The following is a 71,572-nucleotide window of genomic DNA, read 5'->3' as shown; positions in this document are numbered from 1 at the left end:
TTCTCCTTAAACTGTCACTAGTGAGGAAGCACTCTGACACTGCTGACTGCATCAGCACACACTGACCAGTGAGAAGAGATGTATTAAAAACAGGAGCTTTAATATAGTTGTTTCCTGTTGTTTTTGTATTTAGAAACCGTTCAGAAAATTGTCATTTAATGTGTCATTTGAACTGTTTGCCCAGTAAGACTTTTTGGTGTCAGGTTTCCCTCTACTGGTTTACAGAGGTATTGCATTTGCTTACAAATAAGTTCAGTGAGAGAAACTCTTATTTTTCTTTCTTTTATTCTTTCTTTCTTACTTTCTTTCTTATTAAAAAAAAACGTGTACTTATTATTATGAAAACAGTGCTTGCAGGGCAAAGCTTCACAAAACCTACATGCAAAGCATCATGTTTCTCTAAATCATATAAATAGTATCGGATGATTTAACCAGAGGAGAGCAACTGAGGGGAGCTTCACAACAGGAACATTACAGAGACAAAGCATGACATTTAGACAAGTGTGAAATGGCAGCACAGTGTGGCTGTATTGTGGGATGAAGGCACAGACGACACGGGTGCTCTAGTTTTTTCCTCTGACTTTATTCACCACAAAACATGAACTGAACACAGCGAAACCCCTCCTCCCGACCTGGGTGTGAGTGGAGCCCTCTGGTGGGCCATCAGAGTATTTACTTTTATTTTGTATATGTACTTTGCTCACATGATCTGAATCTGTCAAGGCTAATGGGAAGAGGGACTCAGGAGATCACACTTCAGTGCATTTTATTTACACTGGAGTAATATATATTTAACATTAACAAAGTAGCATGTGAAACAGTGCTCCAGGGAGGGATCCAGGGAATCCACAACTCCAAAAAATAAAACATCTCAAAAACAATGTTTAAATAAGGACATGGCTTCACATTGCGATGAGTGTGGAAGTGATGGTAACACATTTCAATCAAGCTTCACTGCATTTCTTAGATTGAACTAAGAGTGTTTTAGATGATTATAAGCCTTTATTACCAAAATGGGTGGCGAGAAGGAGAGAGAAAGTTTTTAAGACCTGTGTGTGTCTGTATGGCAATAAATACTTGTTTGTATGGTCTAAACTGAGACAGATGGGAGCCACAAAACCACTATTTCTGTTTTAGGTCAACATTTGCATCTGTTACCACAGTCATTCTGGTAAGAACTGAACACTCAAAACTGTGACATTTTGTTGTTTGCTTTTTGTCATCTAGCCATGTTTGACCTTAATGGCCTTGAATTATTCAAAAGATTCAAGGTTTAAAGCTAAAACAAATCTGATCTACACTACAACAGCACAAATGACGCAGGCAGTTTGGAGCCTCAGCGAGGATGGAGGTGTAGCTTTTTTTTTAGTTTTTTAGGTTCCTTAACCTGCCAAATAAGTGCATAAGGGGCCATTTGCAACATCTTATGAGGGTTTTTACCACTCTGAGTCTCACTGCACACTGATTTAGAGACAGTATGCTGAATACAAGCAAGTTTAAATGGTTTAAAGCGTCACAGGAACCATGGCATTACAGCTCTGATCAGTTTCTCAATCATGAGCCTGCTTAGCCTGTACCTGACCTGTGATCTGATGATCCCTAAGCAGGTGGAAAAAAATCCAACTTTTATTGGCAGGTGTCCTGTCCTTCAACAGGATGTACATGAAATGTCCTAAACCAGGGCGCCTAAAGAAAACCTGTCAGGTTTCATCCTTACAGAGGGGTAGACATTTTTGCATATGTCATCATTTATTAATCTGTTCTCCTTATAAGCAGGCCTGCTAAAGTGCTGTAAAACACCTCACTGAGAACAGTCACAAAGTGCGCCTCTCCAAATTACAGTGGGCTTCGGAGTAATTAACCTATTTGGGACATGTAATCACATTAGATGGTAAGTCCCTCTGTATAAAAAGGACTGCAGCGATTCAGTCCATTCCAAAATCACAAAGACAGTTTTGGACATAAGATCATATTGCTGACAGTGGATGCCCAAATATGTTGTGCGACAGGCTCCACTATCAGCAGTGGTTCAGTATACAAATTTCACAGCTACTTGACTGACAAATTCTTTTGGACTCCTGCACTTCTGTATAGCAGCTAGACTGCTTCATACAGTGATGCCAGTTCCTAACACCTGAGAAACTTGAGCATCATCCTCATTTCCCTTGTAAATATAACAACTAGCTGTAAGTTCCTTTGTTATATCTACTGATTTCTGACACTTTGAAACTCTTAAAAAGAATTTTGTGGTCATTTCACAAATGATTTTGCTTTGAACCACCAGATTAAACCTTCTTTCAAAAGTGCACTGTAAATACCTTTAGGATGTTTTAAATATCACAATGTTATTGATGCTGTTATATCAGACAGATCTCTCCTGTCTGAAAGGGAGAGGCAGTACAGGCTTAAGAAAGAAAAAGACTCAGTAATAATAAAAAGGGTGGCGATTCAGATGAAGATGAGTGGGTAGGATCCACAGAACAGTAGAGACATCATTTAGGGACAAGGTGGCAGTGAGTGATTTAATTATTGAGTATGCTTAAACAACATTTTTGAACTTCTTAGGGTAACTCTCCTGTCTGAAAGGGAGACACAGTACAAGTTAAGGAGAGAAAGGCCTCAGGCTCAGTATCACACCTGGCTGGGAATCCTGGAGGGAGGAGTTAAACGATAAGCATGATTGGGATTCACAACTGACATTGTGAAAGGAAGGAATTGTTAGAAATAAGTTTAATTATGTTTCATTTTTAAATTAATTGCAATTTATACTGATAATAGAGTTAATACACTCCTCATTAGAAGGATACAAGCATCCCATGGTGTGAAGGGTTAACAGGTAAGAAAGTTGAGTGTTTTTAGGTGAAATTGCTACACGCTTACACAACAGAAAGGGAGAGGATGCCTTGGCCTTGTATAAACTGTTGTTCCAGTAATGATGATGGCGCAACAACAAATAGAAACTATAAGGTGTCAGTTAAAGCTGACATCAGCGAGGAAATTAAACATGTCTGGTAACAAGTGCAGACTTCCTGTGTTGTCTCACACAAGCAGCGCTTTCCACACCTGCCTTGCATATTGTAATCAACTGTGGAGTATTTCAGATTGAAGCTTGCAGCAGTTCTCGTCATAGATCATGGATCATTGTCTATTAAGAGAAATATGTCTCATTAGCATTGTAAATGTGTACGATATGACCCACAAGCGTAAACTAGGCTTTACAAATGTGTACAATGATTCATGTGTAACTTTTGAGGACTCACATGTGCGTGCTTCAATCCACATACAAATCTGAAGCAATTTGGCCACATGTAAAAATATTTTACAAATGCATACATCCAAACCTGAATAAATACCAGGGGCAGATCTGCTTAAAGTACTTGAACTTAATACATTCTGGGTAGTGATTAGTATTCATTCAGGTTTGAGACATATTTCTCTCAATAGTTGCCATAATAGGGAACATTAAGTCATTTCTGTTACCTTGCCTGCAAATGCCTGTTTTGGGCTAACCAGTTCTCTTTTCAGTTCTCTTAGTTACTTCCTTTGTACTTCCACAGAAACCTTGCTAATCTAGGTGACCTTAGACTACCTCCACTGCTCCATTCAGTCCCAACTCAAGTAAGACTGTTAACCACCCACTGGCTTTTTAAAATTAATTAAATCGACCTTTCGGACGCCATTTAATCACTTTATTCCCCTCTAACAAAGCTCCCGTGTGTCAGTCTGCAGTGCTGCAGAGTTCCCCCATACACTCCCTTTAATCCAAACAGACATGACAAAATGCACAGTGGACTCCAACACTCATCTGACAATCCATCCATGATCTGACCTTTCCAGCCCAACTGCCTGATCACGTTACGCTCAAAAAGGAGGGTGAGCAAAGCAGTACACATTACTGACTGGTACCCCACACTAATGGGATTATCAGGTTGTGATGAGTCCCTCACTGAGAGGCTTGATGGGGATAATGTGTTGGAAGCCATCAGTGAAGGAAAAGAATCGCCCAGGCTGGAGATCTTGTACAATATCAAACCTTTGTATAACTATGCACGCACTGGCTTCCTGCAGAAATGAAATGGGATTTGGGATACTGTCAAGAAACTAAACACTTGAGTTCAGAACGCCATGCTTTGAGTTTTTGCGAGTTTATGATTTCTTGTGGTTTTGACGAGGGATTTGTTCTAACTCTGTGTTGGTTATGGTCTTCTGTTCATTCATATTCACCGATACTTTTTGGGTTTCTTTGTTTTTTGTTTCTTTAGTTTCGTGCTGAGTTTTGGATTATTTTGGGTTCAGTAGTTCCCTTTTGTGATTCCTTTCTGTTCCTCCAGTCTTTTCTCTGTGGTTTTGTCAGCATGACATCAATTGTAATGACATATACCAAACTTAATTTCCTTTATTGGGATTGTCCTCTTAACTACTCTGTTTACATTTTTTCAAACTGAAGAGTATGAAATGAATAAATTGTATATCTCATATCTCAATTCTATATCTTCTATGCTCAATATATTTTCAACTTCTTATTTGAGAAAACAGGACGTTTTGTCGACACGTGTGCATAAACATAGTTCTTACTTCCATTTTTAAGGCAGAGTAAGAGGAAGTATGTAAAACAATAGTCCTGCCATAACACTCGGACAGTTTCATTGCAACCCCCTCAGAGTTGAAGGTTCCAGCTTTGTTTTATAATGCAGAGAGTACTTATGCAGGGTTTGCTTTTCTCATAGATGTATTCAGTGCATTGATGGAGTTAGGGTATGTGAACCATGATTTCCTTAGATGATTTTTCACATTTCCAGTAGAGTGCTTACATATGACCTCTCTGCATTGAATCACATCTGTTATTAACCTCTGTCTCTCTTCCACAGCATGTCTTTTATCCTGTCTTCCTTCTCTCACCCCAACCGGTCGAAGCAGATGGCCGCCCCTCCCTGAGCCTGTTTCTGCCGGAGGTTTCTTCCTGTTAAAAGGGAGTTTTTCCTTCCCACTGTCGCCAAAGTACTTGCTCATAGGGGGGTCATGTAATTGTTGGGTTTTTCTCTGTATCTGTGAAGCGCCTTGAGGCGACTTTTGTTGTGATTTGGCGCTATATAAATAAAATTGAATTGAATTGAATATGTTGCTTACTTAGGCTTTGCTGATGTGTGCATCCATTGCAACATAAGTATATCATTTACATCCTATGTTTCTTGATCATGATTCTTCTTCTATGCATGTTCGCCATCACTCCTCGTGCTTACTGAGAGTAATCAAAAGTAAGTGAAAAATTGCAAAGCCTCCAGTGTGCAGAGTCTGCAGTGTTTAATTTAAATACATTCAGTGACATTCTGCTATTTACCACTGAAAACCTGTGTTATTACACATTCATTCTAAACACATTACGAGCCGTTTACGGAGAGAGATTTAAATTTGCATTGTTTTCATTTGTTTTCTTTATTCAAATACTGTAAGCGAGTTCTATTACTTTTGAGTCTGTCTGCTTTGATGGGTAAAAAAAAAATATGTTTTTTGTTTTTGTCTAGAGGACATTGTTTCACAGTTTCATGTTGTGGCAGTGATTTGCATCCATTTAGTATTTACAGTTTACACTCTTTCTTTATTGTTTATTTCTCTTTCTTTCAAAAAGCAAACTTACGCAAACCTGCAAACATAAAAAGACGTCTCTCCTGCACACACTGTAAAGACCATGAAACAACAAAGCTCTCCCCACAGAAACCTCTGGTCTATTTTGAATTACTTCCTGTTTTTTTTCTTAAAATTTATATATTAAGACCATATGTGAAGGCTTTATTGACACTTGAAAGTTTTACCCCAGTAAAGAGTATTGCCTAGATTGTCTATAGATTGTCTATAGATTGCATAGGTAATTCCCCCAAATTACACCAGTTGAGGGAAAAAGATTCATTAACATTTGAGGATATTTCTTGAGATCAGTTCATTACAGCACACAAGCAAAAGCCTGCCTCACTTCTCTCTATGTCACTTCTATTTGTGTGGGCAAGTGGAAGTGAGTCACTTTATTTCCTGCTCTTGTGAAAACACCCTGTCTGTATCATCTACTGTTTGTTGTCAGTTTGCCTGAGGTTGACAGGAGGTTCAGCATTTGTTAATATTTTTCTATTATCTTTATTCTTTTAAGATTAAATCCACAGTGTTGATATATGAAGAGGATGGAACAGTTTCTTATTGTTGTGTTATTAGCAGGAGGAACTCATGGTAAGATTGTCTTCATAAAAAACACCAAACATTCACATTTGTAGTGTGATTCTTATAAGCTCATGTTCTTTTGAATGCATCTTTTTCAGCTTTCTTTCCAGTTGATGAAACTACATGTGATCTCAATGCAAACAGATGTCCATGCTCTCCTCTTCTTAAAGGAACTGTGTATATCCAGTGTGATGTGATGGCTAATGCTAGTGGCCGTAATGTGAAGTGTTTGAAGGTGCTTCCCAGGGTGAACATAACTGTGTTTAATCTCAAGAAAGAAAAAATAATGATAGACAAGGAATTTAACAACAGACTACAGTTCATGAACAGGACACTCAAGATCACAAACGTGAAGAGGAATGATTCAGGTCAATACAGCATTGAGGTCTTTAATTCAAATGGAGTCCAAGAGAAAAACATTGTTTTCACCCTGGATGTTAAAGAAAATGGCAAAGTTGAAGGCAAGTTATATAACTTATTCTTTATTGCATAGTTTTGATGTTATTATAAAGATAATCGGACATGTAAACATTATGTGGCAGTAGAACTGTTAATCAGTATACATCACTTGGGCAACAAAATGATAGAAGATGAAATGACAAAAAATAAGCATATGCACAGAGCAAATGTACAGTGAACAGAATAGAACAGAACATTTCCTGATATATTATTTGTCTATCTATTGATGTTTCCAGTTATTTTTGCAACATGTGGACCACTACTCATATTCATAAATTAATCATCTTTTATTTCCCAGTAACTACCACGTAAACTTAAAAGGCACACTGAAACTTTCCACTTGGTCATTGATTATTATTAGTTGCATTAAATTTAAACATTAAGGTGGGAAAAAGAAGCACTGTAGCAGATGATAAGAACACAAGTAAATCAGAAACCATTAAAAAGCAAAGAAGAAACAAAGCTGAAGTTCTCAATAACTGGGTTCACAAAATAGGGTTGGAAAGAATAACAGATGAGAACAATAATAAATTGGAAACCTTAAAAAAAGCAAAGCTCACTGAAAAAGATGTACTTGGAGTGTATCAACGTGGATTTCCTGACACCGAAATTGGGGTCAGTTAATAAAGTTTTCTACCCCAATGTAAACTGCGTAACGGTACCTCAGAAAACCACACAGGCATTATGATTGTTGTATTTTTAACCTAATTCTGCAGCCTCAAAACCAAGTGGCTCGTTTCACATTTGAAACTTCTATGTTGCAAACACATAGACTTAGTTTGTGTTTGAATAAAAGTCTAATCATCTTCACATACAGGCTAATATTTTTTTAACTGAACCAAACTGTTACTATTAAGCTGCACATAGCTGTAAAAGACAATGACGGTTTTAGTAAACTTTGAGTAGGGCGGTTCATTTAGCTCTGTATTCACCAGCTCTTTGTTTGCTTCAAGCACTAAAACCACTTGATTCATTTTAGGAAAAGATCCTGGTTTGGGCTACTGGAATACATTTTAAAAGTAACCTTCCCATCACTGCATGCTCAGTGCCCAAGTGCTGTGTCAGCTAATGTGATGTGTGTTGCACCTTTCCACTTACTTGCTTGCTTTTCTTTAAATATTGATGCCTCTTTCTGAGATCCTTTCAAAATGAATATGCAGTAAAAAACAGCTTTGAGAAATTAAATCATTAAATAATCTGTAAAAGGTCAAAATACAAAAGATTACAAGAGCTTTGCTTTTCTCAGTTTCCATTTTGGAAAAATCACTTAATAACGGATTAAAATAGCCTTATTTTACACCAGGTATTTTAAATGCTTGTAGAAAAGCATGGGCTTGGTGTCACATCCTCATTATCATCATGGTGTGACAGTAACTCAACATGCATATCAGCAGAACTCTGAAGCTACAGCAGCTAAATTAAATTTAGTCTTTTTTTTTTCATTTTCATTTGTGAGTTTCGATTTTCCAGTTAGAATTTCCAAATTTTCATTTTGAAAAAGATCAGCACAAGTAAAATAGAACCCTTGCTGTGTTTAAGTCATAAACCTGTGTAGTGCTCATCGGCATGAGCACTAAATATTTCTTCACATAGTGTGAAGTGAGACAGACAGTAGGCACAAAACATCGACGATTGTTTTAGGTAAACATTTGCAAAAGCTGCTGCAATCCTTCTGGTAGGGACTGAATACTCCAAAAGTTTACAGTTTTGCTTTTGTTTACTTTTTTTATTTGCAGGTTTGGAAACTTGCTGTGACATTAAACAGCATGGAGCTCAGTGTTATGGATCTTTAGGTGGAAATGTGGACATCCAACTGATGGACAATACCTCAAAGACATCAAAATACCAATTGATAAAAAATTCATTAAAAATACTAAATGTCAGAAATAATAAAGTTCTTCCTAATGCTGAAGGACAAAGATTTGTCTTTTCTCCCAGTAATGGAACATATAGGATTCCTAACATGAGCAGGAATGACAGTGGTAATTATACCCTTCAAACCTTTGATTCAGATGGAAGAGCATCAGGCGAGTGGACTTTACAGTTGTTTATTCAAGGTAATTCCTTTTAATTAATAGAAATGTAATATTGCTTTAGTAAGCTTTAGAATTTTCTGCTTTTGCTGTTTTTCATTAAAGGCCAACTTAAAGACTCATCTGCATGTGTTTATCTCAGCTCCTGTGTCCTCTGTCCTGCTGGTCTCTCAGTGTCTGTCCCAGGGAGAGAGGAGGGCGTCCTGCTCCTCTGAGGGAGGGGACAGTCTTCAGTACAGCTGGACTCTGAATGGACGCACACTGACAGATGCTCAGCTCCTTTCTGTAAATAATGAGACTAACATTATTACCCTGAAACAGCACGTCGCAGGACATCTGGTCTGCTCAGTCAGGAACAACGTCAGTAATGTCTCCAAAGAGGAGAGGATATCTACCTGTGGTGAGTGAGAACGTGATGAAAAAAGGTTGATAATTAGTTTTTGTTGATTATTTGTACTTTCATAAATCCTCAGACTGTTTGTGGTACATTCAATTAAAATGAGCAATCAGTAAAACAATGATATCACATCAGTAAATCAAGTGGTCAGCGGTAATGGTATATTAGTAAATTAGTAAAAACATGCATTTGTTTACTTGTTTGTTTTTTATGTCACTTTATTTCAGAAGCAGGTATTTTGCAAGTGATCGGTGGTGTTCTCTTAGCACTGCTAATTTTATTAGTTATTGGTATAGCAATCATCTTTGATCAGAGGAAAAAACAAAACTACAAACCTACAAAGGAAAAAGGTACAAAACCTCATTTTTACTTCACTCAGAAGTATCATATTTTTGCTAAGACTATGTTGATGCCGCTGTCATGTAAATTCAGAAATGGATAATAAAGGCATTGTGTTTGTGATTTTTAGTCAGAATCAGAAATGACAGTGAAAATCAGAAGTCAAACTAATGTTTTAATTTGATCTTACTACTCTGCAGACGAAGAGGATGACCAAGTGGAGCTCAGAGCAGCAGTGAATTTGCAGGCCGAGATTGAGCTGGAGTTCGATGTCGAGATTGAGAGTGAAGATGAAGATGAGGGTGAGGGCGAGGGTGAGGCAGAGGCAGAGAAAAAGGTGGAAGTGGAGTATGCCCAGGTCAAGTTTCCAAAGCAACCTCGACACACTCAACCAACAGGAGATAATTATTTATATGCAACAGTCCGTAAAATGAGGTGATTTAAATGGTCGGTGTCTTTATACAGACTGCACCACTGAAGGTCCACATGAGGAGGTGACATCAAGACACCTAAAGACACTTTTAATTATCAGGCAAATACACAAAGCTCAGCTGATTAAAACAGAGCATCAATGCATCCAGTTTTAGGTTCCTTCCGTGTTTAATTACAAGCAATATGTGCGTTGTCTGCATTTACATTGTGTTAAAGCTCTGATAGAATTAAGGTCATGATTGTAGTCATCCTTTAAATGAAAATGATTAAAGTAAAAAGTGTGGTGAACATTTCTATGAATTTCTGTGCAGCAAAAACTTGAAACAGTGATAAAGCATCAATGTAAATAAGGCCCAGCAAAGGCTCTTTAGACTGCTGGCAAACTTCTATAGATATGCAACAGAAAGCATCATCTATTGTAGTATGACAGTATGGCATGGCAGCTGCACGGCACAGGACAGAAATGACATGGCCAGGGTAGTGAGAACAGCACAGGGCACTGTGGGAAATCTTCTCCCAGATCGGGACTCTGTGTATGCTTGCTGTGTCCAGAAGAAAGCCAGCTGCTTTGGTGCAAATCCCACACACTTGAGTAAATGACTGTTTGTCCGTCTGCCTTCTTGAAGGTGGTTTAGGACTAAGCAAGAAGCATTAGACTGAAGCACACTTTTTCCCCTAGAACAATGAACTCTATCACCCCCTGTGCACACACACACACACACACACACACACACACACACACACACACACACACACACACACACACAGGACAACTGCACTTTGGAACATGTAACTACAATGCTACCGTATTTTCCTGTTCTGTATATTTATATATTATGTATCTTTCTGTGCTTTGTATACTAGTTGGTATTAAGCTGACCACATGCAATTCCGTTATGTGACTGCGTAATAAAGGAAACACCAAAGGATCTTTGACTCATTTAAATCTTTGAATCAGCCATTCAAAACAATGGACAATGCACAACAGAGCTGTAGGTGAAAGTTCAGGCAGGGTGGAGAGGGTGAAGATGAGTGTCAGGGTGATTTCTGAAAGAAGGATATTGGAGCTAGAATGAAAGGGACAGTTTCCAAGATGGTAGTAAGACCTCCTATGATGGATGGAGTGCTGATTTGGAGACAGAAACAAGAGACAAAGCTGGAGGTGGCAGAGTTGACAATATCAAGATTTACAGTTGAGTGTCCAGCATGCACAAGATTATAAGTAATTATATCAGTGGGGCAAGAAAAGTAGATTTAGAATGTAAAAAAGTAAACTGTGAATTTGTTTTAAGAATAAAGTGCTAACAAAAATGTTATCTGTGATGTGTGATGTACTTCTTGATCTGGTCCCTGAACATACCTGCAAAGGATGCAGCATTTCCAGCTCAGAGTAACTCTTTATTACAAACTATGAACAATGCTTCTGATGTTGTCCACTCAACTCAACTGATGTAGGGCACCAGCTCCTTACTGTTAGCTTATCTTCTCTGCCACACACACCCTGGTCACAGCATACTCCTGTGTACTGTGAGACCAGGACGTTGCAAGTGTTGATCTTAAGCTTTAATCCACTATAAATAAATTCATGTAAATAAATTGTTGTGGGAACTTATGAAGATGTGTTTTCACTCAAGGAGTCAAGTTTGTAAAAGATTGATCTCCTAGCTGCAGGTAAATGTTTGGTCTCCCAAAGAGAAAATCTGACCGGCTCTAGTGATGTTTTCATTATTATTATTTTGGATCTGCTTGAATAAAATACTGCTTATAATGTGTTACCAAAATGAACATTATAAGTTCAAAAATATTGGCTGGTTCCATTTTATAAGCTATAGCTGTGAGTATGTGGAAACTAGTGTGTTTATTATCAACTGGTAAGGATTATTTCACAAATGGTAAATGGCCTGTATTTATATAGCGCTTTATCCAGTCATCCACCCATTCACACACACATTCACACACTGGTGATGGCAAGCTACATTGTAGCCACAGCCACCCTGGGGCGCACTGACAGAGGCGAGGCTGCCGGACACTGGCGCCACCGGGCCCTCTGACCACCACCAGTAGGCAATGGGTGAAGTGTCTTGCCCAAGGACACAACGACCGAGACTGTCCAAGCCGGGGCTCGAACCGGCAACCTTCCAATTACAAGGCGAACTCCCAACTCTTGAGCCACAATCGCCCACAAAATCAAAATATGTTTACTTGACAAGGATAACAAGTTGAAATCGCAGAAGGGAATATGCAGTTTTGATTCATCTGTGATTATAATGTCACATTACAAACTTCATCATTCATTAATGCATATATATATATATATATATATATATATATGTGTGTGTGTGTGTGTGTGTGTGTGTGCGTTTGTGCGTTTGTATGTTCTGTTTACATCTCCTCCAAAACGTAAACCCTAATTTCTATGCTTAATATATTTTGGCCTGATTATTTGTAAAAAACTGGTATTTTTGCCAGATTGTCCCAGGGTAAAAACTGATGAGATACCCAGCTGTACACAAGTATGTTGCCTGACATGTGCATAGACATAGTTGTATAATTGTAACTTTTATTACCGCTTTCAGAATAGAAGATCCCATCCTTGCTCTGTAATACGGGAAGTACCCATGTAGGTTGTTTTTTTTCTCACGAATGAGTTTTTCTCAGTTCCAGTTAAGTGGTTGCATGTGTATTACTGCCTTAGCTTGGTCATCCATTCAAATGTAAGTAAGTTATATGCATCCTTCTTTTGTTGACGTTCACCATCACGTTTTATGTTTACTGTGTGTAACTGTACAGAGTCTGGAGTATTTAATTACACTACATTCATACAGACTGTCTGACATTTAACTCAATGTTTTGTGTTATTACATGCCTATTCTATTCTATTAGCACATTTCAAGTGATGTAAAGCTTAAAATATACATTTTAATTTCCTTTTATCAAAATAATATTTTTACAGTGTGCTTTGATGGATATCTGTGTTTTAATATTATCTGGACAGCATTGCTTCACAGATTCATGTTGGGGCAAAGATTTGCATCCTTTTAACAAGCTGCTTTTTACCTGGTTGTCTACATTTTATTCTTTATATATTGTTTATGTAACACTGATGAAGCGCTAATGAATTAATACAGGCTAGGTATTGAGTGAAATATTATTGTCCCATCCTTTCTGAATAAAAATGTCTCTTCAGCACACCCATGAAGCTTACTAAGCAGTATAGCTCTCCTGACAAGAACTTTTGTAATACTTATGAATGAACTTGTGATTTTAGCTTTTGTGTGTCGTTTTCAAAAGTATACATTATGTGAAGACCAATTCAGTGTTGTTTAAACTTAGTTATTGAAATAGTGGAGGAAAATGATTTGTTCACATGTGGTACATATTTCTTTCGGTTTGCTACAGCAGCCTGTATCATTATTCTGTGTGCTGGCAAGTAGAAGTGATAGTTTCTTTTCTGTTTTAGTGAAAACATCATGTGTTGTCACCGATTTACTTTTTCCTGTCAGTTTGGGTTTAGGTTTGTTGCAGATTTATATCTGGATTTGTTCATAATTTTCCAGTCAATAAATGAAGAGCATGGAGCAGTTTCTTATCATTGTTCTATTAGCAGGAGGAACACTCGGTAAGGTTTTCCTCATAAAGATGACAAACATATACATTTTTAGGATTAATAATTTAAACTTGTGTTTTTTCATGCTTTTTTTCCAGCTCTCGTTGCAGTTGATGAGACTACTTGTGACCTCAGGATGAACACAGGTCCATGCTCTCCTATTCTGTGTATATCCAAGTGATGACTAATGCTAGTGGCCGTGAAATGAAGTGTTTGAAAGTGCTTCCCAGTGTGAACATAACTATGTTCAATCTGAAGAAAGAAAAAATAATGATAGACAAGGAATTTAACAACAGACTACAGTTTATAATCAAGAACGGGACACTCAAGATCACAAACATGAGGAGGAATGATTCAGGTCAATACAGCATTGAGGTCTTTAATTCAGATGGCGTTCAAGAGAAAAATATTCATTTCACCCTGGATGTTAAAGACAATGGAAAAGTTGAAGGCAAGTTATATATTTTGAAGTTATTATAAAGTTAATCAGAAATATAAGCATCTGTCACAACAGGACTGAAGGGACTCAAGCGCAGGCTCTGGGTCGTGAAAAATAAAGAGTGTTTATTTACAGAAACACCAGTTGAGCTATTTACAAAGTGAGGGAAAAGACAGATTCCGGGAATCCACACGAACAGGGAAAGACACTTGCACCAACACACGCTCCTAGGTCCACGCTCCTAGATCCACACTCCATTCACGCTCCACGCCACATGCTCCTCTTCACTCTCCACCAATCCACAAGAAACACAAAGCTGGCTCCAATTCTCACACACTCAGTCACGCAGGTAACACGTGGACAGGTCCAGGGAAATCTATTCACAAAGATACGAGAAGATTACTACGGGAAGATCGCTAGAGATACGAGAATAAACAAGGCCGGGGTTAACACTGACAAGAGTTGGCAACGGTCCAGTGACGAGAAACACAGAGCTGACATCTTATATAGTTACTGGAACATTGTCGAGTGATGAGCCACAGGTGTGAGATTACGAACAGGTGCGTGGGCCAAGGGAGGGAGCCCACAGGTGAGCTCTCCCCAGGCAGTAGGAGGAAGGAGGGACAGTGAGGGAGGGAGAGAGAGAGCAGGAGCAAAAAATCTAAACAAAAACATGTGTAGTCACACTGAACCGACCGGTTAGAAACAGGGACCCTGACAGCATCATGCTGCAGTAAAACTGCAAAACAGTACCCACTTGTGCAACAAATGATAGAAGATCTACTGAAAAAACTACAAAGACAGATGCAAATGTTTCATGCTGCTTGATGTTTCCAAATTCTTGAAGAGAATGAATGGAAAATTTTGCAATATAGTATTTGTCTATCTATTGGTATTTCCAGTTATTTTCACCACACATGGGCTGGTATCCATTTTCATAATGTAATCTTTAACTTTAAACTGTAAAGGGACACTGAATTTTTAAACATGGTCACTGATTAGTGTTAGCTGCACTAAATTAGTACTTTAGGCAGTGAAGAAGAAGTATTATAGTAGAAAATTTGCCAGGAATGAAGCCAATCATTTCCATTTGAAGTGTGAATAATTTAAGCTCATGTTCTTTTGAATGCCTTTTTTCCAGCTCACGTTTCAGTTGATGAGACTACTTGTGACCTCAGGACGAACACATGCCCATGCTCTCCTATTCTTGAAGGAACTGTGTATATCCAAGTGATGACTGATGCTAGTGGCAGTGAAATGAAGTGTTTGAAGGTGCTTCCCAAGGGAAACATAACTGTGTTCAATATAAAGAAAGAAAAAATAACAACAGACAAGGAATTTAACAACAGACTACAGTTTATAATCAAGAACGGGACACTCAAGATCACAAACCTGACGAGGAATGATTCAGGTCGATACAGCATTGAGGTCTTTAATTCAAATGGAGTTCAAGAGAAAAATATTCATTTCACCCTGGATGTTGAGGACAATGGCAACGTTGAAGGCAAGTTATATATTTTGAAGTTATTATAAAGTTAATCAGAAATATAAGCATCATGTTGCACTAAAACTGCAAAACCGTACAAATCACTTGTCCAACAAATGATAGAAGATCTGAGGAAAAAAACTACAAAGACAGATGCAAATGTTTCATGCTGCTCAATGTTTTCAAATTCTTGAAGAGAATGAATGAAAAATTTTGTGATATAGTATTTGTCTTTCTATTGGTATTTCCAGTTATTTTCACCACACATGGTATCCATACTCATAATTTAATCTTTAACTTTAAAGGGACATTGGACTGTTAAACGTGGTCATTGATTAGTGTTAGCTGCACTAAATTAGTACTTTAAGCAGTGAAGAAGAAGTATTATAGTAGAAAATTTGCCAGGAACGGAGCCAATCATTTCCATTTGAAGTGTGAATAACTTAAGCTCACGTTCATTTGAATGCGTCTTCTCCAGCTCTCATTCCAGGCGATGAGACTACATGTGACCTCAGGACGAACACATGTCCATGCTCTCCTATTCTTGAAGGAACTGTGTATATCCAAGTGATGACTGATGCTAGTGGCCGTGAAATGAAGTGTTTGAAGGTGCTTCCGAGGGGGAACATAACTGTGTTCAATCTGAAGAAAGAAAAAATAACGACAGACAAGGAATTTAGCAACAGACTCACGTTTATAATCAAGAACGGGACACTCAAGATCACAAACGTGAAGAGGAATGATTCAGGTCGATACAGCATTGAGGTCTTTAATTCAAATGGAGTCCAAGAGAAAAACATTCATTTCACGCTGGATGTTAAAGACAATGGAAAAGTTGAAGGCAAGTTATGCAACTTACTCTTTATTGTATATTTATGAAATTGTTATAAAGTTAAACAGAACTATATAAGTATCATACGTTTTCAGTGTGTCTTTTTGATTGGTGTCTGACACTACCAGCTATGGTGGTGTGCTGAGGTTTAATCTACAGGGTGTGCCATTTATATGGATACACTGTAATAAAATGGGAATGGTTGGTGATATTAAAGTCCTGTTGTGGCACATTAGTATATGTGAGGGGGCAAACTCCTCAAGATGGGTAGTGACCATGGGGGCCATTTAGAAGTCGGCCATCTTGGATACAACTTTTGTTTTTTCAATAGGAAGAGGGCCATGTGACACATCAAACTTATTGGTAATGTCACAAGAAAAACAATGGTGTGCTTGGTTTCAACGTAACTTTATTCTTTCATGAGTTATTTACAAGTTTCTGACCACTCCTAAAATGTGTTCAATGTGCTGCCCATTGTGTTGGATTGTCAATGCAACCCTCTTCTCTCAGTCTTCACACACTGATAGCAACACTGCAGGAGAAATGCCAGCACAGGCATCCAGTATCCGTAGTTTCAGGTGCTGCACATCTCGTATCTTCACACCATAGACAATTGCCTTCAGATGACCCCAAAGATAAAAGTCTAAGGGGGTCAGATCAGGAGACCTCGGGGCCCATTCAACTGGCCCACGATGACCAATCCACTTTCCAGGAAACTGTTCATCTAGGAATGCTCGGACCTGGCACCCATAATGTGGTGGTGCACCATCTTGCTGGAAAAACTCAGGGAACGTGCCAGCTTCAGTGCATAAAGAGGGAAACACATCATCATGTAGCAATTTCAAATATCCAGTGGCCTTGAGGTTTCCATTGATGAAGAATGGACCCACTATGGACAAACCATCACTTTTGTTGTTCCAACAGTCTTGGAGGGATCCGTCCAATGTGGGTTAGTGTCAGACCAATAGCGGTGGTTTTGTTTGTTAACTTCACCATTCACATAAAAGTTTGCCTCATCACTGAACAAAATTTTCTGCGTGAACTGAGGGTCCTGTTCCAATTTTTGTTTTGCCCATTCTGCAAATTCTGTGCGCCGATCTGGGTCATCCTCGTTGACGCGCTGCAGTAGCTGGAGTTTGTAAGGGTGCCATTTGTGAGTAGCTAAAATCCGCCGAAGGGATGTTCGACTAATGCCACTCTCCAGTGACATGCAGCGAGTGCTACGCTGTGGGCTCTTGCTGAATGAAGCTAGGACAGCCACTGATGTTTCTTCATTAGTGACAGTTTTCTTGCGTCCACATTTTGGCAAATCCAACACTGAACAAGTTTCACGAAACTTAGCAAGCAGTTTGCTGACTGTAGCATGGGAGATGGGTGGTCTCGTAGGGTGTCTTGCATTGAAATCTGCTGCAATGACCCGGTTACTGCGTTCACCAGATATCAACACAATTTCAATCCGCTCCTCACGTGTTAACCTCTTTGACATGTCAATGGCTGTGAACAAAGAGAAACATGAAAGAATAAAGTTACGTTGAAACCAAGCACACCATTGTTTTTCTTGTGACATTACCAATAAGTTTGATGTGTCACATGGCCCTATTCCTATTGAAAAAACAAAAGTTGTATCCAAGATGGCCGACTTCTAAATGGCCCCCATGGTCACTACCCATCTTGAGGAGTTTGCCCCCTCACATATACTAATGTGCCACAGATAGGACTTTAATATCACCAACCATTCCCATGTTATTACAGTGTATCCATATAAATGGCACACCGTGTATATAAGAACAATAAACTTTATTTACATGGCACATTTATTAACATTTATTAAGGTTATTCACAGAAAGGGTTGGAAAGAATAACAGATAAGCACAATAATAAATCAGAAACCATAAAAAAGCAAAGCTCAGTGAAGAAACCAACTTGGAGTGTATCAATCTGGATTTCCTGACAACTGAAATGGTTAATCAAGTATTGAGCCACAATGTTAACTGTGCAATGGTAGCTGAAAAAGTGCCAGATGCATTATTTTTTGCACTTGTAACCTGATGCTTCAGCCTTATAAAAAAGTGTCTGTTTCATATTGTGTTACAAACTCAGTGACATCATTTTTGATGGGCACCTTTGTAATTCCAAAAAATGTAGGTAATGCTTTATAGTAAATCGGTTAATAAATAGTAAATTCATAGATAAGTAATATATTAAAAGAGCTTGCATTTGCACAGTCACCTTCCTTTGGGAAAACAACTGAACAACCTCTATTAAACCATTAAAATGTAGTTCACAGATGAAATGTAAAAACTTGTTCTGACTTGTAGAAAAACACTGGGAACCTGCTACATTTAAAATGGCTTAAAAAAGTACTAGCTTTGAAATGTACTCAAAGTAAGAAAGTAACACCAACTCCTTGAAGAACATTCAAAACTTTAACTTGTGAAGCTAGAACTAAACAAACAAAAAACCTAAAACACAGGGAATACATCAAAACAGCTTGGAATAACCAAGGAAACACAAAGACACAAGGAAGGATAAGCAAACGCACTGAAAACGGATGTAATATATACATGAGGGTGATTAGGGAAGAAGAAACACATGGGAAGCAAAACCAAATGCACTGATCTCGGGACGAACAACTGTCAAAATGAAACAGGAAGTACACAAACACGTGACACAGAAACCTGGAGAAGAGCGGGGGAAGAAACAAGGAGACAGATAAGACCACAGGCTCACACAAGCGACACAGGAGTGTGACAAAGACACAAGAGGAGCCTCACTAAACAAGAACACAAGACTAAAGCTGTATAAACTTGAACTTAAATCATCATTATAATACAAAGACCTAATAAATCTGATTTAAAAACATGAGGACTTGCATGTAAACTTCTAATTTCCAGTTGATCAAATACACTTAGAGCTTTTTTAGACTTAGAGCTTTTTATTGTCATTGTGCAGTTTCTTGCACAGCGAAATTGGGTAAATACCACTGAGCAGTCCTTGACTTTATATCTAACATCTCTTCTTCCTCTGCCACTTGAACCCTTGACTGTGGCACACAGTTTTTCCTCTTTGATCTCTTTTTATGCGACATCCCCTGGTGATTAACACACAAACAGGATTGTATTCCATGCGTTACTGCTTAGGCACAAATCGGTTTGATGTTTGAACGCATGTACTGATGAGAAATAATAACTCCTCTCAAATATGTTAAACCAATAATAAAAAGCCTGTGTTGAAAATGTAAGGAGTAGAACAAAATTTTTTAAAAACTATTCAAGTAAAGCACAGATACCTGAGAATTCTACTTTAGTACAATAACAAAGTACAAATACTTTCCAACTCTGTATAGTATCAAATAGGGCTGCTCAATTAATCGAATTTTAATCACGATTACGATCTGGAATTTCAACGATCATTAAAAATGACTGAGCCGATTATTAGCCCCTCCCTCATTTATCTGCGACACCTTAAAGGCCGGTCCGTGAAAATATTGTCGGGCATAAACCGTCCGTGGCGCAAAAAAGGTTGGAGACCGCTGATTAAGAGGACCCGAGGGAAGCTCGGAAAGCTAAGCAGAAGTTATTTGGAGAGTGACTGCCGCTGGTTGAAAAGAGAGTTTAAAAAAAAAAACTTCAGTGGTGTTGCACACTATTTTATATTATTTTTTTAAAGTCATTGTTAACCCTTTAAAGCCGGTCAGAGCAGCACGCTCCGTGTTGTGTAACTATTTTTAAATCCCTGTAGAACCTGAACCGTGTAAGCTAGCGCAATAATTTGTTTTGCATATGAAACCGGAGGAGTTGTACTTACATCTGATGCCATCAGCTTGTCCTCGGTCACGGTTTCCTTCCACATATAGCTTTGCAAAAATTGCATAAAAAGCGCTTGCAGGAACAAAAACATAATATTCCAGAAACACGCTTTGCCGATCCATCAGCTGTTCGTAACACTTCCCAAGACTTTGTGGACTGGTGCCAGCTGAACTACCTCCAGATCAACGCCAGTAAAACCAAGGAACTGGTGGTAGACTTCCGCAGGCACAAGCATTCTCCACTGCAACCACTGAACATCCAAGGTATGGACATTGAGGCTGTGGACAGCTACAGGTACCTTGGTGTTCATCTGAACAACAGACTGGACTGGACTCATAACTCAGACGCCCTCTACAGGAAAGGGCAGAGCAGGCTGTACCTGCTGCGGAGACTCAGGTCGTTTGGGGTGGAGGGCCCACTCCTGAAGAAATTCTATGACTCTGTTGTGGCTTCTGCTATCTTTTATGGTGTGGTCTGCTGGGGCGGCAGCATCTCTGCTGGGGACAGGAAGAGACTGAACAGGGTGATCCGAAGGGCCAGCTCTGTTCTAGGATGCCCTCTGGACCCAGTGGAGGTGGTGAGTGACAGGAGAACGGCGGCTAAGCTGTCATCCCTGATGGACAACATCTCCCACCCCATGCAGCAGACTGTGACAGCACTGAGCAGCTCCTTCAGTGGGAGACTGCGGGACCCACGGTGTGGGACGGAGAGATTTCGCAGGTCTTTCCTCCCCACTGCTGTCAGACTCCATAATAAAGACTTTAACTGATCAAGCACACACATCCATACATATGCAATAATACTAAGTGCAATAATCCTTTCTGTCATCGTTGTATTTTTACTCAGTTGTATATAGTATTTGTATTTGTATTCTATTTTTATCTTATTGTATATTTATTTTATTTTATTCTACTGTATATAGTATTTTATTTTATTCTATTCTGTACAGTTGTGTACTGTATTTATTCTTATTGTATTCTAATTTTTGCCTCATAACTTTTGCACTGTCCACTTCCTGCTGTGACAAAACAAATTTCCCACGTGTGGGACTAATAAAGGTTATCTTATCTTATCTTATCTTCCCACAGTGAAATGATGCACATGCTGTTTTCTTTGCAAATTTGCATCATAGGATTGTTTTTTGTTTTTCCTGCAGTATATAAAAACTGTATCTCCAAAATAAAACTATGAAGACACTCAAAATAAATTTCCTGTTGTAAACTATTTTTTGCAACTTTATTGTATTTAAAGTTTTGAGGGATAAGCCTCTTAAATTTCTCCAAGTAGAAATATATGTAAACAAAACAAAAGCGATTTTCAATTTTTTTTGTAGTTTATTGCACTTTTTTGCAATTTATGTAATTACTATGGACTTAATGCATACATATTATTAAAATATGGGCTATAACAGTTGTATTGATGTATAGCAACTTGAAATGCTCCCACAAATGGCACTACAGCATGTAAAAAAAATAATATAAGCTCTGGTGGACTTGTTTCTATAGTAGGTCTTAAAGGGTTAAATAAATATCGTCAAATAATCGTGATCTCAATTTCAGTGAAAATAATCGTGATTATCATTTTTGCCATAATCGAGCAGCCCTAGTATCAAACAGGAGTGACAGTGATAATTATACTCTTCAAGCCTTTGATTCAGATGGAAGAAAATCAGACGAGCGTATTTTACAGTTGTTTATTCAAGGTATTTTTTCTGTTCTGTTGGCAAACTAAATAATATATCACAAAATATCAAATACATGTATTTTGTTCTTTCCTTGTTTCTTTTTAGAGACTATAGAAAAAGACAGAGATTCTGATTTAAAATCTAAACTCATCTGTGTGTTTCTCTCAGCTCCTGTGTCCTCTGTCCTGCTGGTTTCTGAGTGTCTGTCCCAGGGAGAGAGGAGGGTGTCCTGCTCCTCTGAGGGAGGGGACAGTCCTCAGTACAGCTGGACTCTGGATGGACGCACACTGACAGATGCTGAGCTCCTTTATGGAAATAATAAGACAAACATCATCACTCTGAAACAGCACGTCTCGGGAAATCTGGTCTGCTCAGTCAAGAACAATGTCAGTAATGTCTCCAAAGAAGAGAGGATATCTACCTGTGGTGAGTGAGAACAATACTGATAAAAGCTGATTCTTAGTGTAATTTTTTTTTTAAAGTTATCTCTTTATCTGCTCATAGGCTTTGTTTTCATCAGCTGCTCATTATTTAATGGGACACAGATGTCAGGGTGGGTGCATAAGTCCAGTAATACCCTTTGTCCGGAACCAACAGGAGACCCTTCCACGGCCACACAAACTGCAGTGGGTAAGGAGAATAACATAGTGTCAAATAATCCTCTTTGATTAAACTGCCATCAATAATGACCCAAGGTATTATTAAAGAGGGAAGATTAACTCTGATGAAGGGGATTAATTCATGTTGTTTTTCCCTTTGTCTTATAAAGTATGCAAAATTCTACAATGACTCTTCTTTCACCGCTCTAACTTGTCATAAACATTTTGTTTTTCTGCACAGGTGCTTCCTGGTTCATGTTTGGTTTGAAAGCCGCTGTGGTAATTATATCATTAAGTGGAATTTCGCTCTATTTTGCTTGGAAGAAAAAAACAATATTGGAGGGCCCTGCTGTCCCACAAAGGATGGAATATCCAGATAACTCTGTTTTGATGATTGCATTGAGTTCTCACTCCAACACATAGTGTCACTTTTCACCTGTTGTACATTTCTCATGTGTCCTCATAGGCTTGTAAATAAGCATTAGTGGGGGTTTTTTCATTCCACATTTTATTGACAGCTTAGTATATTTTTAGTATATGTCAATATGTTTTTTGTGTTTTTATTATTCAAGAACAGCAATCCAGCAAAATATAATCGAAGTGGAAAATCAGAGAAAGATCTTTGTCTCCTTCTTTCATGTATTATTTATTTTGCAATTGCATTTCATCTGTCTACTTGAAATATATTCCAAAAAGACATTAAGCACATATGTTAGTATTTTTTTATCATGGTGGCTGTGTGGGTGCCAGAGGTTGGACACAAGACTTAGGCTACGTTCACACTGCAGGCGAAAGCGCATTAAATCCGACTTTCTTGACCCTATGCGACCCATATACGATCATGGTATGACAGTGTGGACAGCACAAATCCGATATTTTCAAATCCCACCTATGTCACTTTCGTATGTGGTACTGAGTCCGATACATATCTGATGTTTTAGAAAGCGACTGCTGTTTGGATGGTCATGTTCATGGTCATGATCATTCAATCCATCTTTTACGTCACTTACACAAGACAGACACCAATTATCAGCAAAGACAAACGAGAAAGCATGGCGGCGGAAACTGGAGACGGAGGGAGTCAATGGACAGAAACTGAGGTTTTGGACTTGATTACCATAGGGAGACAATTCTTTTCATGCTAAATTTGAAGGGTCGTATCGTAACCGGGCTGTGTTCGAGTGCATTGCCAAAGAAATGGCTGAACGAGGGAAAAGGCGAACGTGGCTACAGTGTCAGAGGAAAGTGAAGAGCCTTTGCTTTCTAAATGGTATTCTTTTTAGGATTGGGAAACATCCGACTGGGTTATGGGATTGGTGTAATGCTATGGAGACGGTTGAACATGTGTTTATTAATTGCAGGAAGTATGTAAGTCAAAGGAGAGTGCTGAGGTTTGAGATGAATGGTGGAATGGAACATTTTTTGTTTTTTGTGTTTTTTTTTTTTTTTTAAGAAGAGGCTCCAATGATTTTTAAGTGAAGTGAGAGTAAAAGCCAGGAGATGGCAGTAGTGCAACATCTTTGGATGCAAGCTGCCGTTAAAACCGACAGAAGAAGAAGAAGAAGAAGAAGAAGAAGAAGGAAAATTAAACAGGGACTAACAGACACACACATGTGTGGGGATAAACAGAATGAATATTACAGTTTTTTACAGTCGCTAACAAGCGCCTACCCATACTTCAGATACTTTTTCTAAACTCTTAACACAGACCCACACCTACAAAACACAATTGGCCAAATGGATAATATCCTTCCCAAAAATACACTTTGTTAAATATATACTAACTCCTCATTTCAAAATTAGAACACATCTTTCTCTGCACACACTAACTGTACAAAAACACTATAAATCTGACTCAAAATGAAATTAGTCTGTCAAAGAATAACACTTGTTTTCACTTCACAAGGTACATGCAGTCAAAGTACACCAGGTTTCAAAATACTGGCTATTATTGACATTACAAAAACTGCATAGACTTTTATGTTTCAGTTTCACAGGTATTTGCATGCGAAACATGCAATCCACCATATTGACACCAGAAATGTCTTGGTTGGTAACTGTATGTCCACATGTACAGTAATGTTCACATTCAAAAGCATTCCAGTAAAAAGCAAACAAGTTTTTGTTTCTTTACTGTTTACCACAGGAGGTACAGTAGAAACACGGTATGATAGGACAGAGAAAGTTTTACAGTATTGCTTACAGTGAACAAAATATCCATGAAACACACAAGAGCATTCTGAACAAAAAAACAACAGCAAAAAGCCAAGATAAAAGGGGGGGAGGGGGGCTAAAAAAAAGGCAAAAAATTTGCATCTAATCTCTGCGATCTTCAGGGTTAGGCCACATGTTTTCATCAACATCACATCTGATGTCAGCCAAGTCGATGCACCTGGGATAAAACCGCCTGGTATGTCGGATCCACCCTTGGCAATCGTCAACTGTGATGTCCCTGGAGCCAGCATCCATGGCTTCAAGGAGGGACATCTGGTCATGTGGCTGATGGTCATAAACCTTCCACCGCCATGCAGAAAAGAACTCCTCTATGGGGTTGAGGAAAGGTGAATAGGGTGGAAGGAAGAGACTTACCAGTCTTGGGTGGACTTCAAACCATGTTGTTATTGCTTGCGAGTGATGGAAAGCCACATTGTCCCAGGTAATTACAAAGGTCCTCATGTTTTCACCCTCCTGACCTTGCTCTGGAACCAGGCGCTGGTGGAGATCATTGAGAAAGGCAAGCAAGCGCTCTGTATTATAGGGTCCAACCTGACATTTGTGAAGGAGTAATCCTGCATTTGCAATTGCTGCACACATGGTAATGTTTGCCCCTCTCTGTCCTGGCACATCAACTGTGGCCCTTTTTCCAATCACATTCCGTCCACGTCGACGCCTTTTGGCCAGATTGAATCCTGCCTCATCGATGTATATGAATTCATGAGGGGCCTGGTTGGCCTCCAATTCCATAACTCTCTGAAACAAAGTTTATGTAAGTCATGTTAGTACTGTATACCATACTGTACTGTAACCTAGTATTGTGTAGGTTACCTACTTGCAAAGTGCAAAGCTTATAGAACTGGACATTGGATTGAATATACACTGTACCTGGACATATTGTCGTCGTAGCTCCTTGACCCTCTCACTGTTCCTCTCAAAGGGAACAGTGTAGAGCTGCTTCATCCGCACTCTGTGTTTGGACAATGTCCGCGAAATGGTTGTGAGGCTGATTCTATCGATATTGTCGAATATCTCATGGTCCGCCACAATTCTGGTTTGTATTTCACGCAGTTTTATTGCATTATTTGCAGTAACCATTTCCACAATGGCAAGCTCCTGATCATTATTGAGGAGCTTTCCTCTTCCCCCAGAGGGTGGAAGACGTTGCATTCTTTAGAAAGACAGACAATTCAACATATGCATTACTGTATGACCATATTGACATGTCAAGTGAGAATAGGAACAATCCATGTAAAATGCAATACTTACCTATTGGTTTGTTGAAAGGTGCGTATAATGGAGGCAACCGTTGACCGCCTCAAATTGGGCTGCACTCTTTCACCAGCCTCTCTTAGTGAAAGACCATGGTTGATTACATGGTCAATGATAGTGGCACGGATTTCATCACTGACTACTGTTCTTGCAGCCCTTGGAATGCCACCACCACGCATTCTTACACCTATACCTTGCCCTCTCCTTGGGCCTGCTCTTCTCTCTGGGCCCCTTGCTCTTACTCCTCCTCGACCAGACATTACAGTGTTTATCTTTTTTTTGTTTCCAAAAACATCACTCCTCAAGGTCTTGCCTTATGAACCCCACTGAGTCTAAGCCAGAATGGAAGAAGGTGTGGTTGGCCCAATTTACCCAACATAAATCAGCTGTGTGTCAATTATTCAATTGTTTGTTTGTTTACAGCTGAGATATATTTTTGATATTGATATTGTTTTTGTACTGATATCATTGCAGGGGCAGAGGTTTTTATACTGTATCTACGGTTTGGAATATTGTTTTTGCTATTGTGGGATGTTGTGTGTTAACATTCGTAGATACTACAAGAACAGTCCATAGTTTTGTTGGGAGGTATAACTTGTCTGTTAAGAAAATGTAAGCATTGTGGAAATGTGTTCACTGACTGCATATTGGGTGAACACGACATGAAATGTGTGAATGGTATGGCCACAACAGACCGATCCTGTGCTAATTGTGTTTAGAGTTTTGCAAATGTGACAACTGTTTGGACAAACGCTTGTTAGCGACTGTAAAAAACTGTAAAAGTACACACTAGAAAAATACTAAACTATAAAGAAGTAACACTTAAGTCATAAATTAACAGAAAGAATCATTAGTCCAAAACCAACTTTAAACACTGGGTAAGAGACACAAGGACCATTACAGTTTTTGTTGTTTTTTAAATTAAATTAAATAATTGATGGATAATTGCTTAATTTAAATCAATAATAATAATAATAATAATAATAATAATAATAATAATAACAACAACAACAATAATTATTATTCTACATAAAAGTGTTTCCCATCAGTGTTAAATTGATTAATATTTTTGGTGCATACAGGCTGAGCTAATTTTAAATACTTTATTATGTGTTTAATGTGAAGCTTCATATTTTGTGTTTGTAGTGGCAGTTGTTTATTAGCTCAGAAACACAGGCCTACATCTTGATTTTTCAAAAAAAAAAAAAAAAAAAAAAGAAGCCTGTTTACTTCCTGATGCTACCTGTATTTCCATATGAAGTGCAGGTCAGAACTGATCTCAGAACAGGGAAAGCAGAGCCACTGGAAGCTTGTGTGGCAAGTTTCTACCAGATCTACCATCAGTTTACAGACCAAAAGTTTATCTACAAAGTACATGCGCAAATGACCAGGAACACGTTACTGACCTCTCAGTTTGCCCAGCTCCAGTTATCATTCACAGGAACCAGATTGCGCTACACTTTGCTATGAGATGAAATAAGCACAGCTTTGACAGATGACTGTAGCCACAAGGTGGCAGTAATGTCAAGGATAGATGCACTTATTAACTGACGGGCGAGGAGCAGTGCTTTCTGATATCAAAGTAGCTTTAAATTGCTTTGCTTTTCGTGACAGAATACTACTGATAAAATATGAATTTATTAATTATCTGCTAACAAAAATATTGTTTGTGGTTATTTTTGGCCTGTTTCTATCAATATTTCAAGCAGTAATGATGTGAAATCTTTGACAGCATTTTATTTCCTGTTCAGTTAACTGTCTTTGTACTGTGTCATCAGCTTATCCTGTTAAGCTTTGCTGACATTTCAACTGTGGGCTGTTTCATTGAACAAAAACCTATCATCAGTATGCAGAGGTGTGAGGTCTCCCTCTACTGGTTTACCAAGGGGTTACTGTTGTTTATACATAATGTCTGTACTCAGTAAAACTCTTTGTTAATAACGTGCCAGTAGTTGAAATAAATGATACCTATAGAAGAAAAGCTATGTAAGACTGAAATTCAAAGCATAATATGTCTTCAAACCATAGACAACCAGTGTTGGGTGAAGGAATTGAGCCAGAAGAGAGCGAGTGAGTTGAGCTCTGCAACAGAAAAGTTACAAAGCAAAGGCATGGGTGTTAGACAAGTGTGAAATAACACCACAGTGTGAATGTATGTATTTGATCACTTTGCATGTATATTTCTCCTTTCTGCTAAGAAGGTGTGAAGAGTTTCCTTTGCCATTTCATAAGGTTGTGAATTATAAACATTAAATCAGCAATTTCACAAACTAAAAATCTCAAAAACATTATTTTAATTTTTTTAAATTTTTCAGGAAACTCAACATTAATCACTATCAATAGAATTTATGACATGACTACAAAATCAAGAGTTGTTCTTTTTGTTGTCAGGACACATGAAAACGTATTTTTACTATTAAGCCAAAGTGCTATAAGATCGAGTTGTAGTTGTAGCTGAAGATGTTCATTCTCTCAGGGGGGGAACTGACTGGATCCTCTGACATTTTGATATACAGCTGTGAGATTGCGCAAATCAGTGTGTTTACTGTCGTACTACTTAAGTTGTTGCATGTTCTTTCTCAAAAGTATATGTGAAGATCGTTCTAAACTACAGATAGAGTGTGAAAGTATACTATGGTGAAGGGTCAGAATATAAGCAAGAAGAAACATACAGAGGCTCTTCGTGGTAAAAGCTGCATCTGAGCTTGTCGTGTGTGTAGTGACCCTTACTGTTGTGGTTACAATGACAATCTTTTCTTTTATGTTAAAACCTAACATCTAACCTCAACACACTGAGCAGTACAACAATCATTAATGTCTGTAAATGTGTTTTGAGCAATTAAGCTCAGATGTATCAAATAAAATATTTATAGCTTAATTATACATTATAATGCCTGTCATGTCTGTGTTAAACTGGCATCAATTTGTTTGTAAACTTCTTTTTTGGGGTTATATCTATTTAAAAGAAAATATTACAGTCTCAGTGAAACTGCATTATTAGTTGGAGTATAAAATGACACGACTGGTTTTGGGAGTTTAAGTGTCACTAAATTGATACACAACTTCTCTCTCTACAGTTCTATTGTAGTTACATCCTGCCTCGTGTGAGTTTATGCATTCTTATCTGAATCTGATCAGTAACACCAAGCAATGGAAACCAATGAAAACTGAGTACAGTTTATTTGAAGCCGATCACTTACAGGAAACATGGTCATTCTAAACTGGGCCTATTTGCATCTTGGTAAAATAAAGGACCTTATCTGAAAGTTGTCTGCTGAGTCCACAGAGGCTGAATAGTAAAGAAGAAGCATAGAAGCTATGTTTGGAGTGTAGGTGATGCTATAGGAGACTCTTAAGGTGAGCTGTGTTTACTTATTTATAACCTGCAGTCAGTGTGACAGAACAGTTACTGAATACATTTCGATATCCTGTGTTTTATACATCAGAATCAGAATCAGAATCAGAAAGGGTTTTATTGCCAAATGTTGAGCGGGTTTACAACATTAGGAAATTGCTGCGGTGCTTCAGTGCAAACATACTGTTATAAATACTGTTATAAATTAAGCTTAAATAGACATGAAAATAAAAATGAGAATAAGAATTAAAAGTGCTAAGTAGATAGATAGATATATACATGAGTGCAGGTGGTGATCAGTGCCAAAAACATAAACACAAAGCTGAGAACAAAAGTTGAAAACCAACTCAAAGCTACTTTAAAGTAGCTTTGAGTTGGTGTAGAAGGACACTTCTACACTATTTGTGAATTGTTGCCTGTGCTTTCTAGGAAGAAAACTCAAGACGGCCGTAAACAAGAGATATTGTATGATAATCACCCTTTAAAAGTTTCGCTTTAGTGACACAGTGTTGTCTAGACTCAGTTTTGCAAGTACAATTAAAACAGGAAGAGGAAAATGAGAAGAAGTAAGACAGTTTAGCTTATTTTATTCTTTTTACAAAAATACTGTGTCTACATCATCACCCATTTACTGTTTCAGTGTGAACTAAAGGTCCCAGCAGATTTATAACCAGATTTGCTCATAATTCAATTCAATTCAATTCAATTCAATTTTATTTATATAGCGCCAAATCACAACATAAGTCGCCTCAAGGCGCTTCATAGATACAGAGAAAAACCCAACAATCATATGACCCCCTATGAGCAAGCACTTTGGCAACAGTGGGAAGGAAAAACTCCCTTTTAACAGGAAGAAACCTCCTGTTAATGTCATTTCATTTTTAAAGTGCATTTTTTTAATTTACTTTTCAAGATTCAAACCACAGCGTGGATGAATAAGGATCATGGAGCAGTTTCTCACCCTTTTGCTAGTAGTATCAGGAACTCATGGTAAGATTGTCCTCAAAATGATGCCAAAAATGTACATTTGAAGTGTGAATAATTTAAGCTCAGAATCTTTTGAATGCATTTTTTCCAGCTTTCTTTCCAGTTGGTGAGACCACATGTAATCTCACCAAGAACACATGCCCGTGCACTCCTCTGACTGAAGGAACTGTGTATATCCAAGTGATGACTAATGCTAGTGGCTGTGAAATGAAGTTTTCGAAGGTACTTCCCAAGGGGAACATAACTGTGTTCAGTCTGAAGAAAGAAAAAATAACAACAACAGACAAGGAATTTAACAACAGACTACAGTTTATAATCGAGAACAGGACACTCAAGATCACAAACATGCGGAGGAATGATTCAGGTCAATATACTGTTGAGGTCTTTAATTCCAATGGAGTCCTAGAGAAAAACATTAATTTCACCCTGGGTGTTAAAGACAATGGCAAAGGTGAAGGCAAGTTATGTAAGTTACTTATGATTTTATAGTTTTAAAGTTATTGTAAAGTTTATCACAAATCATATAAACGCCATCTGAGTAGAACTGCAAAGCACAGTGTACATCACTTGTGCAACATATAACAGAATTTCAAAGGAAAAACATATATCCACACTCAGACACAACTTTAATGTTTAAGGTTTCCAGATTCTTGAAGTGAATGAACAGAATGTGTGATATAACATCTGTGTATCTATTAGTATTACCAGTTATTTTAGTTACACATGGGCTGCTATTAATATTACTGATTTAATATTAAATTTTATGCTTTAAAGTCATACTGAAGCTTTCCACTTGGTCACCAATCATTATTAGCTGCACCAATGAGAAAATTAAAGTGTCAAGCACAAGTATAATAGTAGATGTGGTTGTGATTGTGCTGCTTTCACACAAGTTTTCCATGCAGCTTTTTTTGGGTGTCTAACAGCTATCATCTCTGGTGTTGTTTGGTGAGGTATAACAATATAATGTACTTTTTTTACATAGCACAATTCTTAAGTAGCTTCTGCACAGAAAGAATAAAAAAGATTCAAAAATAAGAACAAGCTTGAATGAGAAACGATGAAAGAAACAAAAAAAGTTCTGAAGACCTGATACTGAGGTCAGTTAATGGTATTTGTGTTTAAAAAAAACTCCTGCCAGATGCATTATTGTTTAAAAAAAACAATAATACCTCATTCTGAGATAACTTCAACATGAGTATGCGGTTAAATTAATTATAGCAATGAGAATTTTAGTTATCAAATTATATGGAAAAGTAAATCTAAAACTATCCTTTGCTTAATCCTCTGTTTTTCCCATTTTGGAAAATCACTGAATTACTGATATTAATCCATTAAAAGGTTTTTTTGTTTGTTTGTTTGTTTTTGTTTTTTTGTAGAAAGGCTACAGGTTATGTACAACATTTAACATTTTTTCTATTTGATGATGATGTGACTGTAAAGCTACAGTGACCGACAGCAACTACTACTTGGAGGGCATTGAACAATGAAAATTGTCAATGTTTTGATTGTGTTTATTTTGTTTATTTTTTCTGTTTATTTGCAGGTGTGGAAACTTACTGTGATGGCAGACAGGATGGAGCTCTGTGTTATGGAGCTTTGGGAGGAACTGTGGACATCCAGCTGATGGACAGCACCTCAAAAATAACAAGATACAAACTGTTAAAGAATTCATTAAAAATACTAGATGTCAGAAATAATAAGGTTATTTCTAATATAGTACAAGATAGATCAGTCATTCTCCCCTTTAATGGGACATTTAGGCTCAGTGACCTGAGCAGGAATGACAGTGGTAATTATACCCTTCAAACCTTTGATTCAGATGGAAGATCAACAGGCGAGCAGACTTTACAGTTGTTTATTCAAGGTAAATAATGAGAGTAAATTTTTCTCCGATTGGGAAATGATGACAATTTGTAGATAGAAATTTAACATTGTGAAATTTATTTTTCATTTGAGACTATAACGAATTAGATTTTGATGTAAAATCTAAACATATTTTTTTAACCTTTTGTATTCAAGGTAAACATTAATAGTAAATATTAAATGTTAAAATACTTTAATAATAATAAAAAAATAACAACAATAACTATCCTCTATGGGAAATTGACAACAATTACACACACACACACACACACACACACACACACACACACACACACACACACATATATATATATATATATATATATATATATATATATATATATATATATATATATATATATATATATATAAACTGACCGAGTGCTCAGTGAATACCTCAGGCAGCAGAAACCCAAGAAAGAGGAGGGAAACGAGGAACCATCATGGAAGGACAGGCCCCTGCACGGTATGTACCACCGGCAGATAGAGGAGGTGGCTGATATCCAGAAATCCTACCAGTGGCTGGACAAAGCTGGACTGAAAGACAGCACAGAGGCACTAATCATGGCAGCACAAGAACAAGCTCTGAGTACAAGATCCATAGAGGCTGGGGTCTATCACACCAGGCAAGACCCCAGGTGCAGGCTGTGTAAAGATGCCCCAGAGACAATCCAGCACATAACAGCAGGGTGCAAGATGCTAGCAGGCAAGGCATACATGGAACGCCATAACCAAGTGGCCGGCATAGTGTACAGGAACATCTGTGCCGAGTATAACCTGGAAGTCCCGAGGTCAAAGTGGGAGATGCCCCCAAGGGTGGTGGAGAATGACCGAGCTAAGATCCTGTGGGACTTCCAGATACAGACGGACAAAATGGTGGTGGCTAACCAACCGGACATAGTGGTGGTAGACAAACAGAAGAAGACGGCCGTAGTGATCGATGTAGCGGTTCCGAATGACAGCAATATCAGGAAGAAGGAACACGAGAAGCTGGAGAAATACCAAGGGCTCAGAGAAGAGCTCGAGAGGATGTGGAGGGTGAAGGTAATGGTGGTCCCCGTGGTAATCGGAGCACTAGGTGCGGTGACTCCCAAGCTAGGCGAGTGGCTCCAGCAGATCCCGGGAATAACATCGGAGATCTCTGTCCAGAAGAGCGCAGTCCTGGGAACAGCTAAGATACTGCGCAGGACCCTCAAGCTCCCAGGCCTCTGGTAGAGGACCCGAGCTTGAAGGATAAACCGCCCGCAGGGGCGTGCTGGGTGTTTTTTTATATATATATATAAACACACACATAATAGTTTTTTGGTAATTTATATATTTCACAAAATTTCATGTATTTTGTATTTTCCCTGTTCTTCATTGGACAATATAATTAATAACGCGCATCTTAAAATCAATAGTCATCTGTGTCTATTTGTCTCAGCTCCTGTGTCCTCTGTCCTGCTGGTCTCTGAGTGTCTGTCCCTGGGAGAGAGGAGGGTGTCCTGCTTCTCTGAGGGAGGGGACAGTCTTCAGTACAGCTGGACTCTGGATGGACGCACACTGACAGATGCTGAGCTCCTTTCTGGAAATAATAAGACAAACATCATCACTCTGAAACAGCACGTCTCAGGAGATCTGGTCTGCTCAGTCAGGAACAACGTCAGTAATGTCTTCAAAGAAGAGAAAATATCTATCTGTGGTGAGTGAACACATTATTAATAAAAGCTAAATAGCAATTTGTGTTTACTATGGGCACTGTAAGGTTTTCATAAATCTTTCGATTGTTTGCTCATTTCTATTGTTTGCACATTAGTCAACAGGGCACAAATATCATATCCATCCATTCCATTCTGCTTATCAGGGTGGTGGAGAGGGCTGGAGTCAATCTCAGCTATCTTAGGGCAAGAGGCAGGCTACACTTTTGACAGGTCCCCAGACTGATTTAGGGCTAACACAGAGAGACAGACAACCATTTCCACTCATACCTATGGGATATTTACATTAACCAGTTAACTTAACCCAACTAATCTCATGAAATCAAAATGTCAGCAATGATGACTGGTACTTTAGCAAATAAAAATGGAGTTTTATGAAGTGGATTCACTGATGTTTATTTTCTTTGTTGTTTTCTTCATTTGTTGACTTATTTGTTTTTATGTCATTTATTTTTGCAGCAGTAATTTTGCTATTGATGGTTCGTGTCCTCTCAGCACTCGTGATTTTCTTAGTTGTGGGTATAGCAGTCATCTGTTTTCAGAAGAAGAAACAAAACAACATATCTGCAAGACAAGAAGGTACAAAACTTTCATTGTGCTCACTGCACTCTGGTTGTTTATTGCTCTTTTTATAAATTGATAATACATTTAAATATATAAAGAATAAAATTTGCTCTTGCTTTTTTTAAAAAAACAAACAAACAAACAACCGTTTTACTTTCTTAAATATTGATAAGGAATGTCTTGATGCATGCTCAGTTATTCAGTTAAGTAAATCCCAAAAGGTTGATTCTGATCATGTTGATAAAGAAGTCATGTGAACTCACAAAAAAGACAATTTTAAATCAGTTTGTGTGTGATTTTTGCTCAGAATCTGAAATGACATTAAAAAATGTTTATCATTTCCTGTTTCTTTTTAACTCCTGTCAATCTGCACAAGTCACACTATTGTATTAATGACTTACTGAGCTTTATTTTATCTTCTTGTTACTCTGCAGAGGAAGAAGATGACGAAGTGGAGCAAAGAGCAGCAGTGAAGGTGTCAGACACAATATGCCCAAGTCAAGACTAAAAAGCGATGTAGGCACACAAAACCGACAGGAGGTGATTGCTTGTATGCCAAGGCCCATAAAGGTAATTTAAGTGATTGCTGAGTTTAGGTGGGCTGCAACACTGAAAGTCCATGGAGGAGAAGGTGATGGAAAGATACCTAAAGGTTTTTCATTTAATGTGATTTCACATCAGACTAATCATCAAAGCTCATTAATATTGATTTTCATTACCGGTACTTCGAGTTCCAAATTACGACAGGGCATCAATGCATCCAGTCTTAGAGTCTTAGATTCTCTCTATATTTAATTACAGAAGCACTGTATGTGTTTTCTGCATTTGTATTTTGTTGAAGGTCTGATGGAACAAAGACTGTGATTGTAATGAGGGACTTTCTTTTAATTTGAAATTGACTAGTTTTTGACTTTGTAATTGTGGAAATTAATCATCAGATTAAACTGTTGCATGACTGCAGTGCAACCAGTACTCTGGGCAGTGATAAAACATCCAAATTCCAGCTTCTCTTATAGAATTATTATTTTTAAAGAATAATCAAACACATTGTGTTATTTGGTGTCATCACTACTAAGCAGTACTGGCAGTATAACAAACACACATTCTTTATACATTTAAACACAAATCAGATCAGATTTCTTTATATGACACCAAATCATAACATCTCATGAAACATCACACAGTAAAACCTTAGAGTATTGTAGATTTGTGCACTGCTAAACTACTTTTTATAGTGATTAAAATAAGCATCAGTTTTGGATCTATGGGCACATGCGCAACACAGTGGAAGCCTTTTTTCACTTACAACAACCTATAAATGCTTTGAATACTGGACAGTAAATTGACAATAAGCTTCAGCACGAATATCAAAGAGATCTTCAGAGTCAAGATAACATTTAATCAGCTCAACTATGCTTTTATAATTATGTTCTTGCTTTTTTATTCAATGTCAATATTAGATAAACAACAAAATGCACATGTAGAGATAAATTTGGAGACAGTGACATTATTCTTTTTTGTTTAAGATTGTATCATTGTGCATTTGGTAATTTACAGAAATATTTAGATATACTGAAATGCACGTCTAACATAAACTTTGAGATGGTTGAATGATGTTGATAATTATTGTGTTACTGATGTCTTTGGAGTCTGTTTCACATCCACATCCTATCAGCATTACTGATGAACAAAGCTCTAAAGTTATTAAATATTTAATACTTTAATCTCGTTGACTTTTTGCATCATTTTTAAAATAAAAAAAACAAAAACAAAAAACAAAGGTTTCAGTGAGCTATCCTTATAATTACAGATCTCACATCTCTTTCAATAATCTTTGGCTCCAAAGGCTAATAACTACTTTGTGTTGAGCATTTAGGATTATTAAAGTAAGCATGATAGTCAGTGGTGAAAATATTCTCCAAGCCTACTATTGATACTGGTAGTAAAGCAGACAGTCTCATTATTGACAAAATTAATTGTGTTACAGTATCTGTGAAAAATGCGCAGAAAAGTGCACATTGTTTTTTGCATTTGCAGCCTGATATTCCAAGATCATACATTACGTGATAAAAAACCTAGCTGGACCTTTTATGTTGGAAACAGTTACACAGACTTTGAAGGCTACTACTTTTGTGTGCATTTTCTGTTTCACACAGTTTAGTTTTACTTATATCAGCTTTTTGTTAGATTTAAGCACTAAAACCTCAAGATTAAATCTGTCCTATTAATAACCCTTTACCTTAAAAAAAAAAAAACAATGGAGGTGTGCCGAAGCAGCTATGTATCTACAGCTTTTTAATAATACTTACTTTTAAACTGTTACCAAATTCCACACTTGAATAGAGAGAAACAGCTTTAATCTGAAAACAGTCATCATCCCAGTCTGTGCTCCTGATAACACTGTCTGTTGTGTACAGAGAAGTGAAGCAACATAAGAGGTCAGGTAAAACTCAACACGCCAGCTCATCATGTATTTAAAGGGTTAGTTGTATTGGCAATTACAGACCATGTTTGTGTTTCAATCCGATCCTATCATGAAAAAATGGATACAGGAGGCCAACTCAAGGGGTTCAGCACAGCAGGATGTCATGATTCGGCTGTGTGGCAGGCAGGAGAGGACCCAAACGCAAACTCACGGAGACAAAACGTAAACTCAAAAACACAGCTTTAATGCTGGCAAAAAGTGGAACACGAAAACAGTACTAAACTAAACTGGGAACGCTAAACATAAAGTATACCAGGAACCACAGGGAGAATCACACACAGCATGAAGGAGACTACGACACTGACAAAGAGAAACACAGGGCTTAAATACACAGAGGGATAACGAGGGAATGAGACACAGAAGGAGGGCACAGCTGGGAGAAATCAGGACTGACGAGACAAGCAAAGCAGGGCACATTCACATAAGACACGGAACTTCAAAGTAAAACAGGAAGGATCACACAGAGACGCGAACTTGACACAGTGGAGACAGCAACTAAGAAACACAGAGACATAAACCATAAGGCAGAGGACTCTAAGAACCGAAAGACACAGAGGGGAAATCAAACATGCAGAAACAGACTTACACAGAACAGAGGGGACACAGAGAAACATGAAGGGCAAGGGATCGAAACTAGAAACCATAAAATAACTCACACAAGTACAATAATACAAACATCACAAGGAACTAAAAACGCTGGGTCAGGGGACCGAGGACCATGACACAGGATAGATGCAACAGAGCAAGGGAGAAACTGCAAAATGGAGATCAATGATATCTGGGACCTGGAAAGCATGGCAAGGAGATCATGAAGTTGTTTTGTTTTTTTTGGTACCAGTGTTGGTTATGGAGAAGGAAAAGTAACAGGTGAGTGCATGTGAGAGAGTATACCCCTATAATACTGCTGTAATGGTTTCTAGAGCAGTAAGACTGTTATGGACATGAATGCAACATACCGTTGGACCGCTAATTATAGGGAAGGGTCAAAAAGGGTCAAAGACTTTTAAAACTCACTGAGCAACACAACAATCATTAATGTCTGTAAATGTGTTTTGAACAAGTAATATGTTATTTAAATGTCTCAAATAAAATATTTATAGCTTAATTATAAATTATAATGACTGTCATGTCTGTGTTAAATTGGAATCAAATTTTTCATTAACTTCTTTTTTTTTGGGTTAATTTTATTCAAATGTAAAAATTAAAGTCCATTAATTAGTTGGACAATAAAATGACATGACTTGGTTTAGAATTTTAGTGTCACTAAATTGATAAACAACTTCTCTCTCTTCTCTCTCTGCAGTTCTATTATAGCTACATCCTGCCTATTGTGATCAATGGAAACCAATGACAACTGTGTTCAGTTGTTAAGATTAAAAAACTGTGAAGCAGTCGCATCCTGGATGGTCTGTATTTACCACAGGAAACATGGTCAGTGAAGGCTGGGCCTGTTTGTATCTTGGTAAAGTATAGGACGTTGTCTGAAAGTTGCCAGCTGAGTCAAAAGAGGCTGAATAGTAAAGAAGCACAGAAGCTATGTTTGGATTGTAGGTGATGCTATAGGAGACTCTTAAGGTGTATAATTATTTAAAACCTGCATCAGGTGTGGCATTAGGTACAGTTACTGAATACATTTCGATATCCTGTGTTTTATACATAAACACAAAGCTGAGAACAAAAGCAAAGTTGAAAACCAACTCAAAGACACTTTAAAGTGATCACCTCAGTGATTCGTCTGTAAAAACATGAACGGGGTTAGCTGGTGAACCAGTGCTTCAAACACACATCCGCATCACTGCAGCCGCCGCACCAATCCGTCTGTTGATCTCTGGCTCCCTTTTCCCATCACTTGCGAACAAGACCCCGAGACCATGGAAAAAGACTTTCGGACTGCCTCGAAGAGATTCTGGCAAACCGTCAGGCGTCTCAGGAGTGGAAAGCGGTGCTCTACCTGCACTGTGTATAGTGCTGGCGGAGCGCTGCTGACTTCAACTGAGAAAATTGTCAGGCGGTGGAAGGAATACTTCGAGGACCTCCTTAATCCCACTGACACGTCTTCTAAGGAGGAAGCAGAGTCTGGGGATGAGGGGAATGACCCGCCAATTTCTGGAGGCAAGGTCACTGAGGCAGTTAAACAACTCCTTGGTGGCAGAGCCCCTGGTGTTGATGAGGTCCGCCCCGAGTTCCTGAAGGCTCTGGACGTTGTAGGGCTGTCCTGGTTGACATACCTCTACAATGTTGCGTGGAGATCAGGGGCAGTACCTGTGGACTGGCAGACCGGTGTGGTGGTCCCCATCTTTAAGAAGGGGGACCGGAGGGTGTGTTCCAACTACAGGGGGATCATACTCCTCAGCCTCCCTGGGAAAGTCTATGCCAGGGTGCTGGAAAGGAGAGTTCGTCCGCTAGTCGAACCTCGGATACAGGAGGAACAATACGGTTTTCGTCCTGGTCGCGGAACACTGGACCAGCTCTTTATCCTCTCAAGGATACTTGAGGGTGCGTGGGAGTTTGCCCAACCAGTCTGTGTCCAGTGTGTTTTGTGGACTTGGAGAAGGCATTCGACCGTGTCCCTCGGGGTGTCCTGTGGGAGGTGCTGCGGGAGTATGGGGTGTCTGGCCCGTTGCTACGGGCCATTCGATCCCTATACAACCGTTGCAAGAGTTTGGTTCACGTTGCCGGCAATAAGTCGGACTCGTTCCCGGTGGGTGATGGGCTCTGCCAGGGCTGCCCTTTGTCACCGATTCTGTTCATAATTTTTATGGACAGGATTTCTAGGCGCAGCCAAGTGGCGGACGGTTTTCACTTCGGTGGCCTCAGAATCTCATCTTTGCTTTTCGCAGATGCTGTGGTTCTGTTGGCTTCATCGGGTGAGGGCCTCCAGCTCGCAGTGGAACAGTTCGCAGCCGAGTGTGAAGCAGCGGGAATGAGGATCAGCACCTCTAAATCTGAGGCCATGGTTCTCAGCCGGAAAAGGGTGGAGTGCCCACTCCGGGTCGGGGATGAGTTCCTGCCCCAAGTGGAGGAGTTCAGTGTTTAAACCTTGAGTGATCCCCTATCAATTAGTGAATATTGTGTACAATACTGTGCATGGATAGTTAATGTCCAACATGCTATCTGACAAGACCTGTTTGGAATACATAAATGATTTGGATGAGTGAGTGACTACTTTCGGTAATATACACAATGTTGCAGAAAATAAACATTATCTCAAACATTTTTAGGCAGAAAAAAATTATACTTAAAAAAAATTGAAAATGGTCAGACCTGAATACCATGAAAGGGTTCATTTCACTGCTCACACATGTATTCAATTTATATTCGACCACTAGATGTTGCTTTTGAAGACCCTTTTTTTTTGACAGTTTTTTTTCTTTTCTTGATAGCAAAATGGGGATCAAATATGATGTCACTTCCTTTCATCCTCTCAGCGTGTGAAAAGTGAAGTACCAGCTGACAGCAGCGTGTAGCACACACACTTCTGTTATTGAAGGAAAAGTTGCTGACTGGATCATAAGGGGCTGTACAGTGAGCAGACATGGAAGTTGTCATTGGACTGTTGTTTATGTTACTCGGTGTCTCTTATGGTGAGCTACTAAACTTTTTGTTCTTCTTCATTAATGCTTAATTTTATAATAAAAAAAGAGGTTTTGCTGCCACATGATCTAGCACCATCAATAAAATTAAGCTGAATTCACCAAAAGATTTGTTGAACTGCAGTTTATGAGTTTTATTTTAACACTTTAAATGATTTTTACTTCCTTTACTTATATTTCCTTAAAGATTAACGACACATTCTGAGATCATTTTAATGTGAAAATGCGTAAATATAGCTATGACATATAAACTCATTAAATAACATGTAACCTTATTTTCAGAGTCCTTCGGGGTTTACATTTTGACTAAATTAAATTCAGACACTGATTTTATCATCTGGGTTTGATTTTGACTTTGTTCATTTGTTCACTTTTTTTTGCAGGTGTGATCACTCATTGTGATGGCAGACAGGATGGAGCTCAGTGTTATGTAACTTTGGGAGGAACTGTGGACATCCAGTTGATCAATAGCACCTCTGAAATACCTAGATACCAGTTGTTAAAGGATTCATTAAAAATACTAGCAGGGAGAAATAATACAGTTATGTCTAATGCCATAGAGCATAGGTCTCTCATTTTTCCTAGTAATGGAACATTTAGGATCAATGACCTGAGTAGGAATGACATTGGTAAATATACCCTTTTAACCTTTGATTCAGATGGAAGAAAATCAGGCGAGCGGACTCTATATTTGTTTACTCAAGGTAATCTTTTTTTGGTTAATAAAGCTGCTACTTTATATAAATATACGATTTTTTGGTAATCTTTATATCTATATATATATATATATATATATATATATATATATAGCATTTTCTGCTTTCTCTGTTCTTTTTTAGAGACTATCAAAATGAATTTGAACAAAACAATAGCAAATACATTTTTATCTTACTTTATATTAAATTTTTTTTAACTATTTAACTAATATGGAGCTGAAAAATACAGCTATGAGAGGTGAACTTGTTAAATAATAAGTAAAAGAATAAATTGTTTACTTTTTTGTTTTCCTTTACAGGTGTGGAAACTTACTGTGATGGCAGACAGGATGGAGCTCAGTGTTATGGAGCTTTGGGAGGAACTGTGAACATCCAGCTGATGGACAGCACCTCAGAAATACCTAGATACCAGTTGTTAAAGGATTCATTAAAAATACTAGATGTGAGAGGGGATAAGGTTATTTCTAATACCATTGCACATAGATATCTCATTTTTCCCAGCAATGGGACATTTAGGATCAATGGCCTGAGCAGGACTGACATTGGTAAATATACCCTTGAAACCTTTGATTCAGATGGCAGGACATCAGATGTTTGGACTCTACATTTGTTTATTCAAGGTAACATTTTCCCTGTTGGGAAGTGATGCTGCTACTTTACATACATTTGATAAGATTTGCAGCATTTTTGCACTATCCCCTGTTTCAGGAGTACTCAAACCTTTTCTTTGTGGGTTAAAATTTCCTCCATTTTCACTTCCTGCATTCATTTTCAATGAATAACTGCCACATGAGAGCAGCTTCCGAAAGTCAGTTTTTTAGACCCTAAGAACAGCAAAAAAATTGAGGTTTTGCATAACAGTTAGATACATATTCTGTTTTTGATTGCCAGCAGGCCTGAGTAAACAACAAACTACTACTAAAACAAAACGACAGTAGCCACAAAACCACTATTTCTGCTGATGGAATTCAGTCATTAATTTGTGCCCACCTGTGGGAACCATATGAAAATAATCATAAATAATCATGAAGCTTACAAATTTCTGTTCATTGTAAACATTTGCATATGCTACTGCAGTCTTTCTGGTAGTAACTTAACACTCAAAAGTTTGACAGTTTTGCTTTTTGTCTAATTTTTTATTTGCAGGTGTGGAAACTTACTGTGATGGCAGACAGGATGGAGCTCAGTGTTATGGAGCTTTGGGAGGAACCGTGGACATCCAGCTAGTGAACAGCACATCTGAAATACCTAGATACTACTTGTTAAAGGATTCATTAAAGATACTAGATGTGAGAGGGAATAAGGCTATTTATAATACCATAGCACACAAATCTCTAATCTTACCCAGTAATGGAACATTTAGAATCAGTGATCTAAGCAGGACAGACAGTGGTAATTATAGCCTTATAACCTTTGATTCAGAGGGTAGATCATCAGGCGAGCAGACTTTACAGTTGCTTATTCAAGGTAATTCCTTTTCTTCTCAATAAAGCTATTAATAGATATAAATTTAACAATGTTTTGCTGATCTATACAATAAATATAAAAAATGTTCAGATGCATGTATTTTATGCTTTCCCTGTTCTTCATTTGAGACTGTAAAGAATTTTCACAATTCTAGTTTTTAAATCTAAACTCATCTGTGTGTGTTTCTCTCAGCTCCTGTGTCCTCTGTCCTGCTGGTCTCTCAGTGTCTGTCCCAGGGACAGATGAGGGTGTCCTGTTCCTCTGAGGGAGGGGATAGTCCTCAGTACAGCTGGACTCTGGATGGACGCACACTGACAGATACTGAGCTCCTTCCTGGAAACAATGAGACTAACATCATCACTTTGAAACATCACATCTCAGGACATCTGGTCTGCTCAGTCAGGAACAATGTTAATAGTGTCTCCAAAGAACAGGAGATATCTACCTGTGTTGAGTGAGAACATTGTAAGCAGTATCTAATAATGAATCAGCAATTCAGTCACTGTAGTTTCACAGCAATCCAGGTCATGTTAGTCTTGAGAGCTAGAGATACTTGTACTTCACTCTGCCACACAAGGTGCCCAAGTGCTACAGCCTGTATTAACAATAAGTAAAAGGACTGTTCTGCTCCAAAACTGTTGCTAATTTTGACCTCACGTGTGAGACGACTTGTAGACATTGTGAGATATTGCTTGTGCCTTGTGCAGAGTGTCCTACCTCAGCAGAAGGTGATATTATCATTATTCATGCCAGTATTTATAACTTTACTAATTATAGAATTATCTGTTTGTGTCTCAGAAAATCACACACAAATTATCACATACATTCACTTCTATCTGCAAAAAATTCAAATTAAGGCTGGCAAGAAACAGAGACACGATGCTGTTCATTTTGTCTGTATGAATTTATTAAAGACAGTTAATTGAACTCCTGGATTACTTCAGTCTTTCTGACAGTAGATTTAGGCCAGACTTGTATACCACCAGCATTTCAACATATCTTTCACATGTAGCATTTCTCACACCTGGGACTTTATATGAGTCAATTAGCCACATAAAACATTTGGAAGCACTGCTGCTTCTTTAAAGATCAAAATACCTCTTAACTAAATTTTCTGAGCACATTCCTACTAGACCTCACATCATTGGAAGGAAATCTTTGGGCAATACCTACTTTTGAGTGTACTCAAACATTTTGGTTTCAGTTTGAATCAACACACTATTTTGATTCCTCCATCAGAAGATTGTGGCTGTGGATAATACATGGATGCTCAACATCCTCTGCACCACATGCAGCTAAACGCTTTCTCCGATAAATGTTTCAGCTACATTGACACCAAAATTCTTTACCATCTCATACCACACCTATATTCATTTTATAATTTTATTGTGTTGTATTAGGTTTTAATCATTTTTTTTGTATTTTCTATAGCAAGTTTAACAGGTTGTTATGTGATAACATATAGCAACAATTCTTTTCCATATGGAAATTTTTTTAAAAAGCATTTCCACATGAAACAGGAATTTGTGTTTTACTGCAGTCAGTCTGAATTACTGAACTGAGATGATGATGGTAAATCATCCTGAATGTTTCTGTGTCATTTGTGTCAAATCATTATATTCCATTTTTGTTCAGTGGAAATACCCAAAAATCTACCTGGGAACCCACTGAAGATGTGCCTTTCACTACTTAGACATACTTGCACAAACACTCACACATAAACAGAGTTAAAGAAAAAAATAATTTGCTTGGTGTTTTCAGATGCAAATTGCCCTTATTTACTTTTCTGAACAGAAATTGAATGTTATGCTTGATCAGTATCTGACTTCTCGGGGAAACTGGCTCAAATTTGGATATAAAAATGTAACATCAGTTTGTTATTTGCCAAATAAGGCAAAGAAGATTTTTTTTTCCCATGTCCCAACCCATTAGTCAAGGGAATAAACAAACATGGAGACAAGTAGACAAAACACAGGGAGATCAAACAAACAGAAGACGCTGAAGATGAGACAAAGACAGACTGGACATGAGAAAGAGATCAGATATAAAAAGAAACGAACTGAAAACCTGAAACATAAGCATGCAAAACTCGAAGTCCCTTAGAAACTAAACATACGTATCTCATAGTTCCATTAATGAATAACGTCAAACAAACCTTAAACCCTGGGTCAAAGATCCAGGACCATAACAAGCATACCAGGCATTTTCCAGGTGGGCTGATGCACTTGTGGGCTGATGGGTCAATAATTTTTTCTCTGCGTTGATGTAATTATACAGGCTACAGCTGTCATTAAGGGCTGCTGTCCATTATTTTCATGAGCAAATGCAATACCCAATCAAATGCAACCAGTCCCTTCCATGTGCATTCATGCACTATGCTGAACACAGTTTAGTGTGGTAGGAGTAGAGAATAAAGATGGGTAAAAAAAAGCGAAAAAGTGGAGCTGAAAAGCTAAGAAAGAAAGAGAAAAAAATAGAAATAAATGCATCAAAAGGTGTCAAATTAACCAACATGCTAGCTATCGTGACTACAGCAGCTGCTGCACCATTAACAGCTGTGTCAGCAAACCTACGCAGTCACAGGAAGCTGTTATTGCTAGCATGGACAACTACAAGTACAATGAAAGACAGTTTGGCATCTCTCCATTGGCAGTATGTAGATTTTTACATTAAAATTACTTTTATCTTTTATTTTAAAGTTACAGAGATATATACAGTTGTATAAAAGTTATATATGCTGTAAGGTGCAATATAAGCAGCAATTTAATCATATATATATATATATATATATATATATATATATATACATTAGTGCCTCTGTGCTGTCTTTCAGTCCAGCTTGGCATGGCATGGCAGCACAAGAACAAGCTCTGAGTACAAGATCCATAGAGGCTGGGGTCTATCACACCAGGCAAGACCCCAGGTGCAGGCTGTGTAAAGATGCCCCAGAGACAATCCAGCACATAACAGCAGGGTGCAAGATGCTAGCAGGCAAGGCATACATGGAACGCCATAACCAAGTGGCCGGCATAGTGTAGGCAAGGCAAGGCAAGGCAAGGCAAGTTTATTTGTATAGCACAATTCAACAACAAGGTGATTCAAAGTGCTTTACAGAGACATTAGAAACAAGAACAAATAAAAAGCATGATTTAAAATTGAATAAAACAAGCAAATAAACTAACTAACTAATTAACAAACAAACAAACAAACAACAGTATATAAAATCAAAACAGATAAAATCAGAACAGTAGATAAAATCAGTAGTTAAATGTAAGTTTTGAAATTTAAGCTTAAAGTGTGGATTTGGTGCTTTATTCAAATGCAGCTGAGAACAGGTGAGTCTTCAACCTGGATTTAAATAAACTGAGTGTTTCAGCTGATCTGAGGCTTTCTGGGAGTTTGTTCCAGATATAAGGAGCATAAAAGCTGAATGCAGCTTCTCCGTGTCTGGTTCTGACTCTGGGAACTGATAAAAGACCGGATCCAGATGACCTGAGGGATCTGGATGGTTCATACTGGGTCAGGAGGTCATTGATGTATTTTGGTCCTAAACCATTCAGAGCTTTATAGGCCAGCATCAGAACTTTAAAGTCTATCCTCTGACGGACAGGCAGCCAGTGTAAGGACCTCAGAGCTGGACTGATGTGGTCCACTTTTTTGGTCTTAGTGAGGACTCGAGCAGCAGAGTTCTGAATGAGCTGTAGTTGTCTGACTGATTTTTTAGGTAGACCTGTAAAGATGCTGTTACAGTAATCAAGCCTACTAAAGATGAATGCATGGACTAGTTTTTCCAGGTCCTGTTGAGACATCAGATCTTTTATCCTTGATATATTCTTGAGGTGATAGTAAGCTGACTTTGTTATTGTCTTAATGTGTTTTTCTAAGTTTAGGTCTGCATCCATCACTACACCCAAATTTCTCGCCTGGTTTGTGGTTTTTAGATGTATAGATTGAAGTTCTCTGGTGACCTGTAATCGTTTTTCTTTGGTGCCAAAGACTATTACCTCAGTTTTGTTTTTGTTTAGCTGGAGAAAATTGTGGCACAACCAGTCATTGATTTCCTCAATGCATTTACCAAGAGCCTGTACAGGGCCTCGGTCTCCTGGTGACATTGTGATATATATTTGTGTGTCATCTGCATAGTTGTGATAGTTTATTTTGTTGTTGTTTATAATCTGTGCCAGTGGGAGCATGTAGATGTTAAACAGAAGGGGTCCCAAGATGGAACCTTGGGGAACTCCACATGTGATACTTGTCTGCTCAGATGTGAAGTTACCTATTGATACAAAGTATTTCCTGTTTTCTACGTATGTTTTGAACCAGTTTAGTACAGTTCCTGAAAGACCTGTCCAGTTCTCCAGTCGTTTGAGTAATATGTTGTGGTCAACTGTATCAAATGCTGCACTGAGATCCAGTAAAACTAGGACTGACATTTTTCCACTGTCTGTATTCAGACATATGTCATTAAACACTTTGGTCAGAGCGGTTTCAGTGCTGTGGTTCTGTCTAAAACCTGACTGGAAGGCATCGTAGCAATTATTCTGTTTTAAGAAGTAACTGAGCTGTTGGGAAACTGCTTTTTCAATGATCTTACTTAAAAACGGGAGATTTGAGATCGGCCTGTAGTTGTTCATTTGTGTCTTGTCAAGATTGTCCTTTTTCAGTATAGGTTTGATTACAGCAGTTTTTAGTGATTCTGGAAACACACCTGATAATAAAGAAAAGTTGACGATCTGTAACAGGTCTGACTCTAAAGTCTTTGAGACCTTTTTGAAAAAACTTGTTGGCAGGACATCTAAACAGCCGGAGGAGGAGTTCAGTTGACCTAAGATGTCCTCCAGGTCTTTGCTGTTAATAGGTTGAAACTGTTTCATGGTGTTTAAACAGTTTTTTGGTGGACACAGTACATATCCTGGATCTGCTGTTGATGTACCAATTGCTTGTCTAATTTTTTGGATTTTTTCAGTGAAGAATTTGGCAAAGTCATTGCAGGCCATGGTCGAATGAAGTTCAGCTGCCACTGACACAGGAGGGTTTGTTAGCCTGTCAACTGTAGAAAATAAGACCCGAGCATTATGGCTGTTTTTAGTGATGATGTCAGAGAAGTAGGACCTCCTTGCATTCCTCAGTTGTAAATTATAATTGTGAAGTTTCTCTTTATAGATGTCATAATGAACCTGGAGGTTTGTTTTTCTCCATCTGCGCTCAGCTTTCCTACACTCTCTTTTTTCATTTTTCACCAGTGTGGAGTTTCTCCATGGAGACTTTTTCCTTCCAGAGATAACCTTCACCTTAATGGGAGCAATAGTGTCCATTACATTTAACATGTTAGCATTGAAGCTATTGACGAGCTCATTGACTGACCCTCTGGGCAGGTCAGGTGTTAATGGGAAGACCTGGTTAAAAATTGCACTACTGTGTTCAGTTATACACCGTTTTGTGATCACTGTTGTTGATATATTTGTGTGGGCTGAGATTTTACTTTCAAAGAAAACACAGTAATGATCAGACAGGCCCACATCAGACACAGTAACCTTTGAAATGCTCAGGCCTTTGGAGATCAGTAGGTCAAGACTGTGTCCTCTATTATGTGTGGCCTCTGTTACATGCTGAGTCAGCCCAAAGTTGCCCAGAGTGTTACTCAGGTCTTTAGTCCCTTTGTCCTGAGGGTTGTCCACATGAATGTTAAAATCCCCAGCAATAATTACACAGTCAAAATCAACACAGATCACAGACAGCAGTTCACTGAGGTCATTAAAAAAGTCTGTGCAGTATTTGGGAGGCCTGTAAACATTAAGAAACACAACTTTGGATGGGGCCTTCAGCTGTAAAGCCACATATTCAAAAGACTGAAAACTTCCAGGAGATAGCTGCTTACATTGAAATGATTCATTAAATAAGACAGCAACCCCTCCTCCTCTCCTGCTCGCCCTGACCTCACTGATAAAACTGTAGTTAGGAGGGGTCGTCTCGATGAGAACAGCTCCACTGTTACTTTGGTCCAACCAAGTTTCAGTTAAAAACATAAAATCAAGGCTGTGCTCAGTGATTAAATCATTAATTAAAAATGTTTTCCCAGCTAGAGATCTAATGTTTAATAAAGCCAACTTAAGTGTTTTAGAGGTATTACTTGTCCCCTCGTGTTTGGGAGCAGTCTGTGGCACACAAGGTATGTTTACTATGTTTAAAGATCTTTTAGAGTGCAGCTCTCTGTGTTTTGACCAGGCCACATGTCTCCTGTCACCTAAAAGTACAGAAATTTTAAAACCTTCTAGTAAACAGGGTCCCAGCTTCTCCTGGGAAAAGTCATCACTGCCATAATCCTCACAGCCCGGACCCTTCACATATCACATATCAGACTGCGGAGACAGGGCATGAAGAGGAACTAAGGGGGGCGAGGCTGGGCAATGTGACTTCGATTGCTCTGTTAAGGGTGGGGGCTTAACAGAGCAATCGATGGGGGCTCGATGGCGAACCTTTGGCCGCTCTGGTGGGGGGTTTATGGGGGACAAAAAGGGATTGGGACGGGGGGTAGATCTGAGCCCAGCATTGACCCGCTCCATCATCTCCTCAGTGAATTTCAGGTGTGGGGAGGAGGGAGAAAGGGAGGGGGAGGAGGGTGATGGCCTGTCAGGGGTTTGGGGGACTGGGGAAGGTCGTGGTCCCTTGTCCTGGTCGTTGGTGTTGTTGAGAGAGTTGGAGGCAAATAGGGACCCCTCTTCTTGCCTTAGATGTCTCTCCTTTCTGAGGCTCTTCCTCAGATGCCATGGATGTCTCTCCTTTCTGAGGATCTTCCCGGGTGGGGGCAAATGGAGCTCCTCCTCAAGGTTTCTGCTGGGCTTTGTCTGTTCTTGGAGTACTGTTTGTTCCTCTTTATGAGATAACTCCTCGTTTATCTCAGCCTTGGCACCAAGCACGGATGGATGACGTATGGAATAAAACAAGTTGGAGGTGAACAGTTTCACCCCTGACTTGTTAAAATTAAATCCATTTGCTTTGAACAGATGCCTGCGTTCCCAAAAAATATTAAAGTTGTCGATAAAATGCACTGAGTGGTCAGCACATGCTGATATATATATATATATATATATATATATATATATATATATATATATATATATATATGTGTGTGTGTGTGTGACTGGTCTGTTAGTTCAAAGTAGCCCTGTACCACTCGAACAGTTTCACTGCACCTCTCTCAGAGTGCTAGCTTCTATCTCTGCTCTGTGATGCAGGAAGTACCCATGCGTGGGTGTCTTTCTCACAGATGAGTTGTGCCTGGTTCCAGTTGAGCGCTCGTAAGTGGGTTACTGCCTCAGCCTGTGCTGATGTAGGCATTCATTAATTTGGAAGTGAATCATGTTTATCCTTATTTCCTTGATGGTAATTCTTCTTCTGTTAATGTTTAACCATCACTCCAGCTGTTTACTGATGTAAGTAAGAAATTAAATGTTTTTATTTTTTTAATAAAGTACAAAATATTCAACCTATTTTTCAATTAAAAATTAAAAGTAATTACAAAATTGTAATGTTTGCTTTAACATGTCTGCAATTTTTAATTTAATTACATTTACAATAAAGATTCAAGGCATATTACAGATGCATACATTTAGAATACCTAAATTTGTCTTCTTTACACAAATACTGTAGGCAAGTTTGAATACTTGTGAGTCGTGCATCTACATTTTTATATTGAATTCAGCCTGCTTTGATAGATATGAGGATTCAATGTTTTAATATTTTCTGGAAAACATTACTTCATAGTTCCATTTTGTGGCAATGATTTGCAGCATTTTAACAAGCTGGTTTTTCCTTGGTTATTTACATTTTATTTGTTCTATACTGTTTATCTCCTTTCCTTTCAGAAAGAAAACTCATCCAAACATACAAACATAAAAAGGCATCCCTCCTGCACACCATGTAAAGAGTGCTCTTTACAGGGTGTGCAGTACAGCAGTACAGCTCTCCCCACAGCAAGTTCTGAACTATTTGTGAATTAACTTGTCACCGCACATGTTGCCTGTTCTTTCTCAAAAGGATATGTCAAGAATACGTGACATATACTTTTTTATACTTGCATTGATATGCTGTGAAAGTGTCACCCTACAGTGTTGTCTAGAGACTTAGTTTTGCCGATGCAATTAGAGCAGCGATAGAAAAGTAAGATATGTATGTAAAGGTATGCTGAAAAAATACTGTCTAAAACAGTAAACAACAGTATATACGTTATACTGATTTATACCCAGCTTTGTTCATCATTGTCTACAGTAATTTTTAAAGATTAAAATCACAACGTGGCTTAATGAAGAGCATGGAGCAGTTTCTTATCATTGTGCTTGTGGCAGGGGGAATTCATGGTAAGATCATCTTCATAAAGAAGCCAAGTATTAGTATTTGTAGTGTGAATAATTTCAGCTCATGTTCATGTGAATGCATCTTTTCCAGCTCACGTTTCAGTTGATGAGACTACATGTGACCTCAGGACGAATACATGCCCATGCTTTCCTCTTCTTAAAGGAACTGTGTATATCCAAGTGATGACTGATGCTAGTGGCAGTGAAATGAAGTGTTTGAAGGTGCTTCCCATGGTGAACATAACTGTGTTCAATATAAAGAAAGAAAAAATAACAACAGACAAGGAATTGAACAACAGACTACAGTTTATAATCAAGAACGGGACACTCAAGATCACAAACCTGAGGAGGAATGATTCAGGTCAATACAGCATTGAGGTCTTTAATTCAAATGGAGTCCAAGAGAAAAACATTCATTTCACGCTGGATGTTAAAGGCAAGTTATATAACTTATTCTTTATTGTATATTTTTGAAATTATTATAAAGTTAATCAGAAATATAGCCATCTTGTTGGAGTAAAACAGAAAAACACAGTACACAACCCCTGTGCAACAAAGGGTAGAAGATGAAAACAAACAAAACAAAAAAAACTACACAGATAGATATAAATGTTTCATGTTGCTTAATTTTTCCAAATTCTTGAAGACAACAAATGGGATATTTCTTGATTTAGAATTTGTCTATCTATGGGCATTTCCAGTTCTTTTCACCACACATGGGCTGGGATCCATATTCATTATTTAATCTTTAACTTTAAAGTTTAAAGGGACACTGAAATTTTAAACGTTGTCACTGATTAGTGTTAGCTGCACTAAATGAGTACTTTAGGCAGTGAAGAAGAAGTATTATAGTAGAAAATTTGCCAGTAATGAAGGCAATCATTTCCATTTGTTGTCTGAATAATTTCAGCTCATGTTCTATTAAATGTGTTTTTCCAGCTCTCGTTCCAATTGATGAGACTACATGTGACCTCAGGACGAACACATGCCCATGCTCTCCTCTTCTTAAAGGAACTGTGTATATCCAAGTGATGACTGATGCTAGTGGCAGTGAAATGAAGTGTTTGAAGGTGCTTCCCAAGGGGAACATAACTGTGTTCAATATAAAGAAAGAAAAAATAACAACAGACAAGGAATTTAACAACAGACTAACATTTATAATCAAGAACGGGACACTCAAGATCACAAACCTGAGGAGGAATGATTCAGGTCAATACAGCATTGAGGTCTTTAATTCAGATGGAGTTCAAGAGAAAAACATTCATTTCACGCTGGATGTTAAAGACAATGGAAAAGTTGAAGGCAAGTTATTGTAACTTATTCTTTATTGTATATTTTTTAAGCTATTGTAAAGTTAAAGTTAATTGTTCATGATTTCTTGTTTGTTATTGTTACTATCGCCAAGCCTCTGCACTTGGGTCCTCTCGTAAATGCTTGATTGCATAGTGTACACTTTAGCAAACAGTAAACAGAAAACCGCAATTTCTGTTTTTGTTAAACATGTGCAAATGCTAAATGAAAAGAAAAACTGTAGTTCTTGTAGGTACTAAACACTCAAAATTGTGTCAATTTTTCTTCCGTTTACTTTGCATTGGCAGGTATGGGAACTTACTGTGATGGCAGCCAGGATGAAACTAAGTGCTATGGAGCTTTGGGAGGAACTGTGGACATCCATCTGGGCAGCATTTCGGAAATACTTGAATACCAATTGTTGAAGGATTCATTAAACATATTTAATGTGAAAAAGAATATGATCAGTTTTAAAACCACAGAACATAGGTATCTTTTCCTCAGTAATGGGACATTTAGGATCAATAACTTGAGCAGGAGTGACAGTGATAATTATACTCTTCAAGCCTTTGATTCAGATGGAAGAAGATCAGACGAGCGTATTTTACAGTTGTTTATTCAAGGTATTTTTTCTGTTCTGTTGGCAAACTAAATAATATATCACAAAATATCAAATACATGTATTTTGTTCTTTCCTTGTTTCCTTTTAGAGACTATAGAAAAAGACAGAGATTCTGATTTAAAATCTAAACTCATCTGTGTGTGTTTCTCTCAGCTTCTGTGTCCTCTGTCCTGCTGGTCTCTGAGTGTCTGTCCCAGGGAGAGAGGAGGGTGTCCTGCTCCTCTGAGGGAGGGGACAGTCCTCAGTACAGCTGGACTCTAAATGGACGCACACTGACAGATGCTGAGCTCCTTTCTGGAAATAATGAGACTAACATCATCACTTTGAAACAGCACGTCTCAGGACATCTGGTCTGCTCAGTCAGGAACAACGTCAGTAATGTCTCCAAAGAAGAGAGGATATCTACCTGTGGTGAGTGAGGTCTTTGTAAATAATATCTAATACTGAATCAGCAATTCAGTCAGTGTAGGTTCCCAGTCATCCAGCTCATGGTAGTAGTCTCGAGAGCTTGAGAAAAGACAGAAACTGGTCTTTTTTAGATATTTGTACTGCTACTGTAGTGTGAATATGTCTCTGCTCTGACTTGCCCTTGGGAAGTTAGCGACCAAAATGGTCAATTTGTACACCTTTCATAAATAATTTATTTATGGGCTATAAGCTTCATTTTCATTGATTGCATATTAATCAGTTGGACAATAATAATCACTGATGGCACATTAATAATTAAAACTTTAATGCAATGAATTTATTGATGTAATTGTCTTTATTTTCTCCTTGTGTTTTGCCATAAAAACACATGTTGACTTGTTTTTTTTTTAAATTTCATTTATTTTAGGAGCAGGAATTTTAACACTGATGGGTGGTGTTCTCTTAGCACTGATAATTTTCTTAGTTGTGGGTGTAGCAGTCATCTGTTCTCGGAGAAAGAAACAAAAAAAACAAACCTACAAAACAGGAAGGTAAAAAAAACTTTGTTCTTTTTATAATTACATATAACAATTTTTCTGTTTGCTGTTTTTTAAATAAACAATTTTTATTCTTTGCCAAAAGTTTGTTGATACATCAAAAAAGCCAGAAGTGAGCAAAATTAAAAGTCTTTTTTTTTGTGCGCATTTTGGTCAGAATCAGTTAAACGATTTCACAATTTTCAGTCTACTGAAGAAATGATGGTAAACTTCTGTTTAGAACTCAAACGATTATTTTAATGACTCACTTATGTTACTTTATTCCTCTTGCTTCTCTGCCGAGGAAGAAGATGACCAGGAAATAAAGTTTACTGATGTCAGTCTCACACAACAGCAAGGAAAGCAAGTTGTCAAAGAGGGGAGATAGAGGTGGAGACAGAGTAATCCCAAGTCACCCATGTGATTTACCCAGGGTTGTGAGCTTTATGATGTTTTGGGGTTTTACTCATTTTTCAAATTAATTTTGTTCAATGGGGCTTTAGGTTCATTGTGGGTAATGGTGAGTTTGGTGTTCAAGCTCAATAATCTTCTGTTCACATTCTACCTTCTGTTTACCTTTGAATGTCATCTATAGATCTATATTTTTAGTTCATGGTTTCGTTTATAATGTTAGTTCATTTTCATTGGGAGCAACCAGGATGGACAAGAGTAGAAATTAGTATATTAGAGGCACAGCTCAGGTTGAGCAGTTTGGAGACAACATGGTTGTCATGTTGGACATGCAGAGAGCTGATATGATAGGAGAGGATACTGGGGATAGGAAGACGGACTGCTGGGATGGCCCCTAAAAGTACCAGATGGAAGAAGAGGTATTCCTGACCTGCCCAGACAGTTTATAATAAAACATCAGAGGGTAAACCTCATCTTCTGTTTCTGTCCTCTTATTTTAGTATCTCATTTTCTCCATATACTGCATTGTATATAAATGTAATCATGAACACAGGTTACAAACATTGTACAAACTGCTTTTATTAAAAAATGAATTCATTAAAATATGTGCTGCAGTCTGTGTTCATCCAGAGTTAAATGTAGTGACACAGTAGAATATAACAAAAATAAATAAAAGAATAAAAATGAGGCTTTTCATTTTAAAACCTGCATGTGTGCTTGTGGTTTGTGTAGTAGCACTTACTATTGCTTCACTGTGTTTCCTTCTGTGCACAATGACGGTTTTACCTGACATATAACATCAACGAACAGAACTTCAGACAACACTTCAAAACTGAGCAAAACAACAAGAAATAATGTCTGTGAAGGTGTTTCAAGGTTTGACGGAATCTGTTATTTATATTTCTTAAATTAAAAACAATTGTGGCTTAATTACACACTTTTTTGGTAATTTTTGTGTACTTCAAAGTGCTTAAAAATCCCCTTTAACTTGTTAATTTAATTTAGCTGTAAATATCAAGTGTCGATGAAAAAGCATAATAAGTTGGACAATATTGCACATAATGTCATCTTTGTATATATCTATTTACTTACTGTATATAATGTTTTTCTCTATATATTTTGCACAGTCGAGGAGCGTATCAGGTCACATTTCACTTCGTGTTATACTTGTATAACTATGTACGTGAAAAATCCTGAATTGAATCTTGAATAAAATTACAAAATTGGTTTAGGAGTTTTAGAGTTTTAGTATTACTAAATTAATGACTGCAGTCTGTCTTCTCAGTCTCTGCAGTTGTATTGTAGTCACATCCTGCCTGGTCTGAGTTCACACATTCTTATTTAGAAGCTGATCACTAAAACAGGAAACATGGTCAGAGGTTTTGCCTATTTGTGTCTTAGTAAAGTACAAGGTTTACTTAAAAGCTGCCTGCTCAGTCACAAGAGGCTGAATAGTGAAGAAACACAGAAACTGTGTTTGTGTAGGTGATACTATTAGTTGTCCTTTGTGGTGAACTGGGTTTAATTATTTGAAACCTGTAGCAACCGTGATATTAAAGACAGTCACTAAATAGATTGTAATGAACGTTATGTGTGAGTTCACTAGGGAAGATCTGTAGTCACTCATTTGCCTGCTTCTCTGTTCTCTACCTCACTGCCACTTTCCCACGCTGTCAGTCTCAATACCGTCATCTTTACTCTAGTCCAATCATCTTCTTACTCACCTTCTTTGGGCTAATCAGTGTCCACTGCGCTCTTTATCATTCTCCTTTCCTCATTCATGCAGTTTTTTCAGCTTTTTACATGTGGCATATCATTAATATATATTTACATGTTATATATCAGCGCAAGGTCGAAGATTTGGTTTTGGCATTGGTGGGGGGTGGGGACAGATGATTCAGCCACCGAACCCTGCCATGTTTCTTTTTTTTTTTTTTGTCTTTGCTTCTTAATACAAAGAGGAGAAATATACTTGCCTACATATGCTATTCTACATGCTTTTAAACCATTTAAAATCACAATTCATAGTTTTATATGTGAATTATATAATGTTAAATTACTATTAAACAAATGACTAAGTATTTTAGACTTTAGTTTACCTCGGCCATATTCCATATAAATCAGGTATTCAAAAATAAAAATAGTTTCAAATACAATCATGACAATAAAAGAATATGACTTTAAGGACTTAACAACATTACTTCATATTATAGTACACCAACATCTCTTATACAAAACTACTCATATAAGATTACCACAAAGTAAAAGATCTCTCAGAAAAATTATGCAACATTTTAGGTAAACTACTGCCTCTATCAAATCTGTGAGCTGGGATTTTTTATTCTAAACATGAACTACTGTTACAGCAACAGACATGGACTACTGGTGCCCCACACAACAACTCAATGTCCACTATGTGAAGCAGCCAAACACATGCCTTCTCCTTTCGTTAGCTGAGATAAACTTCTGGCATATTTGTTTTACATCTATACTGTCCAGTCTCTCCTGGTGGACAGGTTATTCATGGTTACATACAATTTTAGACTGATGTGGGCCAAGCCTAGCACATACTTACCAACTTTGAGACCTCAGAATTAGGGAGACATTCAAAAGGGCTGTTGGGGGTTGGGGGGTGGGAGTGGTATACATATACACAAAAAACTTGAATCTTACAGTGTTTATTTATCAAATAAAATAAGTTAAATGTCACTGTTATTATTGTCCGGCCGGAAACAGGCCGGGGGTGTCCAAATTCTGAAGCTGCGTCCACCAGAGGACCCGGCCTTCGCAGTCATGGGCCGGGTCCTCCAGTTTTTTCCTGAATTATGAAGAAATATGGGCCCCAGTTGGGCAGCACGTAGTGTGGGCTGCCCATAATAAGCAGAGAGGGTTCCACAGTGGGGCCAATTGTACATATAGTAGTATTTCCACACTCTAAGGCAGGGGTATTAAACTAAAATTTGAGGAGGTCCAGTTGGAGAAAATCTTCTCAAGCAGAGGTCCGGGACACGTCCTCCGTGTCAGGAGCACGTTGTTGGGCGGTGAAAGAACTGGTTAAGATCCTTGTGGATTGATCATATTGGGCTCTGAGACTGCTAATTTTCTGGGACCTGAGTTCAGACTTGGGTGGGTATGATTGTTCAAAGGCTTTGTGCTTTGCCTCATAGTGGCGTTTGACATTGCCACTTTTAATCAGTGCCACGGTTTCTGAACATATGAGACACACTGGTTTGCTGCTTGCGGCTGGAGGAATGAACATATATGCGTCGGTCCATTCAGTCTTGAAAGTTCTATTTTCTCTTTTTTGAAAGCGCCATAGTTGTTTTACCTCTTGTGACTCCACCTCACGTCTTGTCTCCCTGTATCGTTTATCGCCTCGCTTGTCATTCGCCTCTCACCGTCTCTTTCCTCTGTCTGTCTGTGTCTGCATTCAGCGTTGCGATCGCCTTGAATGCACAGATTTGATTGGCTAAGTAGTGTCACGTGGGTGGCTTAACGCGCACTCGCTTGGTTTGTATGTTCCCTGGTCTAATACAATGTAATGTTACCGCTTAAAATTGAATCGCCCCATCAAAATTAAATATAATTTAATATTTTGTTAACTATAGGTCCGGGTCCACATAGGATGGCGTCTGGGTCCGGACTCGGACCCCGGTCCGCCTGTTAGTGACCCCTGCTCTAAGGCTACGTCCACACTAGCCCCGATAAATTTGAAAATGGTGCTTTTGTCTGAAACGCCAAAATGGAGAAAGAAAAGATGTGTTTTCAAATGACAACGTATTAGTGTGGACATGGCCTAAGTGTGGGCTGCCTTACATGAGCCCCTAAGATGTGCCCCACATTTCACACTAATATACAGTACAGTACTTCTGATATTGAACATAAAATACTTTTGGTTTTAAACAAGTATTTTCAACATCATGAACAGAAAGCGAAAATATAACATGAATGCAGTCAGTTATAAATAAGTTGCGTAACCGTGTCGCCTCAGTGAAGACATAAAGTCAGACTATTTAAAAATGTGTTGATTATCAAAAAGTAATCCAGTGCAACCAATGATATGAAGCGAAAATGAAACCTTTATAAATAATTCCGAAATCTTTTCCCCCTAATTGTCTATATTTATTTGTGTTTGTGGGGCCAAAAAAAGAAACAAACAAACAAAAGAAAAGAAGTTGTTAAGTACAACATCAATGAAACCTGACACCAAAATTTTTAAGAATTCTTCTCTGAGGCTAATCGCTAACAGGGCACACTGGAGCCTGTTCAGACCAGCACACACACGCCTGTTTCTGAGTAAAAAACTTTGAAAGCTGCAGACTGTATCAACAAAGGCTGAACACTGAGCAGACATGGAAGCTGTAGCTGGACTGTTGTTGATGTTGTTCGGAGTTTCTCATGGTGAGCTACAAAACTTGCTTAATACCTAATCTTATAACAATGAGATGTTTTGCAGCCACGGAATCTAGTACAGTCCATAAAATAAGTTTGGAACAAAAAGAACAACAACAACAAAAGACAAATTTTTCCAGCTTGCTTGGCCTGCTTTTCTTTAAACATTAATGTGCCATTCTGAGATCATTGAATATGCAGTAAACACATATAAGTAAATACAACTATGACAAATTACCTCATTAAACAACTGTTCTATTTCATACCAGACATTTTTACTTTTTTTCTTGTAGAAAAGTACAGGCTACTTAAAACATTTGATGATGGTGTGGTAAGGCAACATGCACAGCTGCAGAGTCTAAACGCTACAGCAGCCAAATACAATTCAGACATTTGTTTTGTCGTTTGGAAAATTGCAATTTTCCAGCTAGGTTTTGTAAATTTTCATCTTGATGAATATCTGCACAAGGAAACTAGAGCTGCTAACTTACCCCAAACTATGTTTCAGTCACAGACCTGTATAATACGTATCTGTTCACAAATAAAAGCTTTACATTAATGGACTTAAACTGACAATCGTCAGAAAATGTAACCACAGTCCTTCTGGCAGGGACTACAAACTAAAATCCACAAGTTCCCGTGGACAATTTTCAGATATATTTTTTTGCTTTCCCAGTTATTCATTGGAGACCAAAATCCTGTCACGGTATCAGAATTGATCTGTGTGTTTCTCTCAGCTCCTGTGTCCTCTGTCCTGCTGGTCTCTGAGTGTCTGTCCCAGGGAGAGATGAGGGCGTCCTGCTCCTCTGAGGGAGGGGACAGTCCTCAGTACAGCTGGACTCTGGATGGACGCACACTGACAGATGCTGAGCTCCTTTCTGGAAATAATGAGACTAACATCATCACTCTGAAACAGCACGTCTCAGGACATCTGGTCTGCTCAGTCAGTAATAACGTCAGTGATGTCTTCAAAGAAGAGAGGATATCTACCTCTGGTGAGTGAGGTCTTTGTAAATAATATCTGATAATCACTCAGCAATTGATATGCTCACTTTGTATATCTTTAGCAAATTACGTGGGTTTCTTTGCTCATAGGCTTTATTTTCATTAACTGCACTTCAGTCATCAGGACACAGATATCAGAGTGTGTGCATAAAACTAATAACACTGTGTGTACTGAACCAGCAAAGAGTTCTGTGGGTAAGGAACAAGAAACTGCCATCAGAGATGAATCATGATGGATTAGTAAGTGAAAACTAAGTAGATCCAATGAAATCAGTTTTTTCATCTTTTGTTGTCTTTTATCTTTGAAACATGCAATTTGTCATTGATTGGTGGTGGACTCTCAGCTCTGGTAATTTTCATGGCTCTGGGTGCAGTTATCATCTGCTCAGAGAAAAAGAAAAACGACAAACGCCTAAAACAAAACGGTAACAAACATCTTTTTTTTCTTTCTCCCATTACTCAGGTCGCTCTTTTTTGCATTTTTTAAGAAGATAAACAGAATAATTGAGCACTTTTAAATAGTTTTTTTTTTTATTCTTGCTAAGAGTTTATTGATATCTGTTATGTGTCAGTTAAATATGCAAGTATTGTTAACCAACTACCTTTAACACAAAGTGTTTGAAAGCAATTTTGCCCAGCTTTGTAAAGCTTAAAGCTCCCAAAAGAATGTTAAAAGTCATGTTTTATTTATTTATTTATCTATGTAAAATGCAAATCATTTTTGCATCTTTGTGGTAAAACGAACTTTTTCCATACAGTGACATTTTTTGACTATTAGCAAACAGTTTCATAGAACATGAAAAATTCTTTAATCATTCACTGACTCTATTTGCTGCTCTGCAGAGAATGGAGATGGCCAAGAAGTCTATGCTAATGTTGGTGTTGTGGCAGGTGAAGCAAAGGGAGAAAATAGCAGAGCTGGAGTTAATCAAGTTTTCAAAATGAACTTGCCAGACTGAAACAACAGGAGATGGTTTTGTTTATGCTAACATCCAAAATATGCACGATAATTTAAGCGGTCACTACTTTTATATAGACTGCATCACCCAAAGTCCATGGACGGAGGAGGTGATGCCAAGATGCCTAGAGGTCTTTCAGTTAATGTGATTTCCCATCGTACAAATATAAACCATCAAGGATCATGCTTATTGATTTATTAATTTATCTTATTTTCACTGTATTGTGCAAAATGGTTCTGTTGTTAGGGAACCTCTGCATTTACTGTTACACTACTACTGTGACTGTTTTCCACACTATTTTTAAATAATTACATTTAAAATCATTACACTTTGTAAAAAATTCAGTGCAGAAAAAGTTTTGGTCATTGATAAAAGATCTGAATGCCCACAGCTGACTTTTCAGTTACAGAAGAAGAGAACACGTTATATTAAAGTTTTGTAGTTGTATTTTTTCTTTGATATCTGCATAATAAATTTTACAGTCGAAACAAAAATAATTTCCTAACTTATTTAAGTACGGTTGTGGTGGGTTGTGGTAAGTGGTGTCACTGCAGGAGAGGGAGCACCTGAACAGCATCCGCAATCACCCTTCACCAGCTTAAAGTCTGTGTTATAACTGTTGTCATTGCTGTTGGTGGTGATGTGTGTGGCTGGCAGCTGTAGAGCTGCAGCCATGTGTTTGTGACAGCAACCGTGAGAGAGTAAAAGTGTCAATAAAGTATGCTGAAAAGCATGTTCATGTATGAATCATCAAATCTGCTGTGGTATGTTTACAACAGTTTAGTTCAAATTTATGTAACATTACTTCATAATGTATGTCATCTCAAGAAACATTACACAATAAAACCTGCCAGCATCATATATTTGAATCTCAGACTGTGTTGATTTTTTATCATAGAGATCACAATAACAATATTGATTATATTCTGTCATTTAGGGAAGTTACGTGATCTGCATCTTGTCAACTTAATTGTATTTTCAATTAGCTCAGAGCCAGTTTACCACAGAACCCTTTAGGTAAGAAGATCTTTGACACTGTATTACAAGCTCAGTCTCAATTCAAATATCATCAAAATACAAAAACTCAGAATAAGATTTATGCAGCTTAACTCTGCTTCTACAGTCATGTTGAAGCTGAAGATGAAAAACTAGATACAAAGAAACTGTCAGCATGGTTAGAGTGGTGTAGTCTCTCCTTTTTTCTGCTTGTCATCAGAAAACATCTGTGGCATATTTACATATAAAAATTAAACTGTTAACCTGATCTAGGGCATATAGATTTTAGGAATTAATGTGTAAATAGTGTTCTTAAAGAGAACTTTATAAAAATGTCACAAAGTAAAATGGCCTGTATTTGTATAGCGCTTTACTTGGTCCCTAAGGACCCCAAAGCGCTTTACACGTTCAGTCATCCACCCATTCACACACTGGTGATGGCAAGCTACAATGCAGCCACAGCCGCCTTGGGGCGCACCGACAGAGGAGAACCAGACCCTCTGACCACCACCAGTAGGCAACAGGTGAAGTGTCTTGCCCAAGGACATACGACCAAGACTGTCTGAGCCGCGGCTCGAACCGGCAACCTTCCGGTTACAAGACGAACTCCCAACTCTTGAACCACGATCGCAACAAAGTAGATAACGCTTCTTCTTTCTCTACCAAAGATGTTATGTGAAAATACAGGCTTTCATATATTTTCCTTACGTACAGCTACACTGTAATATTTGTTCATTTGTAGAATATATCAAATAATATACTCTGGACTGAAAATCTTTATTGAATCTCTCCCTCGTTCTCTCTGGCTCTTTTTAGTGAAATTCTAGCAGCTTAATATCAGATATGACCACCATTATTCTTCAACACAGTATGAACTCTGTTAAGTAAATCTTCTTGTAATTTCTTTAAGTAGCTTTCAGGAATAGTTATCCAGGGTTCTTCAAGGACATTCGACGCTCTTCTTTGAAAGTTGGCTGTGATTTCTGCTGTTCTTTCAAGATGATCCTACACTGCTTAAATAATGGTGAGTTGCAAGTTTTGGGGAGGCCAAACCATGACTGTCCAGTCCTGGGTCAGTAACCCAGAGTTTGGATTTATTTTATTATTATTATTATTAATCTGTGACTTCATGGTTTATGATTACTAGTGTTTTGGTTTCTGTTTAAGCACTCTAGTCTTTCTTTGCTCTGGTAATTCTAGTTTTTTAAGTTTTGTTCTGGTGCCCCCATGTTTAGTCTATGTTTAGTTCTGTCCTCCTGTTTGTCTTGTTCCCCAGTCAGTAGTGTCTCATGTCACTCCTGTCCCTGTACTCAGTGTTCTCTCTGTTCAGTATCTAGTGTGGGTCTCTGTGTCTGTCATGTACTTCCTGTTTTATTTTGACTGTTCTGCTCTATGTTCAGCCTCTGTTCCCCGTCTGGTCTGTGTAATTAGTACCAGCTGTGTTTCCCTTCTCTCCCATTTCTTGATTAGTTAGATTACTCCGTCCATCCCAGTTTATATGTTCTGTTTCCCTGTTTTGACACCCAAGTTTGTACAGCACAATAAAGCTGCCTTGTATTATTGGGAATAAAGAGAGCTCAGTTTTTATCATATTAAGAAAAACTGTTTTGTTTCTCCTAGTGAATACTTTGAATTGATCCTTTAACATCTGGTATCTAAATATTTCTGAGCTGCTGCCCGTCAGTTCAAGGTCCACAGTTACTCCGGAAGGAAGCAAAACAAAAACAAAAAGAATTTAAATATTTATTTAAAACAAACATATTTTTTCTGGATCTGTTTGTATCAGTTGAAGTAAATAAATTATATGCAAAATTTATATAAGTCTGTGAGTAAAACACAGAGATCTGACAACAACACTAAAGAACATCTAAATATTAGTTTAATTGAACTTACCTAATTAGCTTATCCTAATAATGCGATGCATTGTGTTTGTTACTTAAGATGATGTGACGGAAAGGAAAAAGTAAGTGATAAGAACTGCGGACATGACCAGACTTACTCTGTGACCTGCCTTTGTTTAATTTCTGTTTGCTCGATGGGGAAGTTCACACACGAATCCCACAGGCAGGTTAGGGTTGGGGTGGCTGGTGCCAGTCACAAATCTGGATAAATGGTGAACGTTGCATCATGTCAAATATGGTAATATGTCAAACACATATCACTTGTGTCAGGGGCCGTGTTAACAGCAACCTGTAACAGAACAGTAACAAATATCTTAGAGGTGAAGTATGTGCAGAAACAACAGCAGTGTGTGAAAATGATGAGAATGATTAATGTGTTACTGATTTCAGAACTGTATTAAGAGTGGTGAGAATAACATTTCTGCTGTGAGAATTGTGCAAATGCAATCAATAAAAACTGTAATATCAATTTAGTTAAGCTGTTACACACACTTCAAACCTACCTGACCCCTGTGAGGATGCCACCTACAAATATGTCACTGCAATAATTCAGAACAAATAATCTGGCAAAACTTAATAAGTGTAATTTCCCAATTTCAGATTGATGACAGAATATGGGAAAGCATTGTTTTTATGATATTCCTGTAAACATCAGTGCAAAAATGCTTTGAAGCTGTATAATTCTTAATCACTGGAGGGCGCCATTATCTAAAAATTGAGCTGATTCCATTATGAATTCAGTGTTCAGGTTTTAAAATCAAATGTTACATTTCAAACCCAGTTTGGCTTAACTATGTTTTTGTTGAGTGAGTCAGGGGTGACAGAAGAATAGCAAGAAGAGTGAGACATGCTATGATTTATGGTTTGGATCTGGATGTTAAGATCTTCAATGGTAGTAACCCGAATGTACAAGACTCAAAATAAGTATATCAGAGGGAACAGCTCAGGTTGAGGATTTTGGAGACAAAGTTAGAGAAGCAAGTCTGAGAGGGTTTAGACATGTGGTGAGGTTTTTAAATACTGGAGAGGTGTAATCGAGGGTGCTGAATATCGAGCTGCCAGGCAGGAGGAAAACAGAAAGCCTGCAGAAGTTGATAATCTACCGTGGTGACCTCTAGAGGGAGCAAACAAAAGAAGATGAAAAAGCTGTGGTTTTCCTGATCTGCCCAGGCAACTAATATATAATATCAGAGATTATATTTCAATCTCCACACACATATTCTGCTTTGGATTTCTTCTTTCAGCATCTATTTTCCTCAAAATACTGTATCATATACAGATGTAATAGTTTGAACGCACCCACATTGCCTAAACTATTTTTATTAAAAATTAAAAGCAAAAAAATAAAACATCAAAAGGCATTGTGTACCCTGTGCTCATCAGTCTACATTTTAAACATAGACATAAACATAGAGCAGGAGCACAATATAACCAAGAAGAGTTATTGAGAGGCTCTGTGTAATAAAAGCTACATGCATATTTGTGATTTGAATGGTGACACTTTTTTTGTGTTTCACTTCTTTCTGTGTGCAGTGATGGTAACAGTTGCTGTGCAATGACATTGATGTCTCCTTTTATGGCGAAACCTAACATGAGACCTCGACACACAGAAATTTGGTACATTTCAAAACCACTGAAAAACACAACAATCATTAATGCCTGTGAAAGTGTTTCAAGGTTTGACAGGTAAAAATAATTGACTGTTTTTCATTAAATTGGTAGGCAGCTTCTTTCTTTTGTCTCTCTTTGCAGCTCTATTGTAGTCACATCCTGCCTGGTCAGTGTTCACACGTTCTTCCACCAACAGGAAACATGGTCAGTGTAGGTTGTGCCTTTTTACATCTTGGTAAAGTAGAAGAGTTTGTCTGAAAGCTGCCTGCTGAATAGGCTGAATGGAGAAGAAACACAGAAGCTGTGTTTGTGTAGGTGATGCTGATATCATATTATTATTTTATATTACTGATGATGCTATTATTGCATCATATCTGTGGTGAGCTGTATTTAATTGTTTGAAATATGCAGCAGCTGGGGTAATAAGTGTTGTCACTGAATCGATGATAATATTATCTTTAGTGTTCTGCAGCTTAAAGGTTGAGCTACACTTATGATAAATTTATACAAAAATAAAATTCATTATAAGTTTTCCTTGGATTTAAAGTTGCCTGGATATTAAATGAAAGCTCTCTTTGCTACAATCTCCACTGATGTTTGTGGATGATTACTATTTACACTTATCACATGTAAGGAATCACTCGGACAGCTGAAAACTGTACCAGCACGCATTGAACAGTGAGAAAAGATGGAAGCTGTGCTTGGATTGATGATTGTTCTACTGGGAGTTGCTCAGGGTGAGTTTTTCAGCTTTTGAGATGCAACACTTTTATAATGTAAAAATCTTATATATCAACAGTGTGTTTTGAAGCCATGGCATGTGTTAGTACATTTGACTACTTGAAAACAGCCAAAGGATCTCTTGTCTTTTATTTGTTTATAAGTTCAGCTTATTTACAGTATGCACTTAAGGTAAAAACAAGCAGTGCTGAGTTATAGTCATGTTGGCAAATACAGATTTCCAACATGACTAATGTGTTCATCAGTTACAGTAGCGGTATGATGCAGTAGTGTTGAGTGATATATTTTTTAAAGTTTTTAACTGGAAAAAATATAGCTGCAGATAAATGGAGAAATTCTTTACTTTGTGCATTCATTTTTAGAATTTAGGCAGTTTTTGTTCATCCTTGCTGCACAAAACCAACTTCTTCTTCAACTTCTTCTTCTTGTAGTTTTTGTGGTTGAAATGGAATTACCTCATAATGGAATCTTTTTACCTATTTTCTTTTTCCCACATCTAAGGATGTTTACTTTTCCAACTAAATGTTAAAACTTTAAATTAAAATTTCGTAAGGTACAAAAAGTAGCTTGGTTTATTCAAAATTTTATTGCCATGATTTCGTAATTGTAGTTGTCATAGGTGACATATTATACACTGTTTACTTACCAAATTGCTTTAGTAGTACTCTATTTTCTGCACTATAAGGCACATTTAGAATGCTTACATTTTCTCAAAAATCAGCAGTGCGCTTTATAATCCGGTGCGCCTCATGTATGAATTCTGGTTGTGCTTACTGACCTCGAACCAATTTTATGTGATAAACCGTTCTCAAAAATCTGTCAAAAAGATTTTTAGTACGACTTTGGTAAGCTACGAAGCCGCACTGCTGTCGGAGCATTATGGATAACATAGTCAGGAGCCTCACGGAGTCTGTTCAGGTCCTAAAGATAAATGAACTCTGGGCCATCACTGGGAGTTAAAAACCTTCTAAATGCTTTCATCTTTAATATAATGATCAGCATTGCTGCTTTACCAGGTGTAACAATTAAGTTCAAAATCGAGGCATCCATGAAAACAGAATTTATTAAATTTAATGGAGTTAGAAGTTAGCAGGGAGTTAGCTCGCTAGTTTCCACCTAAACAGGATATACCATGTTCTGACTGAAAGATTTCGTAAACAAATTAAGACGTACAGCTCTGCTATCACTTCCGACATAAATGAAGAGAGAAACTAAACAGCAGTGACGTTTGTAATGTACAGAGATGGGCAGTAACTTCCAGTCAGAGAATGTTGCATATAATTAAATTTTTGCTAGATGCATAAAGTTAAAAGATTAAAACTAATAAAACAAGTTTTAAAAAGAGACTTTTCCATTTGGTTACATTTTGAATGATGGATTATGTAGAAAAAGTAGAATTGGGCTGAAAGATCTATCGCTTTATCACCTATTCAGGTTGTAAATTGTGTTTTTAAAAAGTAACTAAGTAATTAATTACTTTTGAAAATAAGTAATCAGTAAAGTAATGGGATTACTTTTGGGGGGAAGTAATCAGTAATTAGCTACTGATTACTTTTTTCAAGTAACTTGACCAACACTGGTAATGTACACTATATAAATGGTGTATATAGACAAAGGCATCTCTTAATATTTGAATTCAGGTGTTTTCGGTTACATTGCCGCAGGCATATTAAATCAAGCACCATACAGCCCACTTTTACAAACATTTGTGAAATAATGCAAAGCTTTAAAGGACTCCATGAATTGATCAAATAATGAAATAATACAATAAATCAAAATTCAAAGTATAAAACTAGGGACAAAAATTTTATAAAAAATAAAATGAATTGCAAATAGCAGTAGTAAAAAGACGAAACATAGCTATCAAGTTGAAGCCTTCAATTTGACACTATTATAAACTCATATTGTGTTTGTCTCATATGATTCTAATTACAGATGTAGGCCTGTCGCTGGTATTATTACATAGAGTAATGATGTGAAACCTTTCAAGTATAAAACTAGGGACTGCTCTCACTTCCAACATAGATGAAGACAGAAAACTAAACAGCAGTGACTTTTGTAGGGTTACTAAAGTTGGGCTGGTTGGTATATAATGATTTGCTACATGATCGCTAGTGACACAGCTACGTTAGCACAACATAAACACAGTGAAGCTAGAGGACGAATGCTAACTTTTTTCCACTCAATAAAAGTTAACGTGAGGGTTCCCGATGGTATTCGGACAAATGCAATCGCATGGCAGGATGCTATAAACAGACCAAACTTCAGTCAGGAGAACAACTGAGATAACCCATCCACAATAAAGGTTAGTCATTAATATACTGCAACAACACAGGAATAGAGCAGCTGAAAGAAGATTCAACATTCATGAATCAATGGTACGGAAATGGAAGAAGCAAGAAGAATGAGTTGAGCAAAATTGACTTATCTGACGCTTATCTGCCTTATGTATGAAAACAGACCCGTTCGGGGACAGTGCACCTTATAATCCAGTGTGCCTTATGATCTGAAAATATGGTATATTTAGTCGTTAAGATATCTCTAAATTTTGGACTTTACTACTGTAACGTTGCAAGTTTGTTGCAAAGTTTGTAGTGACCATGTTTGCAGTGACCGTGTACTGGTGCCTCTATTACCTGTGACATATAAGACACAATGCCAGGTATAATACCTTGTTTTTACACGTTATAACCAATTAACCCACTGTGAGTGAAATATTCAGAATTATTTTTTAATTGCTTCAGTGCTGCTTAATATCTTTTTTATTGTTGTTGTTTTTTTTACAAAAATATTTTTTGAATTTGCAGGTGTGGAAACTTACTGTGATGGCAGACAGGATGGAGCTCAGTGTTATGGAGCTTTGGGAGGAGCTGTGGACATCCAGCTGATGGACAGCACCTCAGAATTACCTAGATACCAATTATTAAAGAATTCTTTAAAAATATTAGATGTGAAAAATAATCAGGTTAATATGATAGGAAACAGGTCTACCATTATTCCCAGTAATGGAACATTTAGGCTCAATAACCTGAGCAGCAATGACAGTGGTAATTATAGCCTTAAGACCTTTGATTCAGATGGAAAATCATCAGGCCAGCGGACTTTCAAGTTGATCTTTCAAGGTAATTTTTTCCATTTCAAGAAATGACTACAATTATTATATATAGTGCTTAACAAATGTATAAAAACATCAAACATTTTAAACTTTATAGATAAATACTTTATAGTGTTTAAAATATAATTTGGATTAAAGGGCTAATAAATATTGGTGCATGAAAAATCATAGAAACATAAAAAATATATTTGCTAATCATCAATAATGTTTATTTAAGGCAGGTGTGGTATAAACGTTGCATTAGATGGTAGCCTAATAAATGTGTTAAGCCCTGTAAATGTAACATTATTTTGGGTAATCTACATAACATATCATCTTATATAATATATCTCATATTCTGTGTGGTATAGATGGTCCTTTACTTTACAACATAAACAGCTTGAGGCAACTGTTGTTGTGATTTGTTGCTATTAATAAAATTAGATTAGATTAGACTGAATTTGAATATTTAATTGAAAATTCTAAATTTAACTGTATTTTGTGGCTACAATTCTCTTCCTTATATACTATTAAGAATGAACAGTTCTGACATATAATATCAAAACTCATCTGTGTGTGTTTCTCTCAGCTCCTGTGTCCTCTGTCCTGCTGGTCTCTGAGTGTCTGTCCCAGGGAGAGATGAGGGTGTCCTGCTCCTCTGAGGGAGGGGACAGTCCTCAGTACAGCTGGAGTCTGGATGGACGCACACTGACAGATGCTGAGCTCCTTTCTGGAAATAATAAGAGTAACAACATTATTCTGAAACAGCACGTCTCAGGACATCTGGTCTGCTCAGTGAGAAATCATGTCAATAGTGTCTGCAAAGAACAAAGGATATGCACTTGTGGTGAGTAAGAACATGATGCAAAAATATCTTAAGAGTTATGAGTTTTACATTTGTTATAAATTATTGAAACAGCAAATGAATTCCTCAGGATTCATATTCATTAACTGCACTTTATCTGATGGGACACACATTACAAAGTGGGTGCTTGCAACCAAAAATACCCTGTGTATTAAACCAACAATGGGCCCTATAAAAGTCTCTGACACTCCTCTAGGTAAGGAATCAATCCTCTAGTAGTATCACTTACTCCAATGGTAACTCAGTTATACATAAGTGAACCTGGTCAAAGCTCTAATTTAATGTGATATTTGTGTCTCTGAACAGATAACTCCTTACTTTTATGTGGTTTGAGAGCAGTGATGGGAATTCTCTTATTAATTGGGATTTTCATCTACTTTGCTTGGAAGAAAAAGAAAACTGAAAAAGCTGAAGTCTCTGCTGTCCCACAAATGATGGACTATCCAGACAACTCTGTTCTGATGGTTGAAATGAGAAGTTCTACTTCTTGCAATGTGTAGTGTCAACTTTGATCTACTGACATTTCACATCTCTGTGCGTGTGAAAATAACACTTAGATGACACGTATCTCTTGTTTTTATTCACTAATCATGTTTTACATTTGCACAGCTTACACTGAATTACCATGAGAAGGTCTGAGTATCTTATGCATTTGTATTCTGTGGAAACTAATATAACAAATGTTGTAACTGTAAGTAGAGTAGTCTTTTAATCTGAGACATTTTTTGGCCTAAAATCAAATACATATTACATAATTGCAAATAGAAATAATCAACCCACCAGAAACTACTGTTTGTACTAAACTGAATTTGAGCACTGTTGCAAGTGGTTGAAATCAACATCACTGATTCATACTGTGTACTTTTCTTTTGTTATTGCTACACTGTAACAATATATTTGCAGGACAGGTTTATTTATTGCTGCGTTTTCTTGCTTACCTTGTGTATCTGTCTGGTTCTGCCTTTTCTGTGTTTCCTTAACTTTCTGTCTTTGTGTCAAGCTCATATGTCATAGTCTAGGTATTAATGTTAGTCATTTCCTGTTTTAATTTGCCATCCCTTGTGCTTTGTGTTCTGTTTTGTTTCTCTTATTTCATTAGCCTGGGATAAGTGTCTGTACTCCCACCTCTTGCCTGTTCCCTCATCTTCCTATATGTTCATGTATGGCCTCAGTCTCATTTAGTTTCATGTTCTGTTCTTCCTCTAGACAGTGTGCCTCTTGCTGTGTGTTCTGCTGTTCATGTGTCCTACCAAGTAAACCTAGTTCATTAGTTCCTGTTTCTACCTTGATTGAATTATTCTATTCTGTATTTTAGTTTTTGTTCATTTAGCAATAAAGCTGTTTTGAGTTTAACTTCTGTCTTTGCGTCCTAACCTTCCTGCTACACAGCCAGTGACATGTGACACAGGAAGCATGATGTTTAGAGTGTGAAACAATAGCACAGTGTGACTGTCCATATCTTATCAAGATGTACAGTTTCAGAGCTTCTGCTTATAAGCAGATATGTCCACTTGCTTAGCCAAGTTTTGTTAAATTCAACCAGCAATTTTGTAAACAAAACATCTCAAAACCTTTGTTTTTAAATGGATACATGGACTGATACTGTGATGAGGTCAGAAACTGCAATAGATTTCAAACTTGTAGATGACTACTGTAAAACTGTTAACTATTAAATAGGTCAGTCCAAGAAAGCGTTGATGATAAAGAGTATTCTTATTGTTACAGCAAGTGTAAAATACCCTAAAAAACCTTTTATTGTCAAGAGCTGTTTATTTTGGGTTCCTCTAATACATTTAGGGCCTTTGAGGTAGTGCAATAAAAACTACATTCAATAAAATCACTTTAAAC

At 37.7% G+C, this 71,572-nt stretch overlaps 6 protein-coding genes and 1 long non-coding RNA gene across 8 annotated transcripts; all 7 read left to right on the top strand.

Annotated features, from left to right (window-relative positions):
- The first annotated feature begins 6,026 nt into the window (after positions 1-6,026).
- On the top strand, positions 6,027-10,796 carry LOC309687403 (uncharacterized protein). The gene is made up of 6 exons (XM_082502369.1): positions 6,027-6,216; positions 6,306-6,668; positions 8,403-8,723; positions 8,842-9,099; positions 9,324-9,446; positions 9,636-10,796. Exons 1-6 carry the CDS (start codon positions 6,162-6,164, stop codon positions 9,872-9,874), a joined length of 1,359 nt encoding a protein of 452 aa, XP_082358495.1. The 5' UTR covers positions 6,027-6,161; the 3' UTR covers positions 9,875-10,796.
- Positions 10,797-12,538: 1,742 nt separating this feature from the next.
- On the top strand, positions 12,539-16,376 carry LOC309689256 (uncharacterized protein; the record flags this gene model as incomplete). Its single annotated transcript, XM_082505551.1, has 6 exons — positions 12,539-12,581; positions 13,371-13,486; positions 13,573-13,620; positions 15,055-15,417; positions 15,878-16,240; positions 16,360-16,376. The coding sequence occupies exons 2-6, from the start codon at positions 13,432-13,434 to the stop codon at positions 16,374-16,376; spliced, it is 846 nt and encodes a 281-aa protein (XP_082361677.1). The 5' UTR covers positions 12,539-12,581; positions 13,371-13,431.
- A 5,536-nt stretch (positions 16,377-21,912) lies between these two features.
- On the top strand, positions 21,913-22,899 carry LOC309713780. Its single transcript, XR_014278671.1, has 3 exons — positions 21,913-22,150; positions 22,229-22,354; positions 22,565-22,899. It is a non-coding gene; the product is annotated as an uncharacterized lncRNA (long non-coding RNA).
- A 7,597-nt stretch (positions 22,900-30,496) lies between these two features.
- Positions 30,497-35,715, top strand: LOC309689250 (hepatic and glial cell adhesion molecule-like; the record flags this gene model as incomplete). Its single annotated transcript, XM_082505541.1, has 5 exons — positions 30,497-30,602; positions 31,698-32,018; positions 33,441-33,698; positions 34,174-34,293; positions 34,713-35,715. 5 exons carry the CDS (start codon positions 30,497-30,499, stop codon positions 34,784-34,786), a joined length of 879 nt encoding a protein of 292 aa, XP_082361667.1. The 3' UTR covers positions 34,787-35,715.
- Positions 35,716-37,552: 1,837 nt separating this feature from the next.
- On the top strand, positions 37,553-43,345 carry LOC309687408 (pregnancy-specific glycoprotein 22-like). Of its 2 annotated transcripts, XM_082502383.1 has the most exons (8): positions 37,553-37,630; positions 38,067-38,194; positions 39,604-39,917; positions 40,147-40,347; positions 40,740-41,060; positions 41,372-41,692; positions 42,219-42,539; positions 42,732-43,345. In XM_082502383.1, exons 4-8 carry the CDS (start codon positions 40,299-40,301, stop codon positions 42,995-42,997), a joined length of 1,278 nt encoding a protein of 425 aa, XP_082358509.1. In that variant the 5' UTR covers positions 37,553-37,630; positions 38,067-38,194; positions 39,604-39,917; positions 40,147-40,298; the 3' UTR covers positions 42,998-43,345. The 2 variants fall into 2 exon arrangements, with proteins under 2 accessions (XP_082358509.1, XP_082358510.1); XM_082502384.1 differs by lacking the exon at positions 39,604-39,917.
- A 7,263-nt stretch (positions 43,346-50,608) lies between these two features.
- Positions 50,609-52,209, top strand: LOC309689244 (uncharacterized protein; the record flags this gene model as incomplete). The annotated part of the gene is made up of 3 exons (XM_082505535.1): positions 50,609-50,896; positions 50,985-51,329; positions 51,833-52,209. The coding sequence occupies exons 1-3, from the start codon at positions 50,842-50,844 to the stop codon at positions 52,207-52,209; spliced, it is 777 nt and encodes a 258-aa protein (XP_082361661.1). The 5' UTR covers positions 50,609-50,841.
- Positions 52,210-58,489: 6,280 nt separating this feature from the next.
- LOC309687388 (uncharacterized protein) lies at positions 58,490-71,050 on the top strand. Its single transcript, XM_082502332.1, has 7 exons — positions 58,490-58,561; positions 59,290-59,547; positions 62,426-62,536; positions 68,573-68,887; positions 69,449-69,706; positions 69,795-69,920; positions 70,031-71,050. The coding sequence occupies exons 1-7, from the start codon at positions 58,513-58,515 to the stop codon at positions 70,222-70,224; spliced, it is 1,311 nt and encodes a 436-aa protein (XP_082358458.1). The 5' UTR covers positions 58,490-58,512; the 3' UTR covers positions 70,225-71,050.
- Positions 71,051-71,572: the final 522 nt, after the last annotated feature.

Source organism: Aulonocara stuartgranti (assembly GCF_965226115.1).
Source record: "Aulonocara stuartgranti genome assembly, chromosome: 2".
Taxonomy (NCBI): domain Eukaryota; kingdom Metazoa; phylum Chordata; class Actinopteri; order Cichliformes; family Cichlidae; genus Aulonocara; species Aulonocara stuartgranti.
This window is presented reverse-complemented; position numbering and strand designations above follow the sequence as displayed.

What these genes read in the sequence shown, in the direction of transcription:
- LOC309687403 (XM_082502369.1), top strand. Translation starts at nt 6,162, where the DNA reads ATGAAGAGGATGGAACAGTTTCTTATTGTTGTGTTATTAGCAGGAGGA. An exon ending in GGAGAGGATATCTACCTGTG is followed by an intron (nt 9,100 to 9,323) that starts GTGAGTGAGAAC and finishes ACTTTATTTCAG; the next exon opens with AAGCAGGTATTTTGCAAGTG. An exon ending in CAAACCTACAAAGGAAAAAG is followed by an intron (nt 9,447 to 9,635) that starts GTACAAAACCTC and finishes ACTACTCTGCAG; the next exon opens with ACGAAGAGGATGACCAAGTG.
- LOC309687408 (XM_082502384.1), top strand. Translation starts at nt 40,299, where the DNA reads ATGGAAGTTGTCATTGGACTGTTGTTTATGTTACTCGGTGTCTCTTAT. An exon ending in TCTACATTTGTTTATTCAAG is followed by an intron (nt 41,693 to 42,218) that starts GTAACATTTTCC and finishes TTTTATTTGCAG; the next exon opens with GTGTGGAAACTTACTGTGAT. An exon ending in TTTACAGTTGCTTATTCAAG is followed by an intron (nt 42,540 to 42,731) that starts GTAATTCCTTTT and finishes TGTTTCTCTCAG; the next exon opens with CTCCTGTGTCCTCTGTCCTG.
- LOC309687388 (XM_082502332.1), top strand. Translation starts at nt 58,513, where the DNA reads ATGGAAGCTGTAGCTGGACTGTTGTTGATGTTGTTCGGAGTTTCTCAT. An exon ending in GTTGTTCGGAGTTTCTCATG is followed by an intron (nt 58,562 to 59,289) that starts GTGAGCTACAAA and finishes TGTTTCTCTCAG; the next exon opens with CTCCTGTGTCCTCTGTCCTG. An exon ending in ACAAAGGATATGCACTTGTG is followed by an intron (nt 69,707 to 69,794) that starts GTGAGTAAGAAC and finishes TGAATTCCTCAG; the next exon opens with GATTCATATTCATTAACTGC.